The following is a 72,089-nucleotide window of genomic DNA, read 5'->3' on the forward strand; positions in this document are numbered from 1 at the left end:
GGCTTGAATAGACCTTTTGGGCCACAAGCCACCATTTGTGAAGAACTCTTAAACATTTTTGCAAGGCTCACGATATTTGAAATGCTATTTTGATGTTTTTCTCATAAAGACAACTCTGCCAAAAAACCAAACAAAAACAAACAAACAAAAACAAACAAAAGAAGGCCAGGAGCGGTGGCTCACTCATGTAATCCCAGCACTTTGGGAGGCCGAGATGGGTGGATCATGAGGTCAGGAGTTCAAGACCAGCCTGGCCAGTATGATGAAACCATGTCTCTACTAAAAATACAAAATTAGCCGGGCGTGGTGGCATGCGCCTGTAATCCCAGCTACTCGGGAGGCTGAGGCAGGAGAATTGCTTGTACCCGGGAGGCACAGGTTGCAATGAGCCGAGATTGTGCCACTGTACTCCAGCCTGGGTGACAGAGCAAGATTCCGTCTCAAAAAAAAAAAAAAAAAAAAGCAAAAGAAAATCTTATTACTTTCATAGAATTTCTCTGTGAGTTAATTTTGTATTTAAATGTGACCATTTTCCTGGTCCCACAGATCAGTCTGTCTGCCTACAACAATGAGACAATCATGGCTCCCAAAGAGGAACAGAAATAAGACTCTGGGGAATGAGCCTGGTAGACGTGATTGTTCTGGTTACTATGCCTGAATCCATAGATCTATATGACTGTGCTTGTCTGGAGAAAATAGCAGGGAAGGACTCACACTAAGAGTGAATGTCAATTCGACTCCATCTACTAGGTGGGACTCTTCATAGCTATTTCAGGTTAGTTTTTCAGGTGAGTGGTTTAGAGTCACTGTTTTAGTCTTATTGAGGAAAATGTTAAATTTCATCTTAATATAAAGCAGTCATTTCCGATACCTCTTCTCTTTTTGTGTTCAGTTTCTCTCCTTTCTTTTCTTTCTTTATTTGGCAATTGCCTACAGCTTCACTTGAATCTTCAACAGGCCCTGCAAAATTTCAGTGAAGCTTAGCCAGCATGCACTGACTGAGGCTCTACTGGGCATTGAAGAGACACAAATGCTGAGATATGGGCCCTGATCTCAAAAAGCCTATGGTTTAAAAGGCAGACACAAACCTAGTCACTTCCAAACAATATGGTAAAGCCAAATTAGAGTTACACAGGAGGGTACTTGTTTTGGAAGTTTAGAAGGATGAGGTTTAGTATCTGAACTTAGCCCTGAGCAAGGAATAATTATAATTACAAACACCTTTAACGTTTTTAATTCTGTGTCTTAGTTTTCTCATCTGTATAATGATGATAACGATAATCATCTACCTTTAGGTCGTAGGAGGGATATATGTGTTAATAAATTCATGTAAATAATTGGACTGATGCCTGGCATATAGAGTTTAAGTAACTGGTCAAGTCCTACAGTGACCGAGTGGTAGAATCCCAAGTCCGTGCTCTGGATCACAATGCCATCCTGCTAGGTGAAGGTGGAGAGAGATGAGGATGGGTATGGCAGGCAGAAGGAAGAGTGTAGTAAAAGCATGGTCAGGTGAAACAGCACAGTAGTGTAAAGCCAGGGGACCAGGCTGGAGCATAAGGAGGGAGTGGGACACAGAGGGAGCCATAGCCATGTTAAGGAGCTTGACTTATCTCCTGGTCTGTCATTAATTATCTTCTTTAATTATCATCTGGGCAATGGGCTTCAAGCTGGGGCACAGGAGGTATGTTTGGAGATAGGCAGATCTCCAGTTTCAAGAGCTCACTCTTGCAGTGATAAGAAGGACGAGCTTGTAGGCAGAAAAGCTAAAATGCCATGATCAGTTAGACTGAAATTGCAACAGACTGAGTAGGAGCTAAGTACACTGTACTAGGGGAATGGAGGGGAGACGGGGAAAAGGACAAGATCTGAGAAATATGGAGGCTGACTGGCAGGACTTAGTAGCTGTGATAGCAGCTTTCCAGATGGTCCCCAATAATGCCTGCTTCCTTATGTTCATTCTGTGATGGTTAATATTGGGTGTCAACTTGATAGGATTGAAGGAAGCAAAGTACTGTTCCTGGGTGTGTCTGTGAGGCTGTTGCCAAAGGAGATTAACATTTGAGTCAGTGGACTAGGAGAGGCAGACCCTCCCTCAATCTGGGTGGGCACCATCTAATCAACCGTCAGCCTGGCTAGAATAAAGCAGGCTGACGAAGTTGGAAGGACCAGACTTGCTGAGTCTTCCAGCGTTTATCTTTCTCCCATGCTGAATGCTTACCATCTTCAAACATCAGACTCCAAGTTCTTTGGCTTTTGGACTCCTGGACTTATACCAGTGGTTTGCCAGGGACTCACGGGCCTTCAGTCACAGACTGAAGGCTGCACTGTCGGCTTCCCTACTTTTAAGGTTTTGGAGCTCTGACTGGCTTTCTTGCTCCTCAGTTTGCAGATGGCCTATTATGGGACATCACCTTGTGATTGTGTGACTCAATATTCCTCAATAAACTCCCCTTCGCATACACATCTATCCTATTAGTTCTGTCCCACTAGAGAACCCTGACTAATACACATGTTCTTGTGTAATTTTCTCTTATACTGTACCAGGGCTTGTCAGAGTGACCAATAGCATGTGGAAGAAATGATGACAGGTCCCTTCCAAGATTAGGTTACAAAATACTATGCCTTCCATCTTGAGCTCTTTCTCTTGAATCACTTGCTCTGGGGGAAACCAGGTGCCACACTGTGAGCTGCCTTAGGGAGAGGCCCACGTGGCAGCCTTCAGCCAACAGCCAGTGGGGAGCTGAGGCCTGCCAGCAACATGAGTGGGCTGGAAAGTGGATTCTTCAGTTCCAGTTGAGCCTTGAGATGACTGTACCCCCAGCTGACAGTTTGCAATCTCGTGGAAGACCCCGAGCCAGAACCACTCTGCTAAATCATGATAGATTCCTCACTCTCGAAACATGTGCAAGACAATAAGTAGCCACTGGTTTATGCTGGGGTCATTTGCTATGCAGCAATAAAAAATAATATAGTAACTTAAGGAATGGCAGAAAGTGGGATACATGTGAGGACATCAGGCTTGGGTGGCTACATGGAGAGTTATATCAACAACTGAACCAGGCCCATGCCTTAATCTGAACTCAGGTTTTCCCCTCAGATGGACTTTTCTTCCTGACGTCCCCATCCTGTTAATGGCACCACAGTTCTCCCACCGACCCAGACTCAAAACTACAGGGCCACCAATGCCTGTTATAGAACTGATGTCAAGGTGTGTCGATATTTTCAGATGCTTTCCCCTCTGTCTCTCCCGTTTTCCACCACTCCAACTGTACTCGTCATTATATCTCATTGCATCTTAGCTATAAAACTGCAAAAGCTTCTTTAATGACTCTTTTTGCCCTTAGTTTCTCCTTGCTTTGCACTGACAAAAGTTAATCTTCCTAAAGTACTATCTACCACTGCCTTATCAAATAAAGTCCAACCCCCTCAAGCTTGTGTTCAAACCTCGCCATTCTTTTCTCAGTCTCTCAGCTCAGCCTAATTCCCCATTCTTCCCTGCACCTGCACCTTATGTAAACTGCAATTGACCACACCTTTGCTTATATGCTGCCTCTTGCAATGCTTTCTTTCCTTTTGGCCAAATGTTTAGTTCTCTGTCATAACCCAATTTGAAATTTACCTCTTTTATGCAAACTTTTTGTACCTCAGCGACTAAATGAGACTTAACTTTCCTTTGAGCTCTCACAGGACTTTTATGCCTCTCCTGTGGCATGCGTGTTGCTTATCTAGTCCTTGCCACTTCTCTCTTACTAGGTTTCAAACTCTTCTAGGTTGGGGCTACATCTTATTCATCTTTGCCTGTCATGTAAAAGGGTGCTCAATCTGGGTACAGTGGTACACGTCTGTAGTTCCAGCTACTCAGGAGGATGAGATAGGAGAATCGTTTGAGTCCAACCTATGCACCATAGCAAGACCTTGTCTCCAAAAACAAAAACAAACAAACAAACAAACCCAAAAGACCAAAACAAAACAAAAGAGTGCTCAATATATCTTTGCTAAGTAAATTTTCTTTCATGGCTGAGCCCCTCTAAACTAAGTCAATTTACCATAGTTTGCTATGTTACTTCTCACCCTATGGTCAAAATGTTATTATCCAACTAGATAAACAAACTAAGTGAATACAATAATCAAGTGAATACAACTCACTGTATTTGCATCAAACTCGGTGCCACAGTGATCTCTATCAAATAGAAACATAATACTTGGGAGGCAGAGGCAGGAGAATTGCTTGAACCCGGGAGGTGGAGCTTTCAGTGAGCCAAGATCGCATCACTGCACTCCAGCCTGGGCGACAGAGCGAGACTCCTCTCAAAAAACAAACAAACAAACAAATAAAGCATCAAACCAATTTAACACTTACTGGTCTAGAAAAATCAGATCTGTTCATATACATGGGCAAAATGGTTTTTAGCTATCCAAAGCTACCATTTATATTCCTGGCATGTGTGGGTGCTGCACAATTCACATAAATCCTATATTTGATTCTCACAAGAAACATAAGACACAAGGACTGCTATCATTTCCACTTTATGCATGGTGACATTGAAACATAGACGTTTAGTAACTTGCCTAAAGTTGCACAGCTAGGAAAAGATGTAGCTGGAATTTGAACTAAGGATTTATGTTGTTAAATTTACCCTCTCTACTTTTCTTACCATAGAGCTGTATTTAGCTTCATAAGTGTTTGTTTTGGGGGAAGGTTGCATGCTTCTGATTTATCTTTCAAGAATATTTGCCCAAATCAGTGACTGCACCCACAAAAAGAGCTGGGTTTATGTCTTCGTGAGCTCACTGGATACATAAGAATGCTCTTTATCAACAGCAGGCACATGCAATCTCTATCTGACCACCTTAATGTGATTCTCCCTAGACAAACTCTTTCCTCTTTCTTTTTATTTCTGTCTCCCACACACATTTTCTCAGGGAACAACCACAAGCCTGAATGTTGGTGCAAGAGCATATCTAGAAAGACCCATATTTGAGAGACTTCATTCTACTTTCCCATCTGTACGTAAGAGACCATAATGTCAATGTCATGGTGGAGACGGATGTGAATAGGGGTGTGGTCCCTGTCTGCACCTCCAGTAAGTTATGTAATCAGTCATGACCCCCAAGATTTGTGACCTTCTTAAGGAAATGATGATGCCCTTCTCATCATTGTACCTTCTAGCACAGTGCATAGCAGAGAACCCTCAAAAACTATTGGATGGAAACTTAGGCCAGTGTTGGTCACTAGAACTTCTGCAGTGATGGCAACATTTATTATTTGCATTGTCCAATATGGTAACCTCTAGTCACAGGTGACTACTGAGTGCTTGAATTAACTACTGCTAAGGAACTTATTTTAAATTTTTATTTTAATTTAATTAATTTAAATTTGAATAAACCCATGTGACTAGTGGCTAGTGTATTGGACAGCCCAGCCCTAGGCTATAAAATCAGGAAAATAATTCCCCATCTGTTTATCTTACAGCTTGTGGTGAGGAATAAATGAAATAATGAATAAATTAAAGATAGTATCATATAAGAAAATCAGATGATTTGGTTTAAATCCCAGCTCCATTACCTTCTATCTCTGTGACCCTTGGCAACTTAATTTAACTTCCCTGAGCCTCAGTTTTCCCATGTGAAAAATGGATTTAATGATAACTACATTTTACAGGTAGTCAAGTGGATTAAATAATAGGTATGAACAGCCTAACACATCACTTGACACAGAGAAAGTGCTCAACAAATAACTATTAAAAAAAATGAGGGTATTTTGGAATGCACAGAGCTCTGTATAGGGGCCATATATGATTATTAGCAGAAAATGACATGACCCATGTTTGCTCCCCTAAATTGTGTCTTGTTCTCTGGAGATGACATGGCTGTGTTGGCTTCTCCCTTTTCACAGCCACTTTTTGGTCATATACTAGATAGCTCACAAATATCTGATGCTTCAGATGCATCCCTGAAAGAATTCTCTGCTGCTGGAACTAGCTTGGCTTTCCTGCAGTGACACGCATGCTGTCCCTTTGCTACTGAGGAGGTTGGGATGAGGTCTGCTCCTAAGTCTTCTTTGCCTGCCTCCTGACACTGAAACTTTGCAGAGGAGAACAACTTTGTCTAGACAAGCAGTGGCTCGTCTGGCTGCTGCAGCAGCTAGCATCCTCGTTGTTTCTCTCTGTGTTGGCTGCAAATTCCTTTTTCTGTTTATCCCCCCAGGAGCCTAGGTCTGGGAGTGTAGCATGGGGGCTGGAGAGAGAAAAAGCAGATGTTCCCAAAACTGTCATTGCCATGAGCACCAGCCATGTTTGTGGTGCTGTTATTGATATGGCCCTGAGATGGCATGAGCATCGAGTTGTCAAGGACAGCCTACTGGTTCTAGTTACTGAAGCGCCACCAACGTTTTACAGTGGATTCCCTGCGAGCTACCAGCCTGGGAAACTTCAAATTGTTTAAAGAAGCACCTCCTATCCTCCAGCCTGGTGCTGGAGCAAGAGAGCTACTCACAGTGCCTGAAATAGATCCTGGTTCTCATTTTTCCCCTGGTCTTAACTTTACCCGGAGACCATTGTGCAGATCTATTCTGCAGGTGAGAAATGGAGGCAGAGCAGGACAGACTCACAGACTTCAATCATTTCTTCAACAAATAGTTGCTGAGGGCAACAATGGCAAATGCTGACTGTTGCAGAGCGAGTCTAGAAGCCAATCCCTTGGCATCTTAATATATATTGACTTGTTAATTTACAGTCTGCCCCTGCCAATAGAATGTGAGCTCCACAAGCCCAGGGATTTTGCTCACCACTGTAACCCTAAAGCATGGCACACAGATAATCCTTAATCAATACTTGTTGAATAAATGAATGAAGGACTACTCTTTCCTCATTGATGAGTCTTTTGAACAAAACATGTACTTAGAAAGCGCATGACTATAGATCTGCTTCCAAAAGTACCAGCTCTATTGATGTGACAAACACATTGACTCACTGACTCAATGTTTGATAATCATTTCCCTCCTTCCTTCCATCCCTTCCTTTCTTTCCTCCCTTCTCTTGCTCACTTTTTTATTCATCTAATATTTATGGAACATCTATGAGTGACAAGGCACTCTGTAGTGTACATCAATAACACAGAGCCTTCAACACATTTGTCTTTACTTATCCAGTGTGTTTGGAAAAAAGAAAAAAACAGACACAAGGACCTCTCTATTGTGTGAAGGATGAAGGTTTATTGGTGCTTGGAGAATTTGTTGAAAGATGGAATTAAAACTAGAGATACAAGTGGAACTAGGCAGTTTACAGCAATATCCTGAAAATCACCTGAGGGAAAAATTGTAAGGCTAGAAGGGAAGATATAATCTTACCATGATATTTTCATGGTAGGAATAGTTCCTGGACTAAATCACAGGTTTAAAACACACAACACAAATCCATTCTACTGCAATGACAAACTTAAGTTCATATGATGTCAGCTGGCAGTATAAACAGCCTGGAATCTGGGGTGACAAAGTTACAGAGTACATTGGTCTAAAGCAAGGGTCAGCAAACTATGGCTCATGGACCAAGACTGGCCCACAACATATTTTTATAAATAAAGTTTTATTGGAAGGCAGTCACGCTCATATGTTTACAAATTGTTTATGGCTGCTTTTGTGCTGCCACAGCAGACTTGAATAGTTGTGACAGAGATCGTATGACCTGCAGAGCCAAAAATATTTACTCTCTGAACTTCTATAGAAGTTTACTGATTTTTGGTCCAAAGGAAAGATGCTCTTATGCCAAATGAGATTCTTTAAAAGAAAACAAGTCTGGGTGCCATGGCTCATGCCTGCAATCCCAGAACTTTGGGAGGCCGAGGTGGATGGGTCACCTGAGATCAGTGAGTCTCTCACTGAGGTCAGGAGTTCGAGACCAGCCTGACTAACATGGTGAAACCCAATCTCTACTAAATACAAAAAATTAACCAGGCATGGTGGTGCATGCCTGTAATCCCAGCTACTTGGGAGGCTGAGGCAGGAGAATCACTTGAACTTGGGAGGCAGAGGTTGAAGTGAGCCGAGATTGCACCACTGTACTCCAGCCTGGGTGACAGAGCAAGACTGTCTCAAAAATAAATAAATAAAATAAAATAAAATAAAATAAAACAGTCCTCACATTTAGCTTGCTACATTGATGTTTATACACCTGCTTTCCCTACCAATGAAGAGCAGCCCACAGTTCATATCATTACATCATCAACCCCAATATGTTATTGTTCTCTCTTCCTGCAATGCGGCCACTAAGTTAATGATCTGAGATAATTTTCCATAAGTGAAATACTGAACGGTCAAATTATTTTTACTCTAGGCTTCCCAGACCACTGCCCTTTTGCTGTCTCATGCCAGAGCTGGATAAATAATCAGATCAACTCATGTTTGCACTAAGGCTTGACTTGGCATACGGCAGTCTTATAACTGAATATTTCTTCACCTGTGCTTGCTTTGTGGATACAGATCTCAAAATGCCCATAAACTTGATTAAACTTGTCCCTTGTATGCCTCCTCATTTCACATGCAGATTGTTTGTGATTCCGAGTTACATAATTCTCAGTTTCTCAATAAAGCACCCAGCAGGTGGTATGCCTTTTTGTTTGAAGAGTTACCTCCCAGTGTAAAAATGTGGAGCCAGGTGTCTCTCACTGAGTTCAACAGATCCAAGCATTCAGACCTCCTAGGCCTTTCTTAAAACCCAGCCCCGATTTTTTTTTTTTGGTGTAAAATAAATATTTTGAAAGAGGGTTCAAAGCATTTGACCATTCTCTCTTCAGTTACTGCAATGCAAAAACTGAAAAATGGGATCCTTTTCGCTGTTCTGGTGATGAAACCTTGGTGGAAAGATAATCATTTAAACAGTAGTTTCCAGATACACATTTACTATAATCCTCACAATCCAATAGAGTTATTTTTACGCTTTTACAAATGAGTAAACTGATGCTCAGAGAGTTCCAGTAATTTACCTAAGGACACACAGCGATTAAGAGAGAGAGAGTCTAAACCTATACTCTTTCTACTCTGCTATTCTTCCCAACAAAAGCATGGGAATAAGGACTACAGAGTTCTCTGTAATCATTACCTACAGAAATGGTGGATTTCTCTACATTTCTTGTAGTCTGATAGGTACAGCATGCTATTACTAATGAAAGTTGGTTTACATAATCTTAACTAGTGTGGAATCACAAATTATTTTTGTTGTTACTTATTTCAAATGAAAATGAAGATGGTGGGCATTTGGAAGGTGATGGTAGAATATGGAAGAAAGAATAAATTAAATTTCATTTTCACTGGAAAAGCACTATAAAGGAATAAGCTAGATCTGAATGAGAAGGTGAGGCATAGTCAAAGTTACCTTTAAGAACACAAACATATTTAGGGAGGCTGAGGCAGGAGGATTGCTTCATCTCAGGAATTGGAGACTCGCCTGGGCAACATAGTGAGATCCTGTCTCTACAAAAAACTGAAAAATTAGCCAGATGTGGTGGCATGTGCCTGTAGTCCTAGCTACTCAGGAAACTTAGGTGGGAGGATTGCTTCAGCTCAGGAGTTTGAGACCAGCCTAGGCTACACAGGGAGAACCTGTTGCTAAAAATAATAATAATAACAATAAGCCAGGCATAGTGGAGAGCATCTGTAGTCCCAGCTACTTGGGAGGCTGAGGCAGGAGGATCGCTTGAACCCAGAAATTCAAGGCTGCAGTGAGCCATGATCATGTCCCTGCACTCTAGGCTGGGCTAAAGAGCAAGACCTTATCTCTAAACACACACACACATACACACACACACACACATGCACACACACGCAAACATTTTTTAAGACAAGGAAAGTTTATTAATTGGATCTTACCTAAAGCTTGTTGATAGTGGTTCTATAAAGCCCCTCCTGTCCTGTTATCCCTGTTGCCTGTTTTCTCATTCATTCACCCATTTATTGAGTGCTGACTAAAGGCCAGGCTTTATGTGAGATTTTGGGACTATCAGGACAATATGGCCTGTATTTGCTCTCTGGCATCTTGAATTTAGGGCCTCCTTGTTGAAACCATCCTCCTCATTTCCCCACTGATGAGGACAAAGAAGGCTAGATGAAGAACTACTGAAATACAGACACAAACAGCATGGGCACATAGAGAGAAGCTTGTCCCTCACTTCAAAGTTTTTTCCCACAGGACATCTCTTTCTGTCTCATCATGGGCTCTTTCTTATCTCCTGAGCCCTTAAAACCACAACCCCAAGTTCAGCTTCTTTTGATCCATGGGGATATAGGTTAAGAAAGTGGTGGGGAGTAGCTGCTTATTTCAGCTTCCCAAGCAACTCAAAGGCAGGGAGAAGACACAGACATAAAATATTACTACAGCTAGTTAAACCTCCCCTCTAGGAAGCCATCCTCATTTAGGGGTCCTAGGGAGATTGGGGTCAGTGAAGATGATATCCTAAACATCCAATTCCCATCAATAAGTGAGACTATTTTATTAATCCATTCTTTAAAACCTTTAAAATACATATATTCAAAAAATAATACATTCTGATAGAATGCACAACACCAAGAGTGGACCCTGATGTAGACTATGGACTTTAAGTGATAATGATGTGTCAATGTATGTTCATTGATTGGAACAGATGTACCACTCCGATGGGAATATTTGCGGTGGGGGAGGCTGTGCATGGGGCAGTTGGGTCGAGGGTATATGGGAACTCTCTGTACCCTCTGCTTAATCTTTCTGTGAATTTAAAACTGCTCTTTAAAAAGTCTATTTTTCAAAAGTCATACACATTCATAGGCTCATTATAAGAACTTTAAAAAGTTGTAGGAAAATACAAAGAGAAAGGTAAAAATCACCCAGCATTCTTCCATCCCTAATGTGAGATGAGTAGGATTAATGATTTAGTAAACATCAACCAGGCGCGGTGGCTCACGCCTGTAATCCCAGCACTTTGGGAGGCCGAGACAGGCAGATCACAAGACCAGGAGATTTTGAGACCATCCTGGCTAATACGGTGAAACCCTGTCTCTACTAAAAAATACAAGAAATTAGCCAGGCATGGTGGTGGGAGCCTGTAGTCCCAGCTACTCAGGAGGCTGAGGCAGGAGAAAAGTGGGAACCCGGGAGGTGGAGCTTGCAGTGTGCCGAGATCACGCCACTGCACTCCAGCCTGGGTGACAGATCGAGACTCTGCCCCCCCAAAAAATAATAAAATAAAATAAAATAAAATGATTTAGTAAACATCTCCCAAGGTTTCTCTGACCTTACCCATATGTGTACAAATTTCCATAAGCAGAGATGGGTGCGTGCATGTGTTATGTCTATTTGTGTTTCACTCAGCATGTTTTCCTGTCTATCAGTATTGATCCACATGATTTTTAATAAGTTCATAGCATTGCAGACACAAATGTGCCATAATGTACCAAATCATTCTCTTATTTGATAACCACTTTAGATTTTTGCTCATGCAAATAATGCGACATGAATGTTTCGGAACATAAAGCTTTTGTCTATTACATCTTCTTTGAATCTGTGTATCTTCCCAGTCCCTAGCATGTCTTGGAGAATGTTTTCAACTACGTATTCTTAATATGAATGTGAGGTGGTTCTTTACAAAAAGTACCCATCTAGGCAGAGGATCTTTATTAATTCTACTTCTGACACTCCTATTGGAGAAAAAAGAGGAAGAAGATTTGACTGTGAGATCACATCTCTAATGTCTTTAGTCAGGGCCTTGCACATAGTATGTACTCAATAAATAATAGTTGTGACTATTATCATTGTTGATGTTATTTCTTTTGCTTGGTCCAAGTGTCCTTCCTGAAAAAGACCTGAACATGGCACAGGGTGACCTGAACGACAGAAAATGTGAGGAAAACTACATTTCTAGTCACTCAAAGTTTCTGACTCTGGCTGTAATTGTCAGTTTTAGAAACAACTGATCACCCTGAGCATGCAGTTCACTCAAGCATCCTCTTTAGAAATACAGTGCAATGACTGTGAAACAGAGACACAGACCACATGTTCCATGGAGGTCATGATAATGATCAGATGTGTTTACTCATTTGTGATGAAGAAAGGGAGCACAATTTGTCTGGCTTTTGACACATTATTATCTCCTTTTTTTTTTTGAGACAGAGTCTCACTCTGTTGCCCAGGCTGGAGTGCAGTGATGCGATCTCGGCTCACTGCAAGCTCTGCCTCCCGGGTTCACGCCATTCTCCTGCCTCAGCCTCCCGAGTAGCTGGGACCACAGGTGCCTGCCACCACGCCCAGCTAATTTTTTGTATTTTTAGTAGAGACAGAGTTTCATCTTGTTAGCCAGGATGGTCTTGATCTCTTGACCTGGTGATCTGCCCACCTCGGCCTCCCAAAGTGCTGGGATTACAGGCGTGAGCCACCGCACCCAGCCATCTCAGTTTTAACTTTCTTATCCCAAGGAAATAGTAAGACATGTTGGACTTTTATCAATGGCATTCTCTGTCAGATCCTGTGGGCTACCACTCCATGTTGGATCACTCCCAGAGCCTTCCACAAAAGCCTCTAAAACTGTCTACTTTAACCCCTTCAATTATAAAGCAGTTAAAAGAAAAAAAAAAAAAAAAAAAAACCCTCACACATAACTGCTTCTGCCTAAATCTACCATGCTGTTTGTAAGACTGTATATTTATGATATGATTTTGAACAGCATCTTCAGGAAAAAATTCTTACTGGTTTATGCTCAGATTTATGGGTCTATTATTTGCCCCAAGGTGAGATGAAAGCAAAATCAATCAGGTTAGTTTTGGGTTATTTGCAGTAGGTAACACAAGCCAATTTTCAGTAACCTCAGATCACTAAAGCAGGAGAAAACTTAGATGAAGAGAGAGAAATCAAGAGGGCATGCTTGTGTCTCTGGACACATCATTTGTGTCAATGACAGAATTCATTTAAAAATTATAAGCAATCATGTTTTAATAGCATTAGAGAAAACAGCATAGGTTGTATTAAATTTGATACTAGAAGTATTAGAAATAACAACAAAAACATTTTGCCCTGGCACCCCTGGCCCCCAGTCAGTAACCAGCCTCATTAGTCACGGCATCTCTCATATGAAGCCCCTATCATCATTTTCATAAATACAGTAAGACTCTCCAAATCAAAATCCTGTGTCATCTCAAAAAATTATAATGATGATTATCATTTATTTTGCACCTATTGAGTACCTGGCACTGTACTAGGTCCTTTGCACATATGATTCAATAAAAATTTACTGAGAGCCTACTATGTGCCAGGCATTATTCTCTGTGCTAAAGACACAGCAGGAACAAGACACACAGAGTTCCTGCTTTCTGAAGGCTTCCCGTCTGAGACAATCAGTGAGTTTATGAACAAAGATAGTAAGTGCTATGCAGAGAATTAAAATGGGGCAACATGACAGAAAGCGATTGGGTGGTCTCTGAAGGGAGTACATTTAAGCCGAAATCTGAATAAGAGGAGGAGCTACCCCACTGCGGATAAGTGGCGAGAATTTAATCCTCTCTTGACAACCCTATCAGTCCTATTCCACAGAGGAGGAAAATGAAACTCAGAGGGGCTAGATAACTTCTCCATAGCAGGCCTGCGATTCACAGACTGCTCCTGGTTTGCAAACACCTCTCAAAAGAACTCAAACTGAGTGTGGGCTGCCACAAGGCGGGAGGGAAATAGAAAAGACAGGTGATTTGGGACATGTAACCTCAGAGTTTATTATTTCAGGTGCAATAAGCCTGAGTGAAATAAATTTGGAGAGGGAGAGGGAGCTGACTTTTTGGTGAGCATCCAAAGAGCTGGTCCAGTTGGAGAACAGGGAATGCCCAGTGTCCACATGAGCAGGGCCAGGCCAGTGTTTGCTCCTGGCTGTCTTGGGGCTGCTACCTTTCATTTCCATCACTGGAGGTAACTGCTGAACACTACATTTAAAATCAATCTCAAGAGAAGCAAACTCTGAAAAGCTTTTTGGGGGTGCCATGACCTGCTTACTTTAGCTCATTAGCTTATCGTTGCAAAGAGCAAAATACGAAAAAAAAATTTCATTGGACTCCAACTCTCACATATTCTGGACTTGTTGGCCATCCCTGCCTTCTTTCTGTGGTGTCTCTGTTTTCTCCAAGCTTCTGATCAGGGTTTTACGATGACTTAGATGACCTCTTCAGAGCGGGAACTTGTGTTTTTAAAATAATCTTTGTATCATCCATGTCTACTTGAGGATTGGGTATAGAATGGTTTCTTCCCAAATGCTGAATACATGGATGAGTGAATCCAGGTTCTAGCAGGAATGAGAGTCACATACCCCTTCAGTCTCCACATGCATGTCTCATGACTGGCCACACCACAATTCCCAAGGTGATGATTTAGTTCTTTTTGAGGGTGACTGCTTCCTACTAAGACACAAGCAATGGCCTCCATTTGTTGTCTGTATATTAAAAATAAATACATAGGTAGGAAGATTATCCTTTATAGACCACAGTTACACATTCTTACCTAATCCTCATTTCTTGATTTGGGGAATCATCTTACTTTGAGGATCTGGGACTCCCCTATAATGGACTCTAGGCTTCTTCATCGCCTTCTCCTGGAGTTAATCTGCTTTCATAAGGGAGGTCATTCCTGTTTTCATTATAGGTAATACCCAAGTACTGTAACCTAGTAGTCCTCAAAATGGCTCTGTAGCTGATGTATGTACATGCGTATGTCTATGGGGATGTCTGTGAGTATATGTGGCAGTGTGTGGTTATAAGCTTGTTAAAAATGAAGATATCTGGATGCCATCTCAGTACTACTTAACCTCAGTTCCTAGCAGGGATTGGGGGACAGATCTCTATATTTTAATAAGCACTGCATGTAATTCTTAAACACATTCCAGTTTGAGAATCTGATCTAGGATAGCGGTTTTCAATGCTGGAAATGTACTAGAGTCTCCCAGCGAGATTTAGGAAATCTTGATGCCCACACCATACCCCGGTTGAATAAAATCAGATTTTCTGGGAGGTGAAGCTCAGGCATCCATAATTTTCAAAGTTCCTTGAGTGATTCTAATATGTAGTCAGGATGGAGAAGCTCCTTTCAATATAGTTTGACATAAAAAAAATGCAATAAAGGGAAGTCAGGCCTGAATCAAATCTATGGGAGTACCTTACTTCAAGTTTCCAAAAGCCTCCCTTAAAGCATTAGTGATACTCTGTTCTTTGATCAGAAAGATAACTTTACCAAACAGGTAAAACTCATATGCCTGCAGCCAGTTTTACCGCTATGCTCACTTGAGAAACTTGCTAAAAGCCAGACTTCTGGGACCTACTTATAGATATGGATTGATTCATCAGGGGTGGGGGGCGGGGGAAGCCAAGGACTGGGACCTAGGCATAGATATGGATTGATTCATCAGGGGTAGGAGGGAAGCCTAGGAAATGGTGTTTTTAACAAGCCCCTAGGTGATTCTGATGCAATTCACCCCTGGTCTAACTCTCAGAAACAATACCTTAGACTAGCCCTTCTCAATAAGGGGTGACTATTCCCATTTGGGGGACATTTGGCAATGTCTGCAGACACTTTTGATCATCGTCACAACGAGAGTCTGTGTGCTACAGGAATCTGATGAGTCGAGGCCAGGGATGCTGTTCAATGTCTTCCAACCCAAAGGACAGCGCCCCCAAACAAATAATAATTATCCAGTCCAAAATATCAAGAGTGCCAAGGTTGAGAAACTCTAATCTCTCTTCTCAATCAACTTCCTTTCTGCTATCCTCAAAGAAAGGCATCACCCTCTTTAGAACTTCCACAGCTCTTTCTGGTGTTAAAAATCACCCGTGTGTGATTCACCTCCCTGACAGAAGAAAACCTTCCTCAGGCCAAGATCCCTGCTTCATTCATTTCTGAGTGTGGCCTCATTCCTCCTCCAGCACACAGTCCTCACTCCATAAATATTCCAGCCATTTCAAAATGAAAATACCCTTCGGGACCAATCACGAGGTGGCTTTGTGATTGGTAACCATGCATACCCAGTATCTACAAGGAGAAGGAAAGCCCACAGCCGGAGCTCATTTTCAGTCTAAAAGTTGAATACAAATCTACCAGCCTTCACCTAAGAAAATGGCTCTCCATATATATTTTTTTCAACATTCGCCAAAAATTCCGGAGGCTTCTGGAGCTGCCTGGGGTCTCTACGGGGCAAGTCAGTTGTGTGAACATGAGGACCACCCATGGAGCTCAGCCATCATGCAAAGAACCTTGTTGGTTGTGTCTCCTATAGAGTCTGGCTACCAGTTGGCAACTATAAGTGGCTCACTTGGTCCCTGAGCCAACCCTGAATTCCAGAAAGTCAAATCCAGCAAATAAGTTTACACAGATCTGTGAGGGAAATGCACAAGGAAACCGTGCTCCCCATGGCTCTAAAAATAACCAGGTAATTACCTCTGAAGATCTCTGGAGAAGATGCACTTAACTGCACAGAGTGAAGCAGCAAAGGCCTCATTTGTTTGTTGATAGGAGCTGTCTCTAAGTAGTCAGCTGACTTCAGAGGTTGGAAACCCAATCAATATTTGGGTACTATGGAGTTACTATGCTACTGAGCTGACCGTAATTAAAAACAAGAAACTGCCCTTAGTGAGGCTGACCTGACCACATTTTTTACTAAATTGATCATGCTAGTTTTCTTGACTGATTTTTGTTCCGATTTTAATGCTTGGCATGAATGTTGCAGTGAAAGGTATCCACTAATTTTTACTTTATGTGTTGGAGCAATCTATCAGCACCATCAATTCTTTAAATGCTACTTTAAAGATATTCCACCTCCAGCAAGATTGTTGAATGCAGAAATGAAATACATCACAGATTGGTGGTGAGGTTCCACCAATTTAGCAGTTTTCCTCCCGTGGTTAATCACCCACAGAATACACTGCTCTTTTTCTTCTTCATGTTTTAATTTGTAGTCTTGGCAATATATGCTAAAATGACTTGGAGTTATGAAAAGTATGAAAATGTGTTTGTTTCAAATAGCTGGCTAGGTGCTTCATCAGCCAGAGGCCTAACACAGGTGTGAATATTTGTTTATAATCCAAACACAGCAAAGTAAACAGTCCAATTTTGCACCCCCTTTTTTCCATGCAATGCTTTAAATATTTTCTTTGTGATGGTCAGTGACTTTGTTTAACTTTTAAAAAGGCTGAATGGAAAGAAAGGGCCTGGAGACTGGAAACTGTTTGTACAAGGGTCTGCAGTGAGTGATGCTAAGCTGAGCTGGGCGTGGAGCCCTGACATTTTGTCAGCTCCCTCAGGAGGCAGATATGATGTCCACGACTCACCTGTCAAGTGCTGATAGAAAAACAACTCTGTCCTAGGTAGCCGTTAAGGCTACACACATGACCTCTAACCCCAGAATTCCTTCCGGAGTTTTCCACTGGGTGTCAAAATCCTTTCAAATACTTCCAGCTGGGCATCTCCTTGAAGTATAATTGCAGCTCAGCATTTTCACACTGGGTCCTTGTGGAGGGAATTTTTCTGTCTTTTTTTCCCCCTCCCCCATGGTAAGGACCAGTTCTGACACCTCACTGGTAGCAAAAGAGAAAGGTTGCCCTCATTGTTTAAAACAGCCTTTGCCTCCCAGTTGAATCCAAGTGTCCTCCTGAAAGTAGAGTCTTTTTGAGGCCACTCGAATTCCTGTTCTCATCTCAAACTTCTGAAACCCTTCATGGATCCCTCAAGACAATAAACTTTTCCATGCTCTGAGGTCCAGTGTCTTCCAAGGGCTTGTTTTCATTTCTCTTTTGCAAAACAGGCAACAACATAGAGGAACTCAGACGCCCTGACTCCAAGGTTTGGTGTTTAAAAAGAAAACACAAAACACCTAGTAACTGAATTTCAAGACAATGTGCAAGTCTTTTGATCTCCATTTTCTACTAACAGGATAGGAACCCCCAACATTTTTTTTTTAAAAGAAAAAAAAATTGGGGGAAAACCAACATACGGTGTAGCTCAGAGAAAATAATTCATGGCTAAAGCAATACATTTCGTACAAATGGAAAGGTGCCTCTTCAGTCAGCACAGCAAAAACAGGTCAGTAGATTTAGGCCATTCAGAGTAATAAATAATGAATTTCATGGCAGAAGGCAAAATCACCTTAAAATTATATCAGTTGAGCTCCAACAAGGTCTAAGAGTTCTTGGATTGAGCATTTCTCATGATGAACCAAAACGCCCTTGGACTGTGTCCACAAGGTAACAGATCTATAGCAGTCTTGTTGAAGCCACAATATTTCCACTGTTCCTTCAAGAGATGGTTTCTTTTTTTTGTCATTTCTCAGTCAGACTAAAGGACCTCAGCATTTGCTAAGCACATGGATGTTCATAGCTCCCCTATAGAAATTTTGATTTAAATGAGCTAAAAATAACCAAATGAAAGGAAAATCACAAACTATAATCTTCAGAAAGTATTAACATCATTTTCTCCATTTTATGAATGAGGAAATTGAGATCCAGAGAGGTAAAGTGGCCTTTCCCCCAGGTTATCCAGCTAGTAAATGACAAACTCTCAATGAAGGCTCCCTTCCCTTCCCTTCCCTTCCCTTCCCTTCCCTTCCCTTCCCTTCCCTTCCCTTCCCTTCCCTTCCCTTCCCTTCCCTTCCCTTCCCTTCCCTTCCCTTCCCTGCCCTTCCCTGCCCTGCCCTGCCCTGCCCTGCCCTTTTTTCTCTTCTTTCTTTCTCTCCTCCTCCTCTTCTCCTTCTTCTTCCTTCTTCCCTCCTCCCTCTTTCTCCTCCTCCTCCTCCTCTTCTTCCTCTTCCTCTTTTTTCGAGTTGGGGTCTCAGTATGTTGCCCAGGCTGGTCTTATACTCCTGGACTCAAGGGATCCTCCCACCGCAGCCTCCCAACGTGTTGGGATTACAAGTATGAACCACCAAGCCCAGCCTCCTCCATTTCTTTAAAGCCCTGGGCTTAAAAGTGGTTCATAGATTTCTGGGAAAAATAAACTGACAGATGATTATTGTCCCCACAATAGGCAGATAGATAAATAGATGGGACCATTCATGATAACATATCCTTAGGATGGGAATACTAACTCGGCTAGTTTAGGTGCTTGAATTAGCAGAAGTCATTGTACAAGCTGATACCTGGATGTCATATTTGCCTGAGTCTTCTAGAACAACTCCATAGAAATTGTGCCAAGTGAGGTTAGCCCTTCTACCCTCCCTGTGGGATCCGAAGCTTAGTTTTCAGGCATTTCCTCCCATTTTCTTTTAAGAGACTCTGTGCCATCAGCCTGAGTCAGTTCAGCTTCCTCAGTCACCAGAAAGCCCCTAGACAGCCCAGCCTAGTTCTCATCGCCTGGCCCAGGCACCAGCTGTCTCCTGTCAAAGCAATGGCCTCCGACCTTGTTATTCACATGCCTGGGTGTTTAGTCTGATGACCTGGGGAACTGGAAGAAGGAAAAAAGTATAAATCTCTGGAAGAAACTAGAAATGTTCTGGGTCAAACAATATTTTTGTAGATCTGTTGTTTGTGAATACCCTTTCTGAAACCATGTAGCTTATTGTGAAATGCACTGTTGAAGGATGCAAAGGATGGTGCACTATCTTCATAGGCTCTGCACCACCAGAATCAGCATCGCTTGGGAGCTTGTTAAGAATGCAGTATCTTGGGTCCTGGACCCATTGAATTAGAATATGAATTTTAATGTTAGGAATGCAGTGCCTTGGGCCTCAGACCTACTGAATTAGAATATGAATTTTAATAAGATCCCTAGGTGATTCACATGTACATTTAAGTTTGCAAAGAGCCTAGGGGCTGAAGAGAGCTACAACAGTTCCCTCTTCCACTTTGCCTCCCTTTGCTGCTGGGATCCATGATCACTGGCCAGGAAGTGAGCCCTTACAACCACTTCCTTTTCTTCTCCATCTCTGCCTTACTCATCCTTTCTCTTTCATTCCTTGTCCTGCCTGTCCACTACCAACCCCTTTCTGCTGAAGTCTCTAGAATTCTCTTTGCTTGACATGAAATGTCACTATATAACGCAGTCTTTTCCCTAGAAAACTTCATAGCAATCTCTTTTCCATGTAGAGGCCATTCACTCTTTCTTACTTTCTATAACTCAGGACAAAAAGTAAAAGACAGATTTTCCCTCACTTATCATGGATGCTTCCAGATCACACTCATTCTAGAACTTTTCCTTTGAGGATTTCTTAAATACAGCACAGAAAACCCTGATACATTTTTCAATATTAAAATTAAGAAAATAGGCTCAACAAAAGATAGCAAAAAGAAAATTTAAAAAAAGTTAAAAATGGATTTGCCACTCAGAATTAGTGTCTAGAATATATAATGAGGCTCTATATACCAATTAAAAAATAACACCTATTTACAGAAAATAGGCAATAGATACATTGAAGCAATCCACAGACCAAGAAACATGAATATCCACAAAAATATGAAAAGATTCTCAACCACACTAGTAATTAGGGAAGTAGATGCCAAAACCATAGTAAATATCATTTCACACCCTATTAAGAAGTTGGATCATATCAAGTGGAGATGACGATATGGAGTAATGGAAACTTAGACTCCTGGAGAGAATATAAATGTCTATGACTACATGAAAGAGCAATTTGGCAGTATCTAGTCATGTTAAAGAAGCCCTCACACTATGACCAACAGTTTCACAGCTAGCTAAGTCCAGAGCAGCTCTCACCCAGACACACATGAAGATACGTACAAAGATGTTCACTGGAGCAGTGTTTGAAATGAGACACATTAGAAATGACTTCATGTTCTCCAAGAGGAAGAAGGATAAATTTCATATTCATATGATAAAAAACTATGCAGCAGCGAATGTGAACTCTCCCTCTCTGTATATGTATGCATATATACCTTACATATATTTTATATATGATAGATTTTACATGTCTATAAATAATATGATTTATATATATATGATATATGATATATATGTATTATATACTTGATACATGTATACCATACTTTATGTATACTTAATATACATTTATACATACATATACTTTATATATTACATACTTAATGTATGTATACTATAAAATATATAAATATATAAGTACAATTTGTAATATATAAATAAATATTATAATTAATGTATACATATATACATATATTTATATATGAAATATATACATATAACATATAACATATTTTATATACACATATAATACATATATAATATATACATATTCCATAATATGTATACATATTTTATACATTATATATACTCTATATATTAGGGAAAATAATGTGTACATATATTCAGAAAAATAAATGTATATATTTTATACATTATATGATACATATATACTATATAATGTATAAAAATACATATTATATAATATGTATATACTATATGTTACATTATAAAATATATTTTAAAATATATTTTTAAAATATATTTTTTAAAAACATTTAAAAATATTTTTAAAACATATTTTAAAAATGTTTTAAAATATATAAAATATATTATAAAATATATATTATAAAATATAATATAATATCTATTATAGAATATGTATTTTTATATCTAGCATATATTTATATAGTATATAGTATACCCTTTATATAGTATATAGTATACCATCTACTATATGGCATACTATATACTATATAAATATATGCTAGATAAATATATGGTATACTATATAGTATATACACTATATAGGTATATGGTATACTGTATACCATATATGGTATACTGTATACATGTTATAGTAAATATTTTATACATTATATAATATATATTACACATATTTATAATATATAATATGTATTGCATTTTATGTTCATTATATATAATGTATATTACATTGTATATTATATATATTCAACTTGGATGAATCTCACAATTTACTGTTGAATGATAAAAGCATATTGTGGGCCAGGTGCAGTGACTCAGGCCTGTAATCCCAGCACTTTGGGAAGCCAAGGTGGGGGGATCACCTGAGGCCGGGAGTTCGAGACTAGCCTGACCAACATGGAGAAACCCTGTCTACTAAATATACAAAATTAGCTGGGCATGGTGGCGTATGCCTATAATCCCAGCTACTCGGGAGGCCTGAGGCAGGAGAATTGCTTGAACCCAGGAGGCAGAGGTTGTGGTGAGGCGAGATCATACCATTGCACTCCAGCCTGGGCAACAAGAATGAAATTCCAACTCAAAAAAAAGCATATTGTGAACAAATACATAGTATATCATGGAAAACAAAGCTTCATTTAAGGAAACTTTATATGTAGTAAAAAAGTAAAGCAATGCTTGGAAATAATAAGCATCATATTGGAACAGTGGTTATATTGGTGAGAATAGAAAGGAGAACAAATGCATGAGGATTTACACAGGGGGCTGCAACAGTGTTGGTATATAGCTTTCTTAAGCTGAGTGACAGTTACAAAGGATAATAAATACCTTTTTAAATACACTTTTGGGTGTCTGAAATACTGATTAAATTAAAACAAATAAGCTTTACTCTTTAAGACTCAATAACTCAGCTCTTTCACCCTCTTCCCACTGTTGTCACCGTGATACATTGATGAATTCTCATACATACCCAGCCTACAGTTCTGTCCATCCTTTCTACCGTCTCCTGCGTGACATCAGCACTCCTACTGCTTAGCCAGCCAATGACTTCACACTTCCTGGGTCTCTTACATTCCAGCAACCTTTAACTGCACTTGTCTTAGTAATGCACAAGCTACGATTTGTTTTTTCTTTTTCTTTCTTTTTTTTGAGATTCTCACACTTTTGCCCAGGCTGGAGTACAGTGGCGTGATCTTGGCTCACTACAGCTCCTGTGATTCAAGTGATTCTCATACCTCAGACTCTCAAGTAGCAGGGACTACAGGCACATGCCACCATGCCCATCTAATTTTTGTATTTTTGGTAGGGATGGCATTTCACCATGTTGGCCAGGCTGGTTTCGAACTCCTGGCTTCAAATGATCCACCCACCTTGGCCTCCCAAAGTGCTGGAATTATAGGCATAAGCCACCGTGCCCAGTCTGTTTTTTTTCCTCTCTCTTGTTTAGTTATTTATTTTTAAAATTATTATTTTTTGAAACCAGGTCTTGCTCTGTTGCCCAGGCTGGAGTGGAGTGGTACTCCATAGCTCACTGCAGCCTTGATCTCCTGGGCTCAAGTCATCCTCTTGCCTTAGCATCCTGAGTAGGTGGGATTACATGCATGCCTCACCACACCCAGCTATTTAAAAAAAATTTTTTTATAGAGATGGGGTCTTGCTATGTTACCCAAGCTGGTCTGAAACTCCTGGCCTCAAGTGATCCTCCTGCCTTCGGCTCCCAAAGCTCTGCAATGACAGGTGTGAGCCACCACTCCCAGTCACAAGCTGCATTTTGGATCTTGTCACCCAAAACATCTCTACCCAATACTCCTGGCACTCTCTTCTTCTGCTTTTTCCTTGCACTTGCCTAGCTAATCTTCCCTTTGATATCCTGGGGCCTCTATTTCCTTGACTTCCTTTCTCCCTCCAATCCTCCCCTGAGTTATTTTCTTCTTTCCTAGCAAACTAGGACCTACAACCAACATCTTAGAGCTCTGGTTGCAACTGTCTTACCCAACTCCAGCCATCCACTTCCTCGAATCCTGGCTTGGGATGCTGAACAATGCTAACAGAAATCATGTGACTGCCCTGATCAGCATCATTTCAAATCTGTTTTCTGCAGAGCAGGGTGACTCTAGGTCCCGATGCCAGTCTTTTCACTCACCCCTAGTTGAAATCATTATCTGCCTTAAATATCAGCTCTGGCTCCCCTTTGCCTAGAATGGTGAGCTAACTGTGGCCTGCAGAGCTAAGGGCTCAGGCAGGTGCCTGAAGAGTGAGCCTGGGAAGAGAACATCTCTTTGGCAGGCTCTGCGTCACCATCCTTGCTTCAATCTGAGTTGGTCTGCTTTAATCATTTAAAATATTGGTCTTACAAGTAAGATTTCACATAATAAAAAAGGGAGGAGTCCTGCTCTGCAAAATCTTTGAGTGGCTTTCTATTATACACACAAACCCGTTACTTACATGGAGTTTGTGGGATGTGGCTCTGTCCTCTTCTCCCACCTCATCTAGTGCTACTTATCCCTGGCTTCCCACACTGCAGGCTCAACTCTGCTCTCACCTCTAGGCTCATGTGCCTTCTACATGCTCACAGACCTGTTCCTCTGTTCTTTGTATGCCTGATGCTTCATTTTCAAAATTCTCATTACATGTCACCTGCCCTGGTCTTCCTCATTATTCTCTATCACACTACCTTATTCATCTCCTTCATAACACTTCTCACCATCTTTATTCAATTTTTTGTTTGCTTCCTCATTCATTGTCTGTTTCTCTCCTCACTAGACTATAAGCCCCGTGATGGGAGGCATCATGTTTGTTTCGTTTAACAATTAGTAGCAGAGCCAAGGAGTAGCTTCAGCCCCTCTTCTAAGGCTCAGAGTAGGAAAATGGATTTGAAATGATGCTGATCAGGACCTTCACCCCAAATTGCCTCAAATAAGTAACTAAAGGAGAAACAGCACCCTTTGGTGCACACCCTTGCTGTACACATGAGGCTTTGTGGAAGGTGCCATGGCTCTCTCAGTTCTAGTTAGATGTTGCCCATGGACCTTTGTACAGAGAAATCCTGGAGGTGCGCTGGGATCAGTGTATCCCTAGCGTATGCTATTCACATGCATAGGAGGCACACAGGAACATTTTTTGGAATGAATCTTTGAAAGTTTGAAAAATACCAGCTTAGGAAGTAAAGTTCACCTCTCCTAAATCACTAGGAGGAAGAAAACTAATTGGAAGTCAGTTTTCTCTCTTCTCCTGATAATCCATTACTTACCCATTGTCCTATTCCAGGAGAAAAGACAACATGCTACACAAAGAAAAAATTCTCCTTTCCAACACATGTGCTACATTCAATCTCCAGATATGATGAATTGAGACACTTACAGAGTTAAGTGTGGAAGGGCGAACTGATTTCACAATAAATTGGTTAACTATTTAAGTGTTTCAAGATTCAGCTTAAGTGTCCTCAGTCCATCTTGATACAAGTGGCAAACTTTCAAAAGGTTGGAATGCCTGTCATTGTGGCAATATGCAAGTGCACTGCAGGACACAGAACAGTAGTTAGCTAATTACTTCAAGTATATGAGACAGATTAGATATGATCAGTAGTTACGCAAGCCAAATCCTAAACAGAAAAATCTCAGTGGTATCCACGTGTGTACACAGGTTGTCATGGCCACACCTTGGCTTGGCAAGTGCATCGAGGAACATTTTCTCCCAGGCTGCCTTTTCCCTCGCCTGTTGTGATTGTCTATAAGGCTTATAACAAAACATGGTGAGATAGCAAACGTGGCTTATGTGGGTATATTTGTCCTTCTTTGCAAACAAGATTGAGTCTTTTAGAAGAAATACACAAGCAGAAAAATGGCTTCAGACAAAAAAAAAAAAACAAAACAAAACAAAAAAAAAACAGGGTAGTACCTATGGGTAATAGAAGGCACTGTGAAGGTGAATGGATGTAGGGTGTTCGGGTATGTGAACTGGGCATCTGAGTCAGTACAGGGATTGGAACTGAAATGGAGGTGACGGTGGAGGTTATACAGTAGGGAGAGTGAGTCGGATTATGATGATAGCTACAACTTTTTAAAAAAGTAACTCTGACAACCCAGGTACTGGGGCCTTCACTTAGGTTTGCTTTTTTAACTCTTTCAGAAATACTATGAGATAAGGGCTTTTATTATTCTCATTTTATATGGGAAGACACCGAGGCTCAAAGAGGTGAGGTAATTTGCCAAAGGTCACGCAGTTAATTCCAGAGCCAGGATTTTATCTAGGATTGTGTACTTCCAAACTTTGTGCTTACAAACACTGTTCCATCAGTATCCTCTGTTCCACTGTGTATGTTCCATACCATTTCACTGTATCTTCTGTTGGCAGGACAGTCTAGAGATCAGGAGAAAGGTTAAGCTTAGAGCTGTAATTGCAGGGGGAATTTCTGAGAACATAGCAAAGTCAAAGAGAGAGTCAATCTCTGGCAGCTTCCCCGAGGTGTGGCATACAGGTGAGACCTGGGGAGCACTGAGAATTTGTATTGGAGAAAGAATGTTCTGTTGTTCCTTAATTTGAGGATACAAAAAAAAAAAAAAAAAAAAAAAAAAAAAGGAAGTAAATCTGTGGCTGAGGTGAAGGACAGAAGAGTAAAAGATATAGGAAAATAGATGTAAAACAATAACCACTAAAGTGTACTGGCCAGTTTACTGAATGCTTAGAATTGCTGATATTGGTTTTAAATGGAGTTGCTTTTTCCTTAGGTAATTCCATGTAGCAGGGTCTAGGGTGAGATGCCTAAGGGGTGTATTTAATGATGGTTAATGATATTCCTGAGTAGAAGGGAAGAGGTCAGTTAGTTCTCCATTAGAGAAGTCAAAAATGTCGCAACAAACGATGTAATTCCTGCCTCACTATCAGAAGAATAGAAACTGGTATGGTTTGGCTGTGTCCCCATCCAAAGCTCATCTTGAATGGTAGCTCCCACAATTCCCACGTGTCATGGGAGGGACCTGGTGGGAGATAATTGAATCACGGGGACAGGTCTTTCCCGTGCTGTTCTCAAGACAGTGAATAAGTCTCATGAGATCTGATGGTTTTATAAAGGGGAGTTCCCCTGCCTATGCTCTCTTGCCTGTCACCATATAAGACTTGACTTTGCTCCTCCTTTGCCTCCTGCCATGATTGTGAGGCCTCCCCAGCCATGTGGAACTGTGAGTCCATTAAACCGCTTTCCTTTAAAAATCACCCAGTCTTGGGTATGTGTTTATTAGTAGCATGAGAACATACTAATACACACTTGTCTGATTCATTATGACTATGCCATTTCTTTCTCTAGAGCTTTGCTACTCAAAATGTGGTCCCTGGAACATCAGCACCATCTGGGAGCTTTACCCCAGACTGATTGAAATAGAGCTTGCATTTTAACAGGCTCCCCAGGCAATTCCTATATGCAGTAACGTCTGAGAAGTATTGCCCTAAAATATGTATTGTGCCAGCTCGGCAACTTGGTGAACTCTTGTTCAGCCTTCAAAGCCTAGCTCAGATATCACCTGTTCTTTAAAGCTTTCCCTAGCAATGTCTTAAAGAGTTAATCCCTCCTTCCTTTCTGCTGTTTCTCCTCCTACTCATCTCTATTCTGTGCTCATGACACTGTGCTCTTGAGGAGAGGGTATCTGTGTTACTCCTCTTTGTATTCTAGTGTGTCAACTCTGTCACTTCAACAAGATGGGTTATAAAAAGCATCCAGTTATTCAATTTAGTTATTCAATTTAAGTCCCTCTTGGACAATGATTTTTAAATTTTTCTATGCACAAAAATGACCTTGTTAAATTGGAGGCCTGTAGACCTCACCCCTATGAATGCTGATTCTGCATGTTTAATTGGGCCCCAGGAATTTACATTTTAACTAGCAGCTCTAAGGATTTCTGGTGCAGATGACTGAGAGAGATCTCTGGTTTAGAAACATTTCCTGGTGTCTGTAATGTGGAACTTCTTTCTGGCCTGGTGGATTGCCGCTATCCTGTATATTGTGCTGGTCTTTATGTCCTCTAGGTATCAAGAATGCCTTAATTAGTAAAGGGGATACCCAAATAGGTATGGACTATATATCAGTAAGGATGCCTTTAGAGAGAAATGAAAATATGCTGCATTGCAGGCCTTAACAGTCTCAGTTACTCAGTATGGTAGAGACTGTTGTAAAGATCTCTTTCCCTAAGGTGGAGGTTGCAGTGAGCCGATAATCGCGCCACTGCACGCCATCCTGGGTGACAGAGTGAGACTCTGTCTCAAAAAGGGGAAAAAAAAGAAAATTCTCTCTCCCTAAATGGACTCAGTGATTCTTAGGACCCATTCCAGGATGTGTGAAACATGTGAATATTTTCCACATATACAGCTCTGATTGTGTGAGTGCTGCTATGTGCCAGGCAACATATGATAGGTGAGAACATTGATGATTTCATTGAATTCACACCATGATGCTGGATACGATGCAAGGGACACTGTCACCCTTTGAATGATAAGAAATGAAGTCAGGGGTTCTTGCTTCTTTCCTGTTTGACAAACTGTCTCTCTGTTTCTTCAGGTATACTTTTTACTCATTATCCTTGCAAAATTCCACAGGGATCAGCAGAGGGGGTGGTTGTCAGCTTTCCCTAAAGTTCCTTCACTGCACTCCACTTCTAAGCCTTAATCATAACCATTTTTCTCCAGTTGTAGAATATATCTGTACTAGGGGATGTCTGGAAAACACAAAGAAGTGATTTATTTCCTTTCTTAAGAGAATTTTTAACCAGTTTGATTCTTTCCTTAGCTGGTGCTGCCTCTAAATCCACACATATCTTCATGGCTGGAGTAACAGATACATGGATACATATTTTTGAGTTGTTATAGCAACGGAATCAAATCACAAAAGAGTGGAGACAATCAATTTTTGCAGTTGATTGGAAAGACAATTAGAAAATTAGATTGTCAGGGGCATAGCTAATTTAGTTAATGCTGCAGAGTTCTCTGAGAATAAAGCAAAGTTGTTTTTTCTCGGGAGAGTTTGTTATTTGGAGAGTTAGGATAAAAGAATGGATTAAATAAATTATGGTACATCCATAAATTGAGACACAGTGGTGCTGATTTCTTTCAATGTCTACTATATGTAGGGCACAAAGACAAATACAGCAGGCCCAGTTCTTGCCCTCGTGGAATTTATGGTCTACTGAATGAAGTAGAACTATGTAGATCTATATACACTATCATCGAAAGCCATCCAAGATATGTTGTAAATAATGCATAATGTAAAAACAGTATACGTTTGTGTCCAAATGAATTTGCCAGATGGTTACGACCAATGTTATTAATGGCAGTTATCTCTGAGGACTAGTAAGGGGTTTGGGTTGGGGATTGCAGGAATGGGAGGGAATGATGAACTGTGCAACTTTTTGTGGCAGGGACTGTGAACTACCTGCCCTCGAATCCCTTCTTCAGTCAAAAAACAACAAAATCAAACCAAAACAGAACAACAACAACAACAACAACAAAAACACATAGAAAACAAACCCCAAATATTTTCCAGACTTCTTATGGCTTGATGTAGTCATAAGACTAAGTCCTAGGCAAGTAGAAGTGTTGTACATGACAGCTAAAAAGGCCTTCTAGAAAGGGAAGGGACTCGCCCTTTTGCCTGTGTTGCTTTCTGCTGCTTGGAATGTGGAATTGTGGTATGGTCCTGGCAGCCATCTTGGACCATGAGGAGATCTGGAGGGCGGAAGCCATGGACAGGAGAACACTAGGATGAAGGACCATGAGTCTCCTTCATACCAACCTGCTACCACTTTTGCCGTTTGCTGTGATGGTAGCAGTAGCCACATATGAATATTTTAAATTTATTAAAATAACATAAAATAAAAAGTTTAATTCTTCTACCCTACTAAGCCACACTTAAAGTACTCAATGGCTACCTGTGACTAGTGGCTACTAAACTGGACAAGACAAATAATAGAACATTTCCATCATCACAGAAAGTTCTATTAGATAGTGCTGCTCTGCTGCCTGGTTCCTGGTTCCAGGCTTTACAAGAGCCGATAAATCCCCATATTTATGTCTTTGTTACTTATGGTTGAATTAAACATACACTACACAAATTCTATTTTATAATGACCATATATCAATTTTATGATATAAAACTCATATAGTTTTAAATACACAATTAAACATCAAACACGGATTAAAACAGATCAAGATATATTATAAATAACTTGGTTTGATTATTTAAAAAACAGGAATATTGTGTCAAAAATAAAATTTTTAAAACCCTGGGTATAGAAGAGATCTAGAAAATTATAAACATTTAGATGTATTTCCAAAAGCAAAAGGCTGGGCATCTGAAGTTTATATAAGCTTCACTTGGAATCGACATAGACCGCACACCAAGTAGCTGTATACATTTCTATAGAGTTGCTGTCTGCACATTCAGCTATGGAGCATATTAAGAATGTTCTGACAGATACAGTGAGCATTCATAGGAGACACTTTTATAAGGATAAGATATGGTCTGGTGCTCTCTAGCTATTTATCAAACTCTGCTGTTTGCATTTTGAAAATATACAATGACATTACATTTTAAATACACTAAGTTATATTGTGCTGCCTTTGAACCTGCAGCAAAATTATGATACCATTGTGTATTTTTAAACATTAAATATTTCTCATATTTTTGCACTACAGCAAGCAAACCAAAGGCTTTTAGCATTCCAGGTCATGTAGACTCTTTCAATAAGGTTGTTTATTCTTCGTTCAACGTGTGCGGGATTCAGGAGAATCATTTCCATTCTTATAGGAAGGTGCCACCCAGGTAATTTTTGGCACATAAATATCAATGCATATTCTGATCTGTTTGGAAAATGCAGTACATAAACCCCATTCACCAGGCTGAGGTCACCACGGGCGGATAAACCAACACTCTGCAGTGGCTGCTTATAACAAAGTAGAAAAACCTTATGCTTTCAACAGGGCACCAAATTTAGTAAGTCCCTAAGCACTCCCACCTGGTACTCTGCCAGCACAAATGGAGGACATGTGTTGGTTTTTTTCCCCCTTCCTCATGTTTGTGTGTGTGTGTGTGTGTGTGTGTGTGTGAGAGAGAGAGAGAGAGAGAGACAGAATATTTTATTCTTCCAAGTTGCGATGATTTGACATGTGCTGTTTTTACATATTTCCATTTTCTAGTTTCACTGAAAGTCTCAGAGGCTTATGGGGATGAGAATCAAAAGTTGGTAAGCGTGTTCCTGGTAGGCAAATGGTGCTGTTTTGAAATCCTTTCTAAAAATCACATTGGAAAAAAAGTGGTTTCAATTTTTGTGCACTTTATATGACCACCATGTCATTTTTATATTTGCCTGAGAAACAAAGGGATGAGAGCAAGGAGTGAAGATGGTTGGGAAATACAATTTGGAGAGAGGGTCTGTTTCTAATACTCCTAATACTAACTTGGCATTTCAGAGTGTTGTTTATCTCCTTCCAGTTCCATCAGCAGTGGTAATTTTTAGTGCCATCATTAGGAACTTGGTCTACTGTCCCGTTCAATACAGCATGAAGTCTGACATCCAGAAAATATCGAAGAACAATTTAAATTTTTACTGAAGTCTCGAGAAACAATGAGCAAAGGGGATTACATTTTTAACTCACAGAAATGTTATAAAGTTCTCTTTTCCACCTTTTATCCCATTGTCTCTGGAGTGCAGCCAACTCTTGCTGAATCTCCCTAAAACCTCCATGCTTTCCAGACTCCCTCTAGCATGGTTCTTTCTTGACTCCTGACCCTTGACATTTTGGATCTGGTGTTTTCTTTCATGAGGGTCTTGGTCTTTTCTAATGTAGGATTTCAAGATTTTTCTGGATATTTTTTGACATTTTGGATCTGGTATTTTCTTTCATGAGAGTCTTGGTCTTTTCTAATGTAAAGATTTCAAGCTTTTCTGGATTTTTAAAATTATCTTTCTGCTGTTCCCAGCATTAACACCACCAAAGGTCCTAGACGGCGAGCAGGCAAACCCAGAAGCCGCTCAGCTCAGTAAGCAGTGGGAAGAGAAAAGTCTGAGAAACTTGCATGCTACATTTTTACTTTTGTGTGCTTCAGCTACAAAACCTTTTAACATCCTTCTAGTTCATCTTCCTTTCTTCCAGCCTCCAGGCCCCCTTAACCTTAGCTGCTCTGCAACATTAGCTAGTTTTTATCCAACTACTCCTCCCCACCCCAATGCTGGCCACCTGTTCCTTCAGTCCCCTCTTCCCTTCCTACTGCCTCTGCTATGTGACCTTAAGCTAGTTGCCTCGGTTCCCTCATGTGTAGATCACACACCTGTTCTAGAAGGTCGCTGTGGGGCCCTCCTCTTCTGAGATTGTAAGATTCAGGTCATGCCTACTCAAGAACAAACACCTGACTTGGTTAAAAGTGAACACCTCAGCATGGGTTGCTCCTTCTCCTTTAAAGTATTTTTTGATGGCACAAGTAACAGGTATATGAGTATATATTCCTATACAAAACAAAAACCATTAAGAATGAGACTGAAAAAATCATTCCTTCCTCTAACCCCAACCCACACCTCTTCAATTTTTTAAGCGATTAAAAAAATACAAAAAGCCCCAAATTTCATTCTTTTTTTTTTTTTTTTTTTTTTTTTGAGATGGAGCCTTGCTTTGTTGCCCAGGCTGGAGTGTAGTGGTGCCATCTCAGCTCACTGTAACCTCTGTCTCCTGGGTTCAAGCAATTCTCCTGCCTCAGCCTCCCATGTAGCTGGGACTATGGGTGCACGCCACCATGCCCAGCTAAGTTTTATATTTTTAGTAGAGACAGGGTTTCACTATGTTGGTCAGGCTGGTCTCAAACCCCTGACCTCAAGGGATTTGCCTGCCTCGGCCTCCCAAAGTGCTGGGATTACAGGCGTGAGCCACCATGCCTGATCTCACTTTACTTCTTTAGGAGTTTGATCTGCATTTTTGCTGAGAGTTTTCTATGTTTTTATATACATATGTATATCCCAAGACTGTACAATTTTGTTTTGTGAAGAATTTTTTAAACATATAAATGCTATTCCTGTACATTTTTTATTTTCAAGTTCCTCTTGAATGTCTGAGAGGATGGTAAAAATGAGATAAGCTGGGCAAGTGTGTTCTTGGCAGGCAATTGGTGCTGTTTTGAATAAAAATAAAAATGGTACACTGTGCTTACTGTTTTCATTTGCATTCTTTTGCCCTTAATATCATTGTTACTATAGAAGAACATAGATCTTTTTTTTTTTTTTAAAAAACAGCTGCACAGTATTCCATGTAGTAGCAAGAAGTAGAATAATCATACCGGTAGCTAAAATTTATAGACTGCTGTTTGCCAAGAACTGTTCTAATTTAATCTTCAAGGAACTCCATGAAATAAGCAGCCAATATTAGTACCATTTTACAAACAAGATATCTCAGAACCAATACAAAATTACCATGCCTTATTTCATCTGTTGCCAGACATTCAGTTGTTTCAACTGCTTGTGGTGACAAACATGAGACCAAATCTCCTTGCCAAGGTGCAGGTAGGATGATGCCAAGATGGAAACAGATGAGGTGTGGGGCATCTGCATTTTTAGATTCAAGGGATACTTCCAGACTTCCCTCATGGTTGTATTAAGAGAGACTGTAAATACTGAGAAGGGTGGGAGTGGAATATAGAATGAGGAGTGAGCTGGTAGAATGGCCAGAAAGGGGATGGGTGGAGGGATGTATGGCAGATACACCCGATGGCAATAACTTGCTTAAGTCTACCCTGAAAATGACCCTGTATGGCACCTGAATGTGTGTCTGGAGTTCCCAGCTAAGGAATTCAGGAGTGGCCATCTGGGAGATTTGTTCCTTGTCTGTGAGGCACATTTGAAGCCCTTGGATCCATCCTGTGGAATGTAAGCTGTACAGGAGATCCGGGCCCTTTGTTTTGGGTTAATTGAAGGTTGTTAGGTGGAGGTTGTTAGGCAGAGGGTGCTAACTGAAAATGCTATATAAACTGCACGCTTTTTGCAAGTGGTTGTGGTTCTTCTGCCCAGTCTGCCGCCGCTGGACCGTCCCTGTATGTAAGTTTCCCACTAATAAAACCCTGTGTCTCATCTGCTGGCTCCATGTCTCTTTGGCTTCTTGAACATGATGCCATCCTTGTTGAGGTTAACAGGGGTCCAGCACAACAAGGGACAGCTCAAACTCCAACTTCATCCACTTTCCAATTGTGCATAAGGACAATTCTGGGTAAAAGCAGCCTTTTCCCGCTATTTCTTCCAATGTCCCTAAACTCCAAGGCGTCAACGCACTTCTGCCTTGTCTCCCCCACCCAAGACCTTCCACCCACCCTGCGGTGCATCTGGGCCCCAGCTGTGCCAACTTTGTTAGGCTTAGGAAAGATGTCAAGCCTTTCAATATTTACTTTATCCCAAGAACATAAGGCAGGCAGACAGGCCTCCATCCCTACGTACCATTTACACAGATGTCAGGCCGTGGATGTGGGTTCATTTTTCATTCTTTAATCCACAGGTAAGAATTAAACCATAACCTGCCTCACCAACACCACAGCATCAATATTTTCTCAGACTGGAACATGGTTTCCCCATTCTTATCCACCATTTAAAAATAAACTTAACATATGGCATTTGTCTTATGTCAAAGGAATGCAATGTGCTTTTCTTGACATATGACTCAATTCAAACACTGGGAAAAACTTTGATATTTCAGAGGAGTGTGCAGTGGGAGGGAATAGGATTGCTACCTTCCCCCATTACACTGGTTAATCCCTTGAGGCAAATTTCCAGAACCTGAGATGTCCTGAGTTTCTCAGATAATTGAGTTGCTTAAATCAAAATATGTGTCATACCGACCCAAGGGTAATGCTGGATACTCAGTAAGACTTCTTAAAATCACAGTCAAACCAATAGGTAAAATGCATGGAAGTTGGGAGCACCCAAGATTATATTTATGGAGTTTTCTCAAAGGCCCTGCAATGCCGGATCAATCATTCAAACACACCCCAATGACACCACATCAATGGAGGTAAAGGAAAGAGGACATGGACACACAGCAAAAGCTTGGAAGTGGGGAAAACGTTCATATACAAGCAGAGCAACAATGAAAATAACTACCACTTGCTGGATGTTTATAAACATCGTACAAACTTAGCACTTTGCCTATGTGATGATGCTCAATACACGCAACCATCTTCTGAGGCTGATATCGTTATGAGCCCCATTTTACATATGGGGAAATTGAGATTTAGAAAGCACAACATTTTGGACAAAGTTATACAGCTATCGAAGGAACAGGAATCCAAGTCCACTTCTGTCTGATTCTAGAGCTTGGCCTGACTCTGTTCATAACAAAGGCTTATTATTATATGTCATCAGGGAGAGCAGGTTGTAAATCCCATCTCTCAAGACATAACTATGATTCTGTGAATTTTTGCCTCCAAACAACTTCTCAACTTTTTTTCTTTCTTTGAGACGGAGTCTCACTCTGTCACCCAGGCTAGAGTGCAGTGGTGTGATCTTGGCTCACCTTAAGCTCCGCCTCCCGGGTTCACGCCATTCTCCTGCCTCAGCCTCCTGAGTGGCTGGGACTACAAGTACCTGCCACCACATCCGGCTAATTTTTTTTTTTTTTTTTGTATTTTTAGTAGAGACGGGGTTTCGCCGTGTTAGCCAGGATGGTCTCCATCTCCTGACCTCATGATCCACCTGCCTTGGCCTCCAAAAGTGCTGGGATTATAGGCATGAGCCACTGCACCCGGCCAACAAATTCTCAACTTTCTAACCTGCTTGTTCATGCACTGAAGTAGCCTACTAGCTGCGTACCCAATATTCTAATCCCTTCACCTAGGTTACTGGAAGAGTGATCTTCCAGGGGACTAGAATATCATCATGAGCTCACTTGCTCAGAAATCGTCAGCGATTCTGATATATAGCTCTCTGACTAAGACGATGCCCTACAGACAGTGAGCACACGAATATTTACTGAATGACTAAACATGCTCCAGTGACCTTCTTCCTTTCCCTGGCACAGTTTCTGAAATTAGGTGTCCTAGGTCACACCTATAGATCAGGCCATGTTAAATACTGGAAAAACACTCTTTCGAGTCTGAAAGACTTGAGCCCTGTCTTTCTTGGCTCCATGCCCTGAGGCAAATCCCTTCAAGGCTCTGATTCTTTTTCCTTCCATGTCCCCATTACCTGGTCAGTGTAAACTTAGCAGTGGTATATGCCTAAAGAACACAGGATTCTCACAATATCATCATTAATAAATACTGTTGAAACATTTTATCGGTCATTCACACCTTAGTAAATCAACAGATCTGAGCCAATTTCCCTGTGACTGCGAGGTGGGAGCAGGGTATTTAAGGAAGAAAAGTTTTTGTGGGCCAGAAGAGGAGGCCCTGTTGGAACATGGTGTCCTGCCTGGTAGAAGGTTGGTGGTCACCAGCTACCCCCATGGTGGCCCTGGAATTTTAGAAGTTGCTGTGGGGAGGACAGAAGCTCCTGGGAGGGAAAGGAAGAATGCTTAACAAGAACCAAAAATGGGCCAAAGACATTTTACTAACCTCAGAGTTTTGACTACCTGAGACCCAGATTGAGCTGTGGCCCTAGGAGAAAGAGAAATGGTGAGGAGGACACAGCTGCCTTCTTCACCTGTGTGAGCTATTTTTGCACAATTTGCTCCTGGCGACATTGGGAGAACTTTTTAGGTACCAATTGCTGAGAAACCAACCACTCCCAAACAGCAATGATTTATTATTGTCTCCTCATTTGCTGGATTGGCAATCTGGCTGGTTCTTCTGCTAGTCTTGCCTGGGGTCATTCATGTAGCCATGGTCATTTGGCAGCTTGACTGAGGCTGGAGAGCCCAGTGGCTTCATTTATGTGTCTGGTAATTGATGCCTCAGCTTTCCACCACATGCCTTCTCTCCTCCCATAGGCAACACTGGGCTTCTTGACAGCAGGGACGTCTCAGGGTTCTAGGAGGGTGACAGCAGAAGCTGCAAGGTCTCTTAAGGCCCAGGGTTCAAGAGTTGTACAACATCACTTCTGCCACATCCTATTGGTCAAAACAAGTGGCAAGGGCAACCCAGATTCAAGAGGGTGGAACAATGGAGCCACCTGTTGTTGAAAAGAGTGATGGTGTCGTGTTGCAGAAATGCCTGGACATGGGGTGGCATGAGTAGTTGGGTGCCATTATGGTAAAAATCTGTGATGGGATATCCTTTCCCACAGTATTTCCTGAATGTTCTGCACCTACCAGCCTAAGAACTTTACCTACAGTTTATATGGTTATTTGGTTTCCTGGGGTCACCATGAAAATTAATGGCTCTTGGTCAATGTGGTTGGTTGGTGACCAAAACCAATCCAGGAACCTGCTTCTAGAACCTTTCTGGATCTTTGACTCTGCTCCTCCCACCTCCCTTTTCCTTCTTCTCACTGAAAAGCATGGTGTTGACCTCAGGCCTAAATAGTATTAAAAAAAGGAAAATTGTTTTGACTCTTTAAGATGTTTTTCATCATCTTCAGGAAAGGGATCCAATTCTAGGGACTGTTCTGTAACTGTACTATCAGCCAGCATTCCATGGGCCCAGTCCCGGAGTAATATCACATTCAAAGATACCAAAGCATAAGTAATTCCCATCTAAACTTGTGTTTCTTGAGGAATATTAAAGAGGATCCAACTCCTAACCTAAAGCACCATTTCCTCTCAGTTTCAGACTCCCTCACACCTCGAGGCTGCCTCACCATCTCTGTCTTCCTAATCTCCACTCTTCGTTTCCTCTTCAGAATCTCTTTGATGCTCCCAAATGCTAGGCCCTACTCTTCTCTTCCCTCGTTCATTCCCACATGAGATTTTTCCCCTCTATAAATCTCTTTCAGCTCCCTCCAAAACAAATCTCCCAATTGGAGCCCTTCTTCCACTTGCCACTAATGACATTTTGGGCCATATAATTCTTTGTTGTGGGATTGTCCTGTGATACATGTAGCAGTATCCCTGGCCTCTACTCACTAGATGGCAGTAACACTGCCTCCCGGTCGTGTAACCCCAAAATGTGTCTGGATGTTGCCAAATGTTCTGGGTGGCAAAAACACCCCCAGTTAAGAACTACTGTCTTAGCCAAAGCTGTATATTAAAGGCTCTTGGGAAATGAAGAGGGATGGCAAAATGCATTTCTGTACCGAGAGAGAAGGGAAATAAACCAAAAATAGATTTATTATACATTTAACAACTTGTGTCTCTAGTATAGTACCATGATCTAGTAGTGTGGTCAGGAGAGAAGAATGACCCAAAGACAAGTTAAATTATGCATTGTGCACTCCAGCCTGACAAGAGCATGGGATGCCAACAGGAGCAGCCGCCTGGTGCTATGGAACGCCAGGGCAGTTGGGTTCAGGTCTGAAATCTGCCACTCATTTTCAGATTCAGCAGAGCTGTGCTGGGGGTTGAGTGTGAGTCATTGAAAAGGCTCTTCAGATGTTTCTAATGTGAACTTCTGGTTAAGAAATTCATCCTGGCTGGGTGCGGTGGCTCACGCCTGTAATCCCAGCACTTTGGGAGGCCAAGGCGGGCAGATCACGAGGTCAGGAGATCGAGACCATCCTGGCTAACACAATGAAACCCTGACTCTACTAAAAATACAAAAAATTAGCTGGGCGTGGTGGCGGGCACCTGTAGTCTCAGCTACTTGGAAGGCTGAGGCAGAAGAATCGCTTGAACCCGGGAGGCGGAGCTTGCAGTAAGCCGAGATAGTGCCATTTTACTCCAGCCTGGGCGACAGGGCAAGACTCTGGCAAAAAAAAAAAAAAAAAAAAAAAAAAAAAAAAAAAAAAAAGAAAGAAAAGAAAAGAAAAGAGAAAAGAAAAAAGAAATTCATCCTAAAGTCTCAATAAACACAAGCAGCTGTGGTGGAGAGCCTGCTGGGATGGGAGATGAGAGATCTGAGGTCTCTATGAGGTGGTTCACTAACTAGCTGTGTGACCTTGAGAAAGGCATTTTACCCTCTGGGACTTATTTTTATCATTTTTCAAACAAGGGAGTTGAACCACATCCATATTTCTTGCCAAGACCACCTTGGATGTTTGTCAAAATGCCTATCTGTGCCCTGATCAACATTTAATAAATTGGAATCTATCAGGGTGGAGGCCTGAAGATCTACATTTTTAAAGTACATTCTAAGTTTTTGCTATAATAAGGCCAGCAAAGATGTAGAAATTATTTCTAGGTACCAAACTCTATGATAAGTTTTCTTTGTTTTCATACCTATAATTTGTTATTATACCCATTTGACAGATGAAGAAACTGAGGCTCACACTGATCGAACAACTTCCCTCAAGGTCTTGGGCATAGTAAGTTTGGGAAGCCAGGTTCTAACCCTGGGCTACAGAGCCACAGTGCCACAGCCCCTAACCATGACTCATGGTACAGTCTGCCTCCCTTCTGAATACTGACTTTTGAGTGTATCTGAACTTGAATGGTTTCTAAGCCTCCTGACACCTTGAACATTTTGACTAATTAAAAATTTTCCAAACTATTTGCCTTTACCTGTAATCAGTGATGGCTTTGTGAAAAGGCAGTGTTTTTTGGTGGGGTGGGAATAGGAGGATTCACTGAAATAAATATGTGAAGAACACGCCTTCCAAAGATGAGCCGCTTTCCTCGTTAAGCCTATTTTTCCAGGTTATCATGGCTAATTCATTGCCATATTTCATTATAGAAACTAACTGAAAGTTCATAAGTAAGTACTTTTCCGTCAGAGGTTGCAGTTAATTTCCACTTCAATAATCATTAATGTTTCTGTTTTTATGCTGACTGATCCTGAAATTCTAAGAAGTCACATGGAAGCTGGTTTGCAGTTTTTATCCTCTTTTCTTCTCTCCTAGATAGTCTATTTCCGACAGCCATATTGGAGAGCCTGGGAGAGGCATTTGTTTTGATTTTCTTCATTAATGTTTGATCTGTTCAGGATAAATCACAGAGAATGCGTACCAGGCTGAACATTTGCAAGGAAAATCCGCAAAATAAAGTCAAATTCAGAAATAATTTGGTTACACCAATTCATCATGTCTAGCATTACTGACAATATTTAGACAATGTAATTCCGATTACACCTGCTTTTAGGGAAAAAATCAGTTACCCTAAATTAAATTAACATTTTAGTGTATATAATTTGTAGTTCAGAATGAGCTATAATTATCATTTAGGAGAAACCATGTGGAATGCATTACCAGCCTTCTAAGTCTTGGGTTTTAACCATGATCCATGACTCAAAATGCTTTATCCAAACAGGTTGTAAATTCTGAGACAAGCAAGATGCATTTCAGTCATTTCTACTTTAATTCCAAATGAAGAATTCATTGTCTTTTCAAATTATAATAAATTGAAGAGCAATTTCCCACTAAACAAATCAAGGAAATTGAAAAATTACTTCTCTGGGAGCTGTTTTCTGCATCCTTTTTTTAAAAAAAAAAAAAAAAACAAAAAACAAAACAAAACAAAAAAAAACCCCATGGTTTTATTATTCTTAATGTGTATACTAATAGACATCTGCATTGCCAAAACAATTTTCTTCCTCTTCTTTAAAGTAGAAGGTGAACTCTGAAAAATGTTAAATGTTCAATGTAATTTCATTCCAGGGGGAGTCTGGAGCCTGCAATGAGAGCTCACATTTAAGAACCTCAATTAATATTTAGAACATTAGCTCCCAAAGCCTTTCTCTCTCAGTGATGCACTTCCTGGGGAACCACAGAATTATAAGTCATGAATCTAAGGATTCATGTAAGCCATAGCTGTGGGCACTCAAATGTCCTCAAAATTCTTGGGATTGTTAATCTAAGATTTAGATGTACATAACAATCCAGCAGAAAAGAGAGGAAATGGTAATGCATGAAAGACCAAAATGGGGAGCTGAAACCAAAGCCAGGGAATGATTTTTTAAAGTCATGTGTGCTCTGTCTTTTGAATATCTATTTCTCCTGCCCTTGTTTTTCTCCTTTAGGTAGAGACATGGGGAAGAGTCTTTGATGAACAGAGAACAGGGGTATATCTGTATACTGCCATTTCTTTTTCAACCACGCCAGCAAAACAATTTGACTTACTCTAAAAGAGTGACTTGGTCTCTGAATAGGTGATCTGGACCCAGGATTCTCTGTGCAAGGCTTATTTTTGCGGCTATTGGCACTATGGAAATTTCTGACTTCATTTCATAGTGCTGAGCTCTGGGAAATGAGTTAGGAGCTTTCCATCCTGCGGGCTGCAGCTTCTCCGAAGAGACTGATTAGCAGGCACTAAGACCAAAGCATCCTCAGTTTGAAGAAGAGTTTGCTCATCTGGAAGGAGCTTGTTGAATTTTAAAGGGCTTTTCTGAGGGTACTATGGAGTTTCTAGGAAGGGCACCCTGTTGGCAGGATTTTGGTTGGGTTGGTCACTGAACACTGGAATGTTTTAACTTCAAGGTTCCCAAGTTGTGACAAATCAATGGACAGATGTAGGACATCAGTCAATTGAGTAACTATTGTCTCTCATGGAATTGTCCTATTTCTGTAGCACGAAGGCAGTTTAATTTCACTTCATTTTTACTCTAAAGTTGGATTAAGAAGACAGAAAACCAGGAAGAGTAGTTTTATATAGGAAATCAGTAACTGTCACAATGTGAAAAATTTTCCTCATTGTTTCATTATTCCAATCAGTATTCCTAATTTGTGTCAATACAAATACAAACAGATTTCTTAGATTTAGTGGTGAAAGTCAACTTATATACCAAAGACAACTAACTCCAAAGCCAACTCATAGATTGTCTTGGAGATCAGCTACAGAATAATGATGGTTCCAAAGCTCTGTTTCAGATGAGAACCAAAGAGCCTGCATAAATATGGCTTGATAGTAGCAGACTCTTCCCAGAGGGACTCTAGGCAGTGTGGATAAAGATCATGAGAAAGTTTATTATAGATCTTTACTAAGGTGGAAAAGAGGATATCTTTTTTTCTAAAACTTGACTTTTCTGGGTGATATTTTAATCATAAATTCTCTTTTCCGAAATAAAAAAATATTTCCAAGTCATAGCAATAAAAATCTATATATTTGGGAGTAAACTGAGGGTTAGGCCTGGGAATAAAGATTTTTCTTTCGCCATCACCTGACATCTTTCCCTCTCCCCTTCCATGTACTAACCAGTTAAACATTGTAGAAATATATAAACACTGGGAAAATGCTGAATATTTCTCTCTTGGTGATTCTCAGAATAGTGATCCACAAGGTTGTGAAGAAAAGTCCAGAGATTCATCTCATTTCTTCTGTCTATTTATAAAGTGCTTAGTTCAATGCCTGCTGCATAGCAAGTGTTAGAAATAAATTTGTTATTAATAATTATTCTGAGAAATAAATAAGACAATGTTTGTAAATCTTTCAGCAGAATGCTGGTCACATAATACATGCTCTGTAAGTGGTATTGAATATAGATGGAAATTACATTATATAATAAAACATCTAATTATATATTGTTGTCATTATCGTCTTTGCTCGATAAACTCCTAGTCATCCCCTAAAATCCCAACTTGAGTTAACCTTCAAAAACAAGACTTCCCTGCCACTCCTAAATATAATTAATTATTCTATCTTCTGTAGCACTTTGGTACTTAGATATCATATGTGCATGTTTTATTGTACTATAATGAGTTGTTCACTGTTACGGCCCTTTTGATAGGTCACAAACTCTCTGAAGGCAAAGATCATGTTCTCTTCAGCATCAGACTTCCTACATCCCATGGTGTAGTGTCTGGCCATGTGGTAGGTGCTCAACAGACATTTGTTAAATTGTGCAAAAACGCTAGGCGTAGAGACAAAGGGAACGCTCCCATTTTTATGCCCAAACAAAGATGGGAATGTAGAGAATGTTATTCTTTGAAAAAAGAAATCTCAGGGGCTTACTTGAAAATAGGCTTGAGTGCTTACAAAAACGAGTGCCAAAAGCAATGGATAAGCAACTCAGGCCTGATGCAGCCCCAATGCGAGAAAATATCCCAGCCTCTTTCTTTGACTCAGCAGCTGCACAACAGATGGGAACGACTGTGGCTCAGTCACGCTGCCATGGGACTAGGGAAAAAGGACCAGGCTGCAAAAGGAAGAGAACATTTTCTCCCATGTGTTCATTTGAAAATACAATGTCCTTTAAAGATCACCAGCACTATACCAACATAACTTGATGTGAGTTTTGGTGCTCACGGGGGAAATGGGGTCTACAATGAAATACATGTACCCCTCATGGCCCTTAGGAGGATGAGATGTGAGCCATCTTGTCTAAAGATGTCCTTTCATCCTCCCCAAGGTCTTGCATTATTTTCAACCCACAGAGTGACGTGATTGGGACAAATGTAGCCAGAGTGGCGGGAAGGATCTGAGCAGAGAGCTTTGCTCCAGAAAATGACTGTTTATGGGGCTGAGTTTGCAAAAAGTGCAATACTTTGGCCCAAAGCCACTGCCACACAAGCAAAATTCCAAGCGTCTGTGTATCCTCCACCACCCCGTCCCACCCCGCGACTGGGAGAATGGTCTCCATCTCTCCTGCCTGGCTGCAAGAGAATTCTCCCAGTTAGCTGGCTTACCCACTTCATCCTGGGCCCTATCCCTGTTCACCCAAACAAAAAGCAGCTTTTCTTCTTTTTCTGATAATAAACTCATTGATGGATCCATTTAACATCAACCAGGGTGGGTACCAGGCATGGTATGAAGTGAGGTGACAAAGTTGCAGAAGTGATTGTCCTCAAAGAGCTCCCAGTCTTGCTGGGGACAGGGACTGTAAACATGCAATTATAACACAATTTTGATAAGTCCTCAAAGAAAAATATGTTCAAATAATTATCAACAGGGGTACCAGAAAGGTAGTTCTGTTAAACTTTCCTGGGGAATTGGTAAGATGAGGGTCTTTTGCCTAGCAAGTTAGAAAGATAAGGAGCTAGCACCACCTATGGCTTCTAGAAAAGGACCTTGGTATCAGAGTAGAGGCCATTTCTTTATAAATTGAGAGTTCAAAGAGCCCTCAATTATATGATAGAGCTTGGGGAAATAGCTTGTTTGTACTGAGCTTTCCCTTATAAAAAGGGGTGAGTGGTTTGCAGAATTTTAATGCTTTTTGTCTAGAACTATCACAGTCTTAATTGCCTCCAGGTATTAAATCCTAGCACACATGGTTCTAATCCATAAAATTTTTGCCATTATGATAACCATGTGCCTGAGCCTCCCATTCCTTGCATAGCTCAGCAGAAAGCACATCTAAGCTTGATATTACATTTCCATGCATTCTGAACAGCCACTTGTTCTAACTCTGTGAAGGTACTTCAGGCCCTGTAAAAGATCTATATTCCTTGAGAAACAAGGGGCTGGGGCAGAGCAGATTCAAGGCAATTGATAGGAAGAATGAATTGTTTTACCCTCCAAGCACAGACCCTGCTGGCATCACACCCAGGGAAGGAGGGGAATAGAAGCTGGTCCATGAACAGAAGAGTTTGAGGACCTAGCTTAACCTCTGGGGCAGGTGCCAACTATAATAGGTTTGTGGAAATTGTAGATTCTCGGGCCCACCCAAGATATTCCAGATTCACACCACTCTGTGTCTTTCAGAGTCTTTAGATTGAGTCTTCTAAGAAAGATGTATCTGTGGCCAGTAAGAATCATCTTTTACTTAAACATGCTGATGTATTATGAGGTTGCCATGTCTTTATTTTGGTTTTCTGTCTTATCAAAAAACCCTTTCTCTTGGCTGGGCACGATGGCTCACACTGGTAAACCCAGCACTTTGGGAAGTTGAGGCTGGAAGATCACTTGAAGTCAGCAGTTCAAGACCAGCCTGGCCAACATGGTGAAACCCTATCTCTGTTAAAAATACAAAAATTAGGCCGGGCGCGGTGGCTCAAGCCTGTAATCCCAGCACTTTGGGAGGCCAAGACGGGCGGATCACGAGGTCAGGAGATCGAGACCGTCCTGGCTAACACGGTGAAACCCTGTCTCTACTAAAAAATACAAAAAAATAGCCGGGCGAGGTGGCGGGCGCCTGTAGTCCCAGCTACTCGGGAGGCTGAGGCAGGAGAATGGCGTAAACCCGGGAGGTGGAGCTTGCAGTGAGCTGAGATCTGGCCACTGCACTCCAGCCTGGGCGACAGAGCGAGACTCCATCTCAAAAAAAAAAAAAAAAAAAAAAAAAAAAAAAAAAAAAAAAAAAATACAAAAATTAGCCAAGCATGGTGGTGCGCACCTATAATCACAGCTACTGGGGAGGTTGAGGTGGAAGAATCGCTTGAACCCAGGAGGTGGCAATTGCAGTGACAGATCATGCCACTGCACTCAATCCTGGGTGACAGAGCAAGACGCTGCTTCGGAAAAAAAAAAAAAGTTTTCTCTCTACTGGGGATGTAGAGTGGTAGGTAGAAAGGGGTGGGATATTGGAAAAGAGAGAATTAAGTGGGACAAGAAAGAGAGGGAGAGGGAAAGAGGGAGGGAGGGAGAGAAGAAGAGAAAGTGGTGAGAGGGGACAAAATTCCACACTGCCACAAGTGTATTACATGAGGAACTTTATTATTATTATTTTTTTTTGAGATGGAATTTCTCTCTTGTTGCCCAGACTGGAGTGTAGTGGCACGATCTCGGCTCACTGCAACCTCCGCCTTCCGGGTTCAAGTGATTCTCCTGCCTCAGCCTCCCAAGTAGCTGGCACTACAGGCTCCTGCCACCATGCCTGGCTAATTTTTGTATTTTTAGTAGAGATGGGGTTTCACCATGTTGGCCAGGCTGGTCTCAAACTCCTGACCTCAGGTGATCCGTCTGCCTTACTCTTTAAGAGTAAAAACTAAAAATGAAGATGACAAAATTCTGACAACTAAACATTAATACAAATTATAGGTAAAATGAAATTTCACAGGGTTGTCAAACTTTCTCTGTACAAGACCAGATATCCACAGACAATATATAAATGAATGAGCATGGATGGATTTGGCCCTCTTGGCAGTAGTTTGCGAACCCATGCTAAAAGATAGGCTAACAACTGCAATCTCACTAGTGCAATGCATCTTTTGATCCAAAGGAGGAAGTAGTCTTGGGATACATTTCCCATCACCTTTCTGCTCTTCGTAGGCCACAATTTTGTGTTAAGTCAGAAAATATCATCTTTTCTCTTTGTGATAGACAACTCTGGGGCACGGTTCTTTCACCCAACTTCCCACTGGTTCCATAAATTTGGATCTCTTTTGTCTTTAAAAAAGAAGTGAGTAGTATTCCGTGGTGTATGTATACCACATAATGGACTTTGGGGACTTGGGGGAAAGGATGGAAAGAGGGGTGAGGCATAAAAGCCTATACATTGGGTACAGTGTACACTCCTCAGGTGACGGGTGCACCAAAATCTCCGAAATTACCACCTAAAGAACTCATCTATGTAACAAAAAACCACCTGTTTCCCTAAAACAATTAAAATTAACAAAAAGAGACAGCTTTATGCCTCAAGAAAAAAAAAGACCAGATTTTATGCCATATCCTAGAAGCCCAGAGCAAGACACTGTGGCCATGTTGATGGTTGTTTTCCAGAAACACAGCTAAGAACCTGGGGGACATTAGATATAATGGGTTCAGAATATGTACGGTCTAGTTTCTGTCTCTGCAAGAATAACTTATACTGTGGCTTTTCATCAACTAATTAAAACCGTTAACGTTCAAAGTACATTGGTTCATACATTTCTGTTTATGTACATCTTGGAGCTCATTGAAATCCTGGGTCAGGCACCAAGTTACAGAACCAAGTTTGCAAATGAATAAAATAAAGGGTGGGAAAGTTGAGAGAATTTCCTTTTAGGGAATTCCAGAAAAATAATGTCCCAAGTATATTCCAAACCATTCAGCACCGTCTCTTTGGTCTTTGCTTTTCCCTTAGCAGAGATGTTAAAATAGAATGACTTAGATGTCAGATAGGTTAAGTTACAATCACCACTTTGCAAAGATAATCCCCAAAGAGCTAAAATGTTTCTAAGCTCCAGCCACTGGTCTATTTATTTAAAAAGATATTAGACAAAGCAAAATTCCTGTATAAGGAAAGAACCCAATGAGGCCCTCAGAGGTCATTTCAATAGGATTTTTGGGCCCTGACAAGTTTAAAGGGTCCCAGTGTATCTAGAGAGACATTTCAAAGACGGATGTGTGTGTGTGTGCATGTGTGTGTGTGTGCGTGTGCGTGCACAGTCACAGCAATGACTCACTGTGAGAACAGTGGCACAATAGCAGCCCAAGAACCTGACAGTTACCATAGCAAGGAAGGGGACTTTGACAAACGGAACGCTTTCATGATAATCTCAACAATGTAATCTGTAAATGTGTTTGAAACTCCACCTTAGGGGCTGGCTGCCAAGTTTAGGGGCTGGGCCAGAGGACATGCGGGTCCAGAACTTTGTAGATCACACACTTTTATTTTTCCATTACTTTTCTCTCTAAAGATGAGCTGAGAAATTTATTGTCCAAGCTGCATTTTGTAAAATCTTACATAAACTTCAGAAACAGCAACAAGTGTTTAGACATAAACCTGTATTATTGGAAAATGTTGGAATAGTGTACAATTTCTTTTACCAGCACAAACCCTTTGCCCCATCAGCTGTTGAAATTTCTTTTCCCTGCTATTAGAGCTGTTCTTTTTCTTCCAGATAAACTTTATACACACAAAGAAGTGTACAGAATGTAAGTATTTTGTTCAATAAGATTTTAACTAAGCGAAAACACAAAATTAGCTACCACCAAGATAAAAATATATTATTAATACTCCAGAAATTCCCCTTGAGCCCCCTTCCTGTCACTATCTACTCTTCTGACACCATAGGTTACTTTGTATCGGGGTACTTAACCCAGGGTCATCTCACCCTGCCCCTGGGCATTTGGCAATCTCTGGAGACATTGTTGGCTGTCACTACTGTAGAGTGGGTGCTACTAACCTCTAGTGAGGCCAGAGGTGCCAGTAAACATCCTATGATGCACAGCACAGCCCTTTACAGCAAAGAATCACCTGCTCCCAAATACCACTAATGCCAACCTCAAGAAACCCTGCCTTATATAAATGTAGCCATGCAGTATGTTTTCTTTCTCCTTTTTTTTTTTTTGGGGGGGGGGGGGATGGAGTCTCGCTCTGTCGCCCAGGCTGGAGTGCAGTGGCGCCATCTCGGCTCACTGCAAGCTCCGCCTCCTGGGTTCACAACATTCTTCTGCCTCAGCCTCCCGAGTAGCTGGGACTACAGGTGCCCACCACCACGCCTGGCTAATTTTTTGTATTTTTAGTAGACACGGGGTTTCACCATGTCAGCCAGGATGGTCTCAATCTCCTGACCTTGTGATCCATCCACCTCAGCCTCCCAAAGTGCTGAGACCCATGTAATATGTTTTCTTTTGTTTCTGTCTTCGTTTGCTCACCATGACATCTGTGAAATTCATCCACATTGTTGTGTGAATCAGTACATTTATTCTCATTGCTGCAGGGCATTTCCCCAATAAAAGCTGGGTTTTTCCAGAATTTTACTTGAAGATATTTATCAAATCATACTTAGTCTTTTTCAAAATTTTAAATCTTAATTCTATGCTTTTGCTTTAGGTATCCCTTAAAAAATTGAAGTGCTGGTTTGTTATGACAAAAATTAATACATTACTTGCTTGCTCATTTGGCTGAGTGACTGGTTAACCTATTCCTTTGCTTTTTCATTCATTCAATAGCCAATAACCATCCAGTTTCCTGCCAGGATCTTGGAGGTGCTGGAGGATTCTGGCATTTTCTTTGGGTGCTTACAGAAGTACACTCAGCTTCTAGCATGCAGTAGGGTGGTCACTCCTGGGAGCAGAATCAGGCTGGGTTGGGGGACAGCAAGTTCATGAAAAAAGATGCCACCTTTGGTTATCATCTTCACCAGTTGCCTGGATTTGTTTTCATACTGTTTTCCCCAAATTTCATAATCATCTAACAAACCACCTTAAAATTGTTGAAAAGACAGCACTTTTGGAGTATGTGCTTAATTGGAAGCAGCTACCTCCCACAATACAACTCCCACCCCTTCCCCCATGCTTCTAAGTCTACATAAAGGATTTTGCCTGATAGACAAAGTCCATTTGGTCCCTCAATCACTAAATGGCTAGAGGGGATTCCAAGTTAGCCTGTCCTCACTCAATTTTACGTCAGTTGCTAAGCAAATTGCATCACCATGATGTCCTAGACCAGGGTTTTTCAACATCGGCACTGTTGACATTTTGGGCCACTGAATTCTCTGTTGTGGGGGGTTGTTCTGTGCATTGTAAAATGATTTGTGGCATTCCTGCCCTCTACCTACTAGGTGCCCTCTAACTACTAGGGAAGGAGGTGGTACCACCCCCTCTCCTGAGTTGGGACAACCAAAAATCTTTTACACTGCCAAATTTCCCCTGCAGGGGGAGGGGTTTTGTGTGCAAACATCATCTTCCGTTGAGAACTACTAGTGCGTAGGACACATTTCTTTACCAGGAAAACATTTCTAGTATAATATTTAATAAATAGCCCAGTTTAATTAAATTACTGGGCCTTGAATGCAAGCAGAGAGAGTATCTTTGGTATTCATTCTATTTAAGACACAAAGCAGATTTAAGAACTGGAATAAACATACTGATCAATGAAATGACCATTTGAAGGTCAGATTCAAAACAACTATGGCCTGGCTCCTTGGTTCTGTTTTCACACAGGCCTTCAGAATGTTTAAAGGTTTGCTTTCAAAGATAAACCTTTCAATTCATAGCCTCTGTTTTGGCTTGGACACAGGTTGAGTCTGGGATGGCTGGAAGACTGATATCTGAGGGCATTTCCCTTTTGCTTAACATTTGGCAGATAATGTTTTATTATGCTTGAATATTCCATCCCAGGATCATGGTTCTCAAGGTTGAGGTTATGGAGCCTCATAACATTGGAGGACATTCTGCTCTTGAGATAGGGAAGGAGAAGGTTAGGATTTGCTGAACGCTTACATCTTACTGGCACTGTGCTAATCACTTTACACGCTTATCTTATTTAATCCTTACAACAATCTAATGGGGGTAAATATTATTACTTGCATCTTGCTAATGAGAGAACTGAGGTTAAACAATTTGTCTAAGACAAAATACCTAATATGCAGTGGAGCTGGGGTTTGAACCCAAGAATGGTGGAACACAGGGCTATAGATTCTTTGCCTCCCTTTGAGAGCTGGGACAGGTTTCCCCTGACCTAGAATCTTGGCTGGCTCTGTGACCAGTTTTGATCAAGAGAATGAGGCAGGTCTTAAGAGATCTGCAGTCCCCACTTCCGCTTCTCTAGGAATGTTCCCTCACACTCGTGGCAGCTTAATGCCATGTGAGATGCTGGATTATCCTGAGGCTTCTATACTGGGAGTGATAATAGGAGTTAAGAAATTACTTAGGCAGATAGTGAGGGTATTGGAGTCCTCCGTAACAAAGAGCAGCCTGTGAAATCAAGCTGCAAATGTAGATGCTGGCAGTTATGCCAATCATGTTCATCGTCCCTTCTCTCTCTGCCAGTCACATGTACAGCAAAGAGCAGACAAGATGGCCCTGGTCAAAGTGGAAAGTCAAGTTCTGTGGTGAGGTTAGATTACATTGTGTTCACAGCTCTAAGAGTCTATTGTTCTAAATGTGTGCACATCTAGCTCTACAGACTACCAAGCATTGTCAGTGTGTTGGGTCAATTTTTCTGTTCCACCAAACTCTAGTTCGGGGAGCCCAGCAAAGTCTGCACTTTTGACAACTTTCTTTAAAGCTTATCTGTCTGGTGGATATCTTCAGAATCCAGAGATTCCACTAATAATTGAACACTGTGGAATCTCTAGACAATTAAAGCAATATTTCCCAAACTAGGAAAAATATGTTATTTAATACACTTAAATAATTGATAGTTTTTATTTTACAGTTACCTTCTATTTATAGCAAGTGATGGTGGCTTTTCATTTATGTCACTGATAGAAGTTTTAAGGCAACTTTAAGTTAAAACAGTGAATTGACTTAAAAATAGTAAATAATAGTAGCGGTGGCATGAAAACGTGGCTAAAATAGTGAAGGAAATAGATAAATGACTGAAGTTTGGGAAATACTCGAGACAAAGAAAGATAAAATGCCACTGTAGACCATCTTTCTGTTTCTCCCTTTTTGGCCAGGTCATTCACACCTGGGGCTGGCGTATTTTGCTGATCACGCAGAAGGAAGGCTCTGGCTGCACAAATCAATACTCGCCATGGCAGAAACACATGCATCACTAAATTTAGCTCAATAAAATTCAGAGGAAGAAGAAGTAGTATACAAGGACCAAAGAGAGAGAGAGAGAGATTATGGAATATTAGAAGTTCAACTTGGAAAGCGATATGTTTTGGTAGTAGTGTTACGTTTCACTTGGAAGCCTTGAATAATAATGAATATGACAGGTCTTGGCTACAGGGGTAGAGGGAGACATGGAGAAGCATTGAACCAGAAGTCAGGTAGCAATCAGGCTCCGATGACATGTGGGCATGAACAGGTTGCTATCTAGGACTGGTTTGTAAACACCGTTGCAAAACCTTGCTTTGTTACCACTGTTAGGTAATCTCAACGTGGATACTACAGCTGCTAACCTGCAGTTGCATGGTGATTCATGCTCTTCAAATTTATGGTAATATAAGCATAGAAATGAATTTCCATATATAGGCATAGAACTCACAGTAGTTACCCTAGGGATGGGAACAGGTAGGATGTTCACTTCTAATGTTTGACTTCTTTAGAGTGAGAATGCATTGTATGTCTGGAGAGAAAAGTTTTAAAAGGTAAGTAATAAAGAAAAAAAATAGGAAGCTAAAAAGTCAAAAAGGTTAAGAGTTGAGTTTTAAGATCAGGATTCAATGCAGGATTGAATTCCAGCTCTGCTACTTACTAACTGGGTGACTTTGGGCCACTTAATTAACCTAACGTTCAGTTTTCTTGTCTCTGACATAGGGACAGTAACAGTCCCCACCTGATACAGGCATTGTAAGGATTGAATGAACCATTTCACAGTAGTTATTCAGCATAGTAGTAAGGTAGGAAGGACCCAATAAATGGTGATTGCTATTAAATTAGTAAATTATTATTTAATACTTAAATTATAATTATACAAATAATGGCTATTAATCATAAGATAGTAATAAGAATGGATATGTTTCAGTAATGTTCAACTTTTTGCTATAAGTGTGCATTACTTTTGTAAGATAGAAAATGCTGATGATCAATTTAAAAAAATAGTTTGTGCAGTTAGTTATAGTTGACCCTTGAACAACATGGGGGTTGGGACCCCAGCCCACCCTGTAGTCAAAAATCCAGGTACAACTTTTGACTACCCTAAAAACTTAACTAGCTTTCTGTTGACTGGAAGCTTTACTGATATCAGAAACAATTAACGTATATTTTGCATGTTATATGTATTATGTAGTATATTCTTACAATAAATAAGCTAGCGAAAAGAAAATGCTGTTAAGAAAATCCTAAGGAAGAGAAAATATATTTACTCTTCATTAAGTGGAAGTGAATCATCAAAAAGTCTTTATCTTCCTTGCTTTCACGTTGAGGAGGAAGAAGAAGAGTTGGTCTTGCTGTCTTAGGGGTAGCAGAGGTGGAAGAAAATCCACATGTAAGTGGACCTACACAGCTCAAACCTGTTTTGTTCAAAGGTCAACTATATTTTCACAACTGTGATGGTTAATCTTATGTGCCAACTTGGCTAGGCTATGGTGCCCAGATGTTTGGTCAAACATCAGTCTAGATGTTGCTGTGAAGGTATATATCAGATGTGATGAGCATTTAAATCAGTAGATTTAAATCTACTTTGAGTAAAGCAAACTACAATCCATAATGTAAGTGGGTCTCCATCAATCAGTCATTCGAAGGTCTTAGGAGAAAAGACTGAGATTCTCCGAGGAAGATGGAATTTTGCTTCTAGACTGCTTTCAAATGCAGGACTGCCACGACAACTCTTGTTGGAATTTTGAGCCTGTACCACAGATTTCAGCATTGCCAGCTTCCACTGTTACACGAGCTAATTCCTTGAATTTTTTTCTCTTTCTCTCTTTACACACACACACACCCCACACACAACCACACCCTACTGGTTCTGTTTCTCTGGAGATCTCTAATAGAACAACCAATTGGAAGTGCTAAAAAAAAAAAATGCTAAGTTCTTCACGGAATTTGCCCTTCACTCCAAGTTAGACAGGATCAACAATATTATTCCCTTTTTTTGGGTGAGAAACTTGAGACCTACAAAAGCCAAGTGCCTTATCCATAGCCAAAAAAAATTGTTCATAGCACAGTTGAGGTGCAAACCCTTAACGGCAGCTGATTCTAGTTCCTGTAGAACTGGTAGCGTGGTACCACAGACAATCACCTTCCTCCTCATTAGTATCTAGCTCCAGGTACCTCTGGGGGCATCAATGGCCAAGTGTTACAAGATGGGCTTCCTAAGGAAGACTCCTATACATCTTCTGAGAGCATCCCACTCATACACAGGTGTAACCTATATATCCCCTCTCCTTCCTCATGAAACCTGGCCCCTGGAGGCTCTTCATCTACTCTCCATCGTTATTCTGGACTCTCTAAGAAGTGGACTGGTGATGTGTTTAGGCCTCCAGCAAAACTGGCTACTTAAGAGGGAGAATGAGAATACAGGCAAATTTTGTGTTTAAACATGCACATACACACCTACACATAACTTTTCTCTCAGTTTTTCTATAAGGTCAAGGAATAGGGAAACCATAGTCTTGTAGTGTGAAAGCCTCTGGATTCTTACCTGCTACTGTGCCATCTTGTTTAGGAACACATTATTTTCCTCTAGGTTACTATAGAACAGTCTATGTTGTGAAAGAAATCACAAACAGGCCCTGTGTCACTACTCAGTCATGACACAGCCCTCTGGTTTTCTGGAGCTGTTAGATCCAGCTCCGTTTCCTTTCTGTATCCTTACCTTAACTCAAGGCCAAACAGAGTCTGGGTTAGAGCGCTTGGTGACAGAGCAAGAAAGAACCTTGTTTTAGGTGGACTCGGATTTTACTCTCAAGTTCAGCATCTACTCCAAGGCATTTGTCCTCCATTATCTTTCAGATCTGAAGGTCATTTCACAGGTTCTGAACATCTTCACACAAATGTGTTTGAAATTCACAAGATAGTAAAGTTAAGGTAAAGATGGTTTTCTCCAATATGTATTATTGTCTTCAATGTGTATTATTCCAAGCTTATTTCTCCAATATGCTAAGATTCAAAGAGATAAAGTGTTTTGACAAATGGCACAGCTAGGGAGTGGCAGTCAATGTGCAAGGACTCTAAATCCAAAGCTTTCCCTTCAACACCACATTGTGTCTTTCATTCAATCAACAAATGCTTTTTGTAAAAAACATCTAACATGTGCTTGATACAGTGATGAACAAAACTGACAGTTCCTGCTCTCCTGGGGCTTATGTTCTACTGGGGTCACTTTCTGAATAAGTTACATCAGTGTTTTTTTGTTTTGTTTTGTTTTGCTTTGACAAGGTCTGGCTCTATCGTCCAAGCTGGAGTGCAGTGGCGTAATCTTGGTTCACTGCAACCTTTGCTTACTGGGCTCAAGCCATCCTCTCACCTCAGCCTCCTGAGTAACTGGGACTACAGGCGCACACCACCACACCCAACTAATATTTTGGTATGTTTTGTAGAAATGGGGTCTCGCTATGTTGCCCAGGCTGGTCTCAAACTCGTGAGCTCAAGTGATCTGCCAGCCTGGGCCTCTGAAAGTGCTGGGATTTCAGGAATGAGCCACCACGCTCAGCCAGTGGTTCTTAACTAGGGGTGATTTTGCACCCTAGAAGACACATGGAATGTCTGGGGGCATTTTTGGTGTCACACTGGGAGGGGAGGTGCTACTGGCATCCAATGGGTGGAGGGCAAGAATGCCACTGAAAATCTTATAATCCACAGGACAGTCCCTTTCAACAAAGAATTATCCAAACCCAAATGTCAACAGTGCTGAGGCTGAGGAACCCTGAAGTGAATCAACGATTCTCTTCAATCTATGTATAAAGAATAGAATCTAAAATTCACTTTAAAGTAAGAAACACCAAATATACATGATGCTGATTCTATCACGTAGAAACTGTTTGGTGAAATAGGAAGTTGAAGAGATTTCTCCAAAGGAGAAGTTTTAAAGACACTAATTCAGACCATGTGAAGGAAGATTTGTCCAGTTACATGCAAGGCTGATAAATTGCTGATAATAAAGGCTGATAATAACAACAACATGTTACATGTAAATAGTGTCTTCATGTTATTATGGCCTCTGAATTTCCCAGTAGTCCAGTCAAGGAAAATGAGAACCACATACTCAGATAACTAAAGACCTGCTCTTTGCATGAAATTAGAACACCACCATTGCATATTCCATGAACTGACTTTTTTTTTTTTTTTTTTTTTTTCTGAGACAGGGTCTTACTTTGTGGCCCAGGCTGGAGTGCAGTGGTATGATCTCGGCTCACTGCAACCCCCACCTCCTGGATTCAAGAGATTCTCCCACCTCAGCCTCCTGAGCAGCTGGGATTACAGGTGTGAACCACTGCACCTGACTAATTTTTTTGTATTTTTTGTAGAGATAGGGTTTCACCATTGGGGACTGATTTTTTAACTTAAATGTCTAACTTCTGCAAAAGCAAGGAATCCTTGCAGGTTAAAAAACAAAAAACAAAAAAACATGTCTTAGTAAGACAGTGGGATAGCTAATTCTAGAGTTTTCTTTTCCAAGCAGAGAGAGTAAAGTGGAAGTGAGGTTACTGTCCTGAGCCTTGCAACTGTGACCCTCAGGGCTATCTGGTTACCCGAGGTGGCATTGTTTACCAGGGCTTGGTGCAACAGCTTTCTCAGGCTGTGACAGACAGAAAATGGCTGGTCCAATTGAGTTTTCCCTTCCTTTTGGTAGTAACAAGCCAGGCTTTTCCTTAAACACAAATTTTTGGATGCTAATCAACTCTCATGGAAAGAATGAGCAGGAAATTGAATAATAATAAGCTAATCAGTAGCTAGGAATAAGTTTTAACATTATGTTTGCACTCATAAACATGTGCGACCTTAGACAAGTTATTTTGGCCCTCAATTTCCTCATATGTAAAATGAGAAGGGTGGATTAGATGTCTTATGAAATCCTATGAATCACATGTTGAGAAAATAAATTATGCTCGTTGCGATTAAGAAGTGTTCAGGATGATTCTATTCTTCTCTTCTTGCTCCGTCTCTCTCTTCTGCTTGATTTTCAGTAAAAAGTTTTTGTTTTGTTTTGTTTTGTTTTGCTTTAGAGACAGAGTCTCACTCTGTTGCCCAGGCTGGAGTGCAGCATTGCGATCTCGGCTCACTGCAACCTCCACCTCCCAGGTTCAAGCAATTCTTCTGCCTCAGCCTCCTGAGTGGCTGGGATTACAGGTGCATGCCATCACGCGCAGATGATTTTTGTATATTTAGTAGAGACAGGGATTCACCATGTTGTCCAGGCTGGTCTTGAACTCCTGACCTCAGGTGATCTGCCCACCTCTGCCTCCCAAAGTGCTGGGATTACAGGCGTGAGCCACCACGCCTGGCCAATATAGTTTTAAATAAAATAAACAGAATGCCATTTTTTTCCCAAAAAAAGCAGACTGATAACACTAGGCTGTATGAGCTCTTATCTTGGAGTCAGGTGCTAAAAATCTAAATCAGCAATAAAAATATATAAAGAAAAAGCTGGGAGTGTACAGAGCACGGGCAGAGGTTGTGCCCCTGTCTGATTTTACTCTGCTTGTGGTCAAGGTTGCCTTTTGTTCCAAGTGAGCCCAATTACAATCGCTAGAGGGCCCTGTGCAGCCCCCTTATTGTGATTAAAAGGTCACTTGAAGCCCTGTCTGAGTTGTTTATCTTACCAGAGGTGGTAGAGGTTGCAGTTAAATGTAGAGGTATTCTCAGGATCTGGAATCTTTGTTTTCTTTGGGTGCTTGTGTTTTAGGGGCTGATGGCTAGGTTGATCCTGTCAGTTTAGGATGGTGTGTGTGTTTGGCACAGGCCTCAAATCAAAACCAGCAACTTTGGTTTACAGACTTTCAGTCTGCAAAGGTTTTCTGAAGACACTCAGCTCTCCAATTTGTTCTAAGTTCTAGGGGGATTCCAAAAAATGACTAGCAGATCCAAGAGCGACGCTGTCAGTCTCTCTGCTGAAGACGATGACAGGGCCCTCCTTGGTTGTCGGGCAATGCGATGACTTCCCTTGGCCCTGAAACTCTCCCACCAACTTGAGTGAAAGAGGTAACTTTTGGGAAATCCTTGGACCCTGGGTCTGTTGCACCCCAGCTGGCTTCCAGAGCCTTGGTTTTCATACTTCACTGTGGTCTGGGAAATTCCTCAGAAACATTTGTTAAGACAATGTTTTTATCAGTGGATCATATCAGAAAGTAGGCAATTCTCATTTCAGGGATGAACAAGACAAATGGAGCTTTCCTTACCCAGGGCAGGAATAAAATAGGCAACTTATTATCCAGTAATAAGGCTCAGATTAGAAAAATTGGTTATTATTTTATGGCTCTTAATGAACCAGGTCAAGCAAACTCGATGCCCCTAAGTAACCCTGAAACCAGGTGGTTCCAGCTCTTTAGGCTCCCTTCCCAAAAATTTGTACAGCGGCTTCCTGGAGCTGGCTGGAAGGAGTTGAGACTGTTGGAATTTGGCCTGGGTCTGTAAATCTTTAGCTAACAGGGGCCTAATTCAATACTTTTTTAAAAAATCAAAAGACAATGAGTGTACTCTTAAATCACCCTGGGGTTTGCAATCTTTTTCACGTCTTACTCTCTCTGCAGAAGACCTCCATTTTTCTCACCATCTGCAGCACCTCTCTAGGTGAGCTATAGAATGTGCCATGCCTTAAAAAAAAGTCCCATTGTCTGAGCCTCTCATACTTGTCTTTCAGCATGCTGATTTGCTCTGGCTACACTTCTGGAAACTGGCAGCCTTAGGGAGGATTTTGTGACCAGTATTATGATTTTGTTGTGAGCTTGCCAGTCCTCTTCTGATTCCGGTTGAGTCAGTCTTGTTGGGTCTTGATGCTTATTCTCTTTTTGTTTACTCCACAGGAGATTTCATCACAGTGCCTCCGGGAATGGACTACATACAATTTTCTGTATAGATGATGGGACTCGATCTTAAAATGTATTCCAAGTATTGGGCAATCCCTCTTCAACCTCCTTCCAAAATAGTACTTTTAAAAAATTATTATTATACTTTAAGTTCTGGGATACATGTGCAGAAAGTGCAGGTTTGTTACATAGGTATACATGTGCTATGGTGGTTTGTTGCACCCTTCAACCCATCATCTAGATTAGGTATTTCTCCTAATGCGCTCCCTCCCCTAGCCTCCCACCCCCTGACAGGCCCCAGTGTGTGATGTTCCCCTCCTTGTGTCCACATGTTCTCATTGTCCCACTCCCACTTATGAGTGAGAACATGCAGTGTTTGGTTTTATGTTCTTGTGTTAGTTTGCTAACAATGATGGTTTCCAGCTTCATCCATGTCCCTGCAAAGGATACGAACTCATCCTTTTTTATGGCTGCATAGTATTCCATGGTGTACATGTGCCACATTTTCTCTATCCAGTCTATCATTGATGGGCATTTGGGTTGGTTCCAAGTCTTTGCTATTGTGAATAGTGCTGCAATAAACATACATGTTCATGCGTCTTTATAGTAGAATAATCCTTTGGGTATATACCCAGTAATGGGATTGCTGGGTCAAATGGTATTTCTGGTTCTAGATCCTTAAGAAATTGCCATACTGTCTTCCATAATGGTTGAACGAATTTACACTCCCACAAACAGTGTAAAAGCATTCCTATTTCTCTACATCCTCTCCAGCATCTGTTGTTTCCTGACTTTTTAAGATTGTCATTCTAACTGGCATGAGATGGTATCTTGTTGTGGTTTTGATTTGCATTTCCCTAATGACCAGTGATGATGGACTTTTTTTCATACAGTTGTTGGCCACATAAAGGTCTTCTTTTGAGAAGTGTCTGTTCGTATCCTTCACCCATATTTTGATGGAGTTGTTTTCTTCTTGTAAATTTAAGTTCCTTGTAGATTCTGGATATTAGCCCTTTGTCAGATGGATAGATTGCAAAATTTTTCTCCCATTCTGTAGGTTGCCTGTCCACTCTGATGATAGTTTCTTTTGCTGGGCTGAAGGTCCTTAGTTTAATTAGATCCCATTTGTCCATTTTGGCTTTTGTTGTCATTGCTTTTGGTGTTTTAGTTGTGAAGACTTTGCCCATGCCTATGTACTAAATGGTATTGCCTAGGTTTTCTAGGTTTTAGATCTTACATTTAAGCCTTTTATTGACCTTGAGTTAATTTTTGTATAAGGTGTAAGGAAGGGGTCCAGTTTCAGTTTTCTGCATACAGCTAGCCAATTCTCCCAATGCCATTTATTAAACAGGGAATCCTTTCTCTATTGCTTTTGTCAGGTTTGTCAAAGATCAGATGGTTGTAGATGTGTGGCGTTATTTCTGAGGCCTCTGTTCTGTTCCATTGGTCTACATACCTGTTTTGGTACCAGTACCATGCTGTTTTGGTTACTGTAGCCTTGTAGTATAGTTTGAAGTCAAGTAGCATAATGCCTCCAGCTTTGTTCTTTTCGCTCAGGATTGTTTTGGCTATATGGGCTCTTTTTTGTTTCCATATGAAATTTAAAGTAGTTTTTTCTAATTCTGTGAAGAAAGTCAAAGGTAGCTTGATGGGGATAGCATTGAATCTATAAATTACTATGGGCAGTATGGCCATTTTCACGATATTGATTCTTTCTATCCGTGAGCATGAAATGTTTTTCCATTTGTGTCCTCTCTTATTTCGTTGAGCAGCGGTTTGTAGTTCTCCTTGAAGAGGTCCTTCATATCCCTTGTAAGTTGTATTCCTAAGTATGTTATTCTCTTTGTAGCAATTATGAATGGGAGTTCACTCATGATTTGGCTCTCTGTTTGTCTGTTCTTGGTGTATAGGAATGCTTGTGATTTTTGCACATTGATTTTGTATCCTGAGACTTGGCTGAAGTTGCTTATCAGCTTAAGGAGTTTTTGGGCTGAGATGACGGGATTTTCTAGATATGCAATCATGTCTTCTGCAAACAGAGACAATGTGACTTCCTCTCTTCCTATTTTAATACCTTTATTTGTTTCTCTTGCCTGATTGTCCTGGCCAGAACTTCCAATACTATGTTGAATAGGAGTGGTGAGAGAGGGCATCTTTGTCTTGTGCCAGTTTTCAAAGGGAATGCTTCCAGCTTTTGCCCATCCAGTATGATATTGGCTGTGGGTTTGTCATTAATGGCTCTTATTATTTTGAGATATGTTCTATCAATATCTAGTTTTATGGAGAGTTTTTAGCATGAAGCGGTGTTGAATTTTATCAAAGGCCTTTTCTACATCTATTGAGATAATCATGTGGTTTTTGTCATTGGTTCTGTTTATGTGATGGATTAAGTTCATTGATTTGTGTATGTTGAACCAGCCTTGCATCCCAGGGATGAAGCTGACTTGATCATGGTGGATAATCGTCTTGATGTGCTGCTGGATTTGGTTTGCCAGTATTTTATTGAGGATTGTTGCATCAATGTTTATCAGGGATACTGGCCTGAAAGTTTCTTTTTTTGTTGTGTCTCTTCCCATTTTTGGTGTCAGAATGATGCTGGCCTCATAAAATGAGTTAGGGAGGAGTCCCTCTTTTTCAATTGATTGGAAAATTTCAGAAGGAATGGTACCAGCTCCTCTTTGTACATCTGGTAGAATTCAGCTGTCAATCGTCTGGTCCTGGATTTTTTTTTTTTTTTTTTTTTGGTTGGTAGGCTATTAATTGCTGCCTCAATTTCAGAACTTGTTATTGGTATATTTAGGAATTCAACTTCTTCCTGGTTTAGTCTTGGGAGGTGTATGTGTCCAATAATTTATCAATTTCTTCTAGATTGTCTATTTGCATAGAGGTGTTTATAGTATTCTCTGATGGTAGTTTGTATTTCTGTGGCATCAGTGGTGATATCCCCTTTCTCATTTTTATTGTGTCTATTTGATTCTTCTCTCTTTTCTTCTTTAATGGTCTGGCTAGTGGTCTATTTTGTTGATGTTTTCAAAAAACCTGCCCCTGGATTCATTGATTTTTTTTCAGGGTTTTTCATGTCTCTATCTCCTGTTCTGCCCTGATCTTAGTTATTGCTTGTCTTTTGGTAGCTTTTGAATTTTTTGTTTTTGCTTCTCTACTTCTTTTAATTGTGATGTTAGGGTGCTGATTTTAGATCTTTTCCACTTAGTCCTGTGGGCAATTAGTACTATAAATTTCCCTCTAAACCCTGCTTTAGCTGTGTCCCAGAGATTCTGGTACATTGTGTGTTTGTTCTCATTGGTTTCAAAGAACTTATTTATTTTTGCCTTAATTTTGTTATTTACCCAATAGTCATGCAGGACCAGGTTGTTCAGTTTCCGTGTAGTTGTGCAGTTTTGAGTGAGTTTCTTAATCCTGAGTTCTAATTTTATTGCACTGTAGTCTAAGAGACTGTTTGTTATGATTTCCGTTCTTTTGCATTTGCTGAGGAGTGGTATACTTCCAATTATGTGGTCAATTTTAGAATAAGTGTGATGTGCTGAGAAGAATGTGTATTCTATTGATTTGGGGTGGAGAGTTCTGTAGATATCTATCAGGTTCACTTGGTCCAGAGCTGAGTTCAAGTCCTAAATATCATTGTTAATTTTCTGTCTCATTGATCTAATATTGACAGTGGGGTGTTAAAGTCTCCCACTGATACTGTGTGGGAGTCTAATTCTCTTTGTAGGTCTCTAAGAACTTGCTTTATGAATATGGGTGCTCCTGTATTGGGTGCATATATATTTAGGATAGTTAGCTTTTCTTGCATTGATTCTTTTTCCATTATGTAATGGTTTTCTTTGTCTTTTTTTATCTTTGTTGGTTTAAAGTCTGTTTTATCAGAGACTAGGATTGCAACCCCTGCTTTTTTTTGCTTTCCATTTGCTTGGTAAATATTCCTCCATCCATTTATTTTGAGCCTATATGTGTCTTTGCACATGAGATGGGTCTCCTGAATGCAGCACACTGATGGGTCTTGATTCTTTATTCAATATGCCAGTCTGTGTCTTTTAACTGGGATATTTAGCCCATTTACATTTAAGGTTAATATTGCTATGTTTAAATTTGATCTTGTCATTATGATGTTAGCTGGTTCTTTTCCCCATTAGTTGATGCAATTTCTTCATAGCGTCGATGGTCTTTACCATTTGGCATGTTTTTACAGTGGCTGGTACCAGTTGTTCCTTTCCATGTTTAGTGCTTCATTCGGGAGCTCTTGTAAGGAGGTCTGGTGGTGACAAAATTTCCAGCATTTGCTTCTCTGTAAAGGATTTTATTTCTCCTTCGCTTATAAAGCTTAGTTTGGCTGGATATGAAATTTTGGGTTGAAAATTCTTTTATGAATGTTGAATATTGGCCCCCACTCTCTTCTGCCTTGTAGGGTTTCTGCAGAGAGATCTGCTGTTAGTCTGATGGGCTTCCCTTTGTGGGTAACCCAACTTTCTGACTGCCCTTAACATGTTTTTTGTCATTTCAACCTTGGTGAATCTGACAATTATGTGTTTTGGGGTTGCTCTTCTCAAGGAGTATCTTTGTGGTGTTCTTTGTATTTCCTGAATTTGAATGTTGTCCTGTCATGCTAGGTTGGGGAAGTTCTCCTGAATAATATCCTGAAGAGTGTTTTCCCACTTGGTTCTATTCTCCCCATCACTTTCAGGTACACAAATCAAACGTAGGTTTGGGCTTTTCGCATAGTCCCATATATCTTGGAGGCTTTGTTTGTTCCTTTTCATTCTTTTTTCTCTAATCTTGTCTTCACGCTTTATTTCATTAAGTTGATCTTCAATCTCTGATATGCTTTCTTCCACTTGATCGATTCTGCTATTGGTACTTGTGTATGCTTCATGGAGTTCTCATGCTGTGTTTTTCAGCTCCATCAGGTCATTTATATCCTTCTCTAAACTGGTTATTCTACTTAGCAATTCCTCTAACCTTTTTTCAAGGTTTTTAGCCTCCCTGCATGGGGTTAGAACATGCTCCTTTAGCTCAGAGGAGTTTGTTATTACCCACCTTCTGAAGCCTACTTTGGTCAGTTTGTCAAACTTACTCTCCGTCCAGTTTTGTTCCCTTGCTGGTGAGGAGTTGTGATCCTTTGGAGGAGAAGAGCCATTCTGGTTTTTGGAATTTTTGCACTGGTTTTTCCTTATCTTTCCTTATTGTTTCAGCCTTTTTGCACTGGTTTTTCCTTATCTTCGTGAATTTACCTCCCTTTGGTCTTTGATGTTGGTAACCTTCGGATGGGGTTTTTGTGTGGACATCTTTTTTGTTGATGTTGATGCTATTCCTTTCTGTTTGTTAATTTTCCTTCTAACATTCAGGCCCCTCTGCTGCAGATCTGCTGGAGTTTGCTGGAGGTCCACTCCAGACCCTGTTTGCCTGGATATCACCAGCAGAAGCTGTAGAACAGCAAAGATTGCTGCCTGTTTCTACTTCTGGAAGCTTTGTCCCAGAGTGGCACCCACCAGATGCCAGCCAGAGTTCTCCTGTATGAGGTATCTGTTGACTCCTGCTGGGAGGAGTCTCCTCCACTTGAGGAGGCAGTCTGTCCCCTAGCAGAGCTTGAGCACTATGCTTGGAGATCCACTGCTCTCTTCAGAGCCAGCAGGCAGGAACATTTAAGTCTGCTGAAGCTGCGCCCAGAGCTGCCTCTTCTCCCAGTTGCTCTGTGCCAGCGAGATGGGAGTTTTATCTATAAGCGCCTGACTGGAGCTCCTGCCTTTCTCTCAGGGATGCCCTGCCCAGAGAGGAGGAATCTAGAGAGGCAGTCTGGCTACAGCAGCTTTGCCAAGCTGCGGTGGGCTCTGACGAGTACGAACTTCCCAGTGGCTTTGTTTACACTGTGAGGGGAAAACTGCCTACTCAAGCCTCAGTAATGGCAGGTGTACCTCCCCCCACCAGGCTCCAGCATGCCAGGTTGACTTCAGACTGCTGTGCTGGCAGTGAGAATTTCAAGCCAGTGGATCTTAGCTTGCTGGGCTCCGTGGGGGTGGGATCTGCTGAACTAGACCACTTGGCTCCCTGGCTTCCAACACCTTTCCAGGGGAGTGAACAGTTTTGTTTCGCTGGCATTCCAGGCACCACTGGGTTATGAAAACGAATTCTTGCAGCCAGCTTGGTGTCTGCCCAAACGGCCACCCAGTTTTGTGCTTGAAACCCAGGGCCCTGGTGGTGTAGGCACCGAAGTAATCTCCTGGTCTGTGGGTTGTGATGACCATGGGAAAAACATAGTATCTGGGCCAGAGTGCACCATTCCTCACAGCACAGTCCCTCGTGGTTTCCCTTGTCTAGTGGAGGGAGTTCCCCGACCCCTTGCACTTTCCAGGTAAGGTGACGCCCCATCCTGCTTTGGCTCGCCCCCTGTGGGCTGCACCCACCGTCTAACCAGTCCCAATGAGATGAGTTGGGCACCTCAGTTGGAAATGCAGAAATCACCAGCCTTCTGTGTTGATCTCCCTGGGAGCTGCACACCTGAGCTGTTCCTATTCTGCCATCTTGCCAGCCCAGTAATCCAAAATAGTACATATATATATATATATATATATATATTTTTTAACCTGCTTTCAATGGCAGGTTTTACCTCCCTTGCATATACAAGAAGTTTGTGCTGGATCTTCTGGCCCTGAATTAAGAGTGACATGGTTGGAGAGGTAGCGAGTGCCTTTCTTGGGAAGTTTGTTTCCCATCCTTTGGGTGAGTTGGTTCCATCATGAAGACGGTTGTCTTGTGACCAATTTGAGAAAGAACCATTCCGGTTTAACAGCTGGACTCAAACAGTACGGATTTGGTGACGTGAGTGCCATTGGCTAACCCTTGGGTTAGATTCTCCAATCTAGGTCTCCATGAGAGCTGGAATCTTTTACCACTTGAGGGTCAGCAGTATAATAAAGAATAACTCTTCCAGCCAGCAGATCAGATCTCCAGAGATAGGGGTTTTCCTATACTCAAAGGAACAGAACAGGGAGGTCTCTTATCATTAAACAACGTCAAGTGTATTGTGGGAAGTCCCAGTCAGTGTTTCGGGGCCTACAAACACCAAGTCTGGGCGAATTCCAAGCCCCAAGGGATCCTGGAGCAAGGTTGCTTCAGTCCATTTGAAATATTTTCCAAGAACATGAAGATCGTCTTCAGGTGAGCCTAGTCCCCCTTTCTTGAGCTACAGTTGTGAAGATTGATATCTTGGTCTTGGCTCACGCTCCCATTTTTCTTTTCTGCTGTTATTATTCCTCCAGGAGAGATTCAAGTTTTCTTACCTGGTTTTGGAAACAATGATGAGTTCAGGCTATCTTTGCATTTTAGTTCAAAAATATAGTAACTGAGAATGAATTTACAGAATGAAATTCCTAGCATGTGTCAACAATGAGATGCCCTTTTCTCAATTCTAAATTCTGTGACTCTGTGATGGCTCCCTATTTCACTCAGGGTAGAAGCTAAAGTCCTTACAGGAACTTCAAGACTCAAAACTCTTGACCTTGTGCATTCTGACCTCATCTATGGATTCCCGCCCCTGCACCCCCGCTTATCCTGGCTGTTTCTTGAGCATACCAGGGATGTGCCTGCCTCAGAGCCTTTGCTTTAGCAGTTCCCTCTGCCCCCAGATATCCACATGGCCCACTCCTTTATCTCTAACAGCTCACTTTTCAGTGAGGCCTTCCCTGACTCCGTTTAACACTGCAACCTGCCTTTCCAGTCCTCCCAGTGCTCCTGACTGCCCTACTGTGGTGTGCTTATTTTTTTCCAAAGTACTTAGAAATATTATGTTACCTAATTATTTTCATGTCCTTGTTTTTCTCCCATATGCCAGAATGGAAACTCCATAAGAGAAGCAATTTTTGTCTGCTGTGTTCACTGATAAATCCCACATGCCTAGAACAGTATCATTGTGCAGGGTACACAGAAAGGTCTCAATAAATATATGGTAAGTCTTCTGTTCACATCATTGATAGGTTCTTAGGAAATGACTTGAGATAATTTTATCATAGGCCAATTGATAAACAAGAATTAAGTTTCTACAGCATATTTCTGGTCACAAAAACATCACCAAACTTCTAAATAAAGACCAAGACACCTCTGATATTAAACATTGAAATAAATGTGAGTTATGCATACATTTAGGAAAGATTCATAAAAACAAGTAAGATAATGATTTACCCACTTATTCCAGTTGAGGGTCTTGGGTGGCCGGAGCCCATCCTGGCAGCTCAGAGCAAATGACAGAAACCCACTCTGGACAGGTTGCCCTCCCATTGTGGGGCACACTCACACACCCACACTGGGAGTGTAGATATGCCACTTAACCTAACATGCACAGGTTTGGGATGTGGGAGGAAACTGGAGGGCCCGGAGAAAACCCACACAGAAACGAGAATGTGTAGACCCCACACAGTGGCCCTGGCTGGGATGTGATATTTTCTTATTGACATCCTAACTAAATGACATCGAACTAAATGACATTCAAGGATTTGGTGTGTGCATGTATGTATGTGTATATAAATACACAGATATGTGTGTATATTTATGTGTATGTATATTGACATGTATGTAAATATACACAAATGTAGATATCTTTACATATATGTAACTATACACATATGTAAATATATGTGGATATATGTGTGTATAAATATATGTGAATATATTCATATAAATATATGTGATTATATATACATATATGTATATATGTGTGTATAAATATAAATATATTTAAAATAACTCAGTTTCTTCAAGCTATGTCTTTTACCTTAAAGCAACCTCTTCGGTGGTAGGAAAATTCAGAACCCTGGAGATTTATAAGGACAGAGTTCTGTGGTTCATATTGGGGCTAGCCTGGTTAAAAAAGAGAAAAAAAATAATAAAAACCTTCTGCATTTGTTTTTTTTTTTTTTTTTTTTTTTTTTTTTTTTTTTTTTTTTTTGAGACGGAGTCTCGCTCTGTCGCCCAGGCTGGAGTGCAGTGGCCAGTTCTCAGCTCACTGCAAGCTCCACCTCCCGGGTTTATGCCATTCTCCTGCCTCAGCCTCCGAGTAGCTGGGACTACAGGCGCCCGCCACCTCGCCCGGCTAGTTTTTTGTATTTTTTAGTAGAGATGGGGTTTCACCGTGTTAGCCAGGATGGTCTCGATCTCCTGACCTCGTGATCCGCCCGTCTCGGCCTCCCAAAGTGCTGGGATTACAGGCTTGAGCCACCGTGCCCGGCCCTTCTGCATTTGTTAAGAGGATAATGTGTCAACAACACATAGTAAATACTGTTCTTAATAAGGGAATTGGCATTAGGGGCACCCACTGAAGACCCAGTCCACTTTAGGGATAGTGTGGATTATGGTAATTCATCTATGGAGTGTGTATTGGCATATAAGAAACAGAAAACTCAACTCACACTAGTCTTTAGAAATAAAAAGATTTAACCACTGGCCCATTTCATCTGTAGGTATCTACCCAAGAGAAATAAAAACACATGTCCACAAAAGACTTGTACAAGAATCTTCATAGCAGTTTTCTTCATAGAATGCAAAAACTGGAAACATCCCAGGTATGTATCAGTAGAACAGCTGAACTGTAGTCTCCTCATAAATGGAATACTTCTCAGCAACAAAAAGAAATAAGCTACATGTAACAATATGAACGAATCCAAAAACTACTATGCTAAGAGAAACCTTACACAAAAAATACATACTATGTGATTCCACACATATGAAATTTTAAAACGGACAAAACTATGTGGAAAAATATTGGAAAAGTAGTTGCCTCTGGAGGTGTTAGATGGGGGATGATCAAGAGGAAACATTCCAAGGTGATGGTAATGTTCTATATCTTTGTAGGGGTTTGGGTTACATAGATGTATACATTTGTCAAAACGTAGAAACTTGTCAGCCAGGTGTAGTGGCTCACGCCTGTAATCCCAGCACTTTGGGAGGCCAAGGTGGGAGGATTGCTTGAGCCCAGGAGTTCAAGATCAGTTTAGGCACTAGACCCTGTCTCTACAAAAACAATTTAAAAAATTAGCCAAGCATGATGGTGTACACCTGTAGTCCTAGCTACTCGGGAGGCTGAGGCAGGAGGATCACTTGAGCCTGGGAGGCTGATGATGCAGTGAGCTGTGATCTTGCCACTGCACTCCAGCCTGGGCAACAGAGAGAGACATTGTCTCAAAAACAAAAACAAAAATGTTAGCAAATTGCAACTAAGTTTTGTGCATTTCCTGGCATACAAATTTTACTTCAAAAGATAAAATTATAAATAAATATTGATCTCCACTTAATAATATGGATGCTAAAGTATTTAGTGATGTGGATGCTGTAGTATTCCTGTCAGACACACTATCTGAAGCACAATAGCATATAGCATAATAATTTTTTTCTTGAATTATTAGTCTTTATTTTGCCTTCATTTTTTAAAAAATTTATTTATTTTTTATTATACTTTAAGTTCTAGGATACATGTACACAACGTGCAGATTTATTACATATGTATACATGTGCCATGTTGGTGTGCTGCACCCATTAACTCGTCATTTACACTGGGTATATCTCCTAATGATATAGCGTAATAATTTTCAAATGCATCCATGCTGTTCCATGGAGCTCATTCCTTTTTATTGCTGAGAAGGGTTCCATTGTATATACAGTAAACTGTATGCAATTTACTTTGAAATGTATCAAAAATAAGTTGAATTGATGGATTGAGAGAAGGATGGACATGTGGATAGATATATGATCATGAAAGTATGGCAAAATATAAAAGACAGCCTCTAAGTATTCACTGAAAAAATCTTTAGACTGCTGTATGTTGAAATGATTCATAATATAATATTGAAAAAAAGATAAAGTGAAATTACTTGCTCTTGTAACCAAGAAGCTGAGAGGATAACCAGGCTGCTGGCAGGAATTCAAACCAGACCTTTTCACAGAGCTATAGGTGCCCCCAGCAAGCCCCAATTTCTCCCGACAATATTAACAAGCTCACGACTGCACTGGCCTGAAGAACCATCAGGACTAATTTCATCGTATCCCGTATCTCATTTTCTGTCAGAGACACCATATGAAGCTCACTAACCACAGAATAGCTATTATCATCCGGGTCCTGTCCACCCCTCCCCTACAAGTAAACTCTTCTGTGCCCCTGGTACTCATGGTGTGTTCTCAGCAAAGCCCCCACATCTTCCACCTCTTCCCTGAATGTCCTTTCACCTTCTTGCTCCAGCTGAAAACTGATTCTCCCTTAAGGATGCTGCTTCCCGGGCAACCCTCTCGAATGTGGCTGCTTTTTTCACAGCTGCTGGACCTGGATGGCACAGGTATCCTCCTTGCTTGTTGCCTCTTCCTGGTCATTCTTCTCTCCCCAAGCTTTGCAGCTCATGCCATCACACCAGACCATTTTCCCCCCAAGAGGAGTAACCTAGACAACTAGTTAATACCTTCCTCTCTTGCCAACATGCATTCCCTGCTTGTCACTGTTAGCTGAAGACCGTGAGTCCAGTTTGACTGAGAAAATATTTACTCACCTATGTTTTTGCTCTGTGCTATTACTTCTGTCCTGTTATTACGGATAAACCATTCCCGTTCTTTTCTAGGATGGAGTTTTCTACTCTGTACTGAATCCCACCTACTCTCATCATTCACAAACATTGCTCAAGAAAATTGCTCCCTGTCTATTGCTCCCTCTCTCCACACTTGGCTCTCTCTATTCCCTTTTGTGTTATTTTCCTATATTACATTTACCACCACCCACACGTGGCTCTCTCTATCCCCCTTTGCGTTATTTTCCTATATTACATTTGCCACCACCTTGTACGTTATTTATTTACTACCAACTTTTCCACAAGGGGCATTTACTTGGAGTTAACCTGGGATTTCAGGAGGTCTTTGGCTAGGAAAATAATTGTTCATGATTTTGACTATCTTCTAACTGAAATTGAGCATTTCCTTTAATTATGAGTAGAGATGGAATACCCCATGACTTAGCAGTGCCTGTGACCTGTTATCAACAAGAAGTCGCAGATGTGTTTCCTATCACATTACAGTTGTTGACAATACCTTGAAATATAATTTGTGCTGATTGCTTTGAAATTGTGGTAGTCGTTAGGCACATGCAGGTAGATGGCGTGTGACTGCAGCCTTCCTTTTTAGAGATTCTCACAAGGTGCAGCTGGCAGATTAGAGCGCAGCTGTATGCCTGGTTATCATTCAGTCACCAAATTGTGTTGGTGTTAGTGACCCAGACACCTCATTGCTTTTTAGTATTTCCTACTTACAATGTTTATCAATACGTTGAAGGAATGAGTTGTGTCTATTGTTTGTTTAAACTGAAGTAAGACTGGGCAGTTCAAATGAGAATTCTTAATTCTCCATAAGGGCACATGGCATTTTGCAACAAGGATAGTGTGCAGGCTAAGAATAAACATTCAAATACATTTGATGGTTGAAATAATTACTGAAGTATGCTCTTTAACATTGCTAACAGACTGCACAGTAACAGAGGTCAAGCACAGTGTGGCAAGTTACTGAATTTGAATATAATTTGTTTTATTTGAATTCTACATATTTTATTTTACGCATTTGAAAATATTGTTTTAAGAAAGGATCTATAGACTTTATGAAACTGCCATGGGAGTCCATGGCACAAGAAGAGGTTAAAATCCCGTACTAGAACGCAAGCTCCAAGACTTTTTCTCTTATGTTCTTTGAAATTGCTCATCTCTTCTGCTCAAGAGTCTACCAAATGGTGGAATTTGATTAATTTCAAGAATAACCTAAGGCCAGATAGGACTCGGTTATTTACATCCTCTCCTCACCCTAGCATTCAGTTCCTCACTTTCCCTGAGAGCCACCTTTCCTTTATTCACCATAGGTGGCATATTCATGAAAGGAATTGCATCCCTTTGAATGACTGAAGATAGTAACATTCCTGAAAATCCTGCTAGCGGGTAAGGGATTCTAGACACAATGCCAAACCTTCAATACGTCCCTGTTAGGAGGCAACAGCATTAAAAAGCAAAAACCCCAAACTGAAACATTCTAACAAGAAACAAACCTGACAATAACAACTCATACTTTGGAGACTTCCATGTAGTTTTTATACCCCCCATGAAAGAAACATCACATTGTATTCTGAATTGACATTTTTGCCATTTAAAAAACACTGAGACAAACTACTTTCTCAGAACAAATCTCAAGACTTCCGAAATGATGAATTTTTCTCTACTGAAAAGTCCTCCCTTCTGGCACTAAAGGAAGGCTGGAAAACCTCTGGCACCAGAGGAAGGCTCTTAGAGCGCCCCTTGCTCTTCTATTTGGATTTTTAAAATGTGACTCCTTCCTCTGTTGAGAGAAAAAGTCATAGAAAAAACAGTTTTAAACACTGTGGTTCATTTCAAGAATTACAACCAAAATGCACACATTAATATGGTACAGCAAGACTTAAGTGGTGACCACACCACTACTCCAGCTATGTGTAGGCTTTCCAATGTACAATGTCATCTTCCCAACCTCTAGAAAAGGCACAATAAGCAGTTCCAAACAGATCAAAAGGACCCAGTAATGGCAGTACCCTCTTTCTCTCTTTCTTTCCTCTTTTTGGATTTATGGATGGGGGGGATTTCCAGGGATTGAGCTTGCTTTCTTCTTTCTTTTTTGCATGGTGAGTTTATTGGTTTGTTCTTGTGCTTTATTCTTCTTTTCTTTCTTTCATTGACGTGATTTCTTCGGCTTCTTCTTTCTCCTCCTTCAGTCTTTCTTATTTCTCCTCCTTCCTTCCTCCTTCCTTCCTTCGCTTCCTTCCTTCTTTCTTTTCCTTCTTTCCTTCTCTCTCTCTTTCTCTCTCTCTCTTTCTCTCTTTCTTTCTCTCTCTCTCTCTCTCTCTTTCTTTCTTTCTTTCTTTTTTTTTTTTTTTGACACAGTTTCACTCTGTTGTCCAGGCTGGAGTGCAGGGGTGTGATCTTGGCTCACTGCTGCAACCTCTGCCTCCCAGGTTCAAGCAATTCTCACGCCTCAGCCTCCCGAGTAGCTTACAGGTACTTGCCACCACGCCTGGCTAATTTTTGTATTTTTGGTAGACATGGGGTTTCTCCATGTTGGCCAGGCTGGTCTTTAACTCCTGACTTCAAGTGATCTGCTCGCTTTGGCCTCCCAAAGTGCTGGGATTACAGGCATGAGCCACTATGCCAAGCTGGCAGTACCTAGTTTCTTATGATGGGAAAAAATGATGGGAAAGGGGCTTTTCTAAAGAAAATCACATTAAACCTGATAAATATCTGATTAATAGTGTCCTGATATCTGATTAATAAACTCCCTAGGGTCTATTTTTAAAAATACCTAT

General features: G+C 40.9%; 1 long non-coding RNA gene across 1 annotated transcript; it reads right to left on the reverse strand.

Moving 5' to 3' along the window:
* Nucleotides 1-25,730: 25,730 nt before the first annotated feature.
* On the reverse strand, nucleotides 25,731-33,493 carry LOC115896345. The gene is made up of 3 exons (XR_004056230.1): nucleotides 33,384-33,493; nucleotides 28,153-28,303; nucleotides 25,731-25,958 (listed from the first exon to the last, which is right to left on the reverse strand). It is a non-coding gene; the product is annotated as an uncharacterized LOC115896345 (long non-coding RNA).
* Between the last annotated feature and the right edge of the window lie 38,596 nt (nucleotides 33,494-72,089).

Source organism: Rhinopithecus roxellana, chromosome 1 (assembly GCF_007565055.1).
Source record: "Rhinopithecus roxellana isolate Shanxi Qingling chromosome 1, ASM756505v1, whole genome shotgun sequence".
In the NCBI taxonomy this organism is placed as follows: Eukaryota; Metazoa; Chordata; class Mammalia; order Primates; family Cercopithecidae; genus Rhinopithecus; species Rhinopithecus roxellana.